Here is a 60,948-nt window from a genome sequence, read left to right on the forward strand (position 1 = left end):
GTTTCTATGTCTTCTCTTGTTTAAATTTTGGTCATTTAGTTTGAATGTGGTAATGCCTGTTGATGTTGAGGGACTGGTAGATTAACAAAGTTTTTGACCTTAATATGGTTGCCAGGGAAAATAATACAGCTTTTTTGCTTCATCCTATAACACTAGTTAGGCTTTCTAGGAATGACTTGGTGCATGGTTTCTTTTTAAGGCATTTGTTGAGGGACAGGTAGATTAAGAATGGTCCAGGTATGACTTCATTCCATTTATTTAATAGATTTGGGTGCATGGTTTATTTATTTTTTTTTAAAGGTGTTTGTTGTAGCAAGCTTTTGTAGATCAATTTTTTTTTTTGCTACAATTCTGTAGATCAATATGTTTCTTCTATTGGAGCATAATACATGAAGTTTCCTTTCCCTTATTGTTGGATGGCCGGTAATTATGGGTCTAAAATTTATGACTTTTTTCTAGTTCTGTAGATTTCACTTTTTGCGCATACATTGTTTAATATATTGTTCCCTCAAAAGGAATCGTTGTTCCTTGTTGCACCAAACTTCTGTAGAGATCAATTGTTGCTGAATGTGGTTCAATTTGGGGCCATTTTATGTTTGCAAGGTCATCGCTTATTTGAATGTGGTAATTTCTCTTATTGGTCTGGTGCAGGTAGATTGATGCTGATCTTGTGGTTGCCTAGGTTGAGTTCTTCAGGTTATTGGTTTGTCCTATGATTGGCATGACTTAGGCTTTTTGTGAATCAAATTCTTTTAACTTACACACTTGGTCTTAGCATTATTATTGTAAAAAATCTGTGAATAAAATTCTTTTAATCTATGTTTTTGGTTTTTGCATTATTATTTGTAAAAATATGAATTGCGGTTCATTACAGGTGTTATAAAATATGTATTGGAAAATATGTATTGTAGGTATATTTCAGGTCTATAAAATTAATTTTTTTTTTTTTTTAAAAAAGGACCTATACCAGCGCTTTTAAAAGCGCTGGCATAGGTCCTTTTAAATTTTACTGATTCAAGACCTATACCAGCGCTTTCAAAAGCGCTGGCATAGGTCCTTTTAAATTATACTGATTCAAGACCTATACCAGCGTTTTTGAAAGCGCTGGAATAGGTAAAACCTATGCCAGCGCTTTCAAAAGCGCTGGCATAGGCCTTCCAAAAGCGTTGGTATAGGTTATATTCACATTTTCATAAAGACTGTCCCAGCGCTTTTAAAAACGCCGGAATAGGGTTTGAAAGCGCTAGGACCTATCCCAGCGCTTTTGAAAAGCGCTGGTACAAGTCCGCACGACCCTATCCCCACATTCAAAAAGCGGCGGTCTGAAGCGCCGGGAAAAAAAACGCCGGGATAGGAATTTTGACCCTATCCCAGCGCTTTTTGGGGCTATCCCAGCGCTTTTCAAAACGCTGGGATAGCCCCGTTTTTTTGTAGTGAGCGAACATTTAAGTGTATACATTTTATTTAAAAGATAGTTAGATATAAACTCAATTTTAACATTTAATTTTTTTGGCTAGCCCATCATTTTAGATAGTCTTTTTTTTTTTTTAATTAGTACATATAATTAGATGTTTCTCCCCAAAAAAAAGCATCTATAATTAGATAACTATAAAATTTTTTTTTTTTTAAAGATTTTATGCAGCATTTATGGGGGCTTTAAATGTAAGTGATTTTTTTTTAATTATTTTATTTTATAGTTACATTGTTTATTATCAAATGGTCAAATGCTAATACTGAATAGCAATATATGTATGTATGTATGTATGTATGTACGTACGTACGTACGTACGTATGTGTGTGTACATGTTCGTGAAAGATGAAGCATGAAAACATTATTAAATAGGTTAAGTTTATACATAATAATATGTTCGTAAACAAACACATTACTATGAGGTTTGATTTAAGTATATAAAATATTAGGCTAAATTATAAATTGCACTCTAACTTTGTCCAAAATTTACACATTGACTCAAAATTCCCTTGAACAAATTTTCATTCTTTGCTATGACAACTCAACTTTAATGAAGTATACTCTAATTTTGTCCAAAATTTACACATTGACTCAAAATTCCCTTGAACAAATTTTCATTCTTTGCTATGACAACTCAACTTTAATGAAGAATATAACAATTTTTATTCAACCCAAGCCAAGCTTGCATGCGCTTGTCTTAAACAAATTTTGTATATCCACTAAATATCTTCTTTTCATGAATTAGATTGGATAAAACTTTGAGCTTTGAGACATTTGTTGTAATTCGGGAATAGCATAAGTGCATTCATACAAGTAATAGACTAGAATATCCAAACAAGGCTATTATAGTTTTTTTTTTTTTTTTTTTTGATAAAAGGCTATTATAGTTAAGTTAAGGTAACTTGAAAAACTCCATGTCTACATCTTTGGGCAGCACTAACTAAAATCTTTTATTGTCATAAGCTTTATAGCACAATTAACACCATTGATCATTCAAACAAAAACATTGATAGTTTAATTTTCCCCTCCCCATTATAACTACCTAATTTATAAAATAAAATAAAAACTAAAATCCACTATTATAGATACAGATTACTGAAATTTAATCATAGAAGTGACACTCACAAACTCAAATTACTGAAATTAATGATACTATACTGGAAAAAGGAACCCAAAATTTCAATTCACACACAATGGCTTTTTGCTACCATTGAACATCATGCATGACGCATCTTTCAGCTTCCAAATGCAATCACACGGTGTGTACATATATTCTAATGTGAACGTCTGTCAACCTTATTATTCCCCTTATAGGACCTTTACAACCAGAAGTCCCTATTTGAACAAAAACTATCAGCTGTCAACTTTTAATAGTTAATTAATTTATATATATAGATATATATATATATATATATATATATATCACACACACTTTTTTTCTTTTTTAAAGCGCGGCCCGTGGGATGGGAGGTGGGGAAATGAAATCGCATTGCTTAATTGTCATTCTTCTTTGCAGGCCTGAGTCAGAATTTATCCAAGATATTATTAAAGTGATATCACTTAAATTGAGTTCGTTGTTCCCCAAAGATACCAACGGCTTAGTAGGAATTGATTCTCGAGTGGAGAAATTGATGTCGCTTTTAGCCATAGGAACAAATGATGTTCACATTATTGGGATTTGGGGGATGAGGGGTATTGTTAAGACAACTCTTGCCAGAGTTGTTTATGACAAGGTTTTTAATGAATTTGAAGGTGGTTGTTTTATCGCTAGACTTGTCCACATCTTTTGTAGATTATGCTAAAGGTCTTCCTTTAGCTATTGATGTTTTGGGTTCTTTTTTGTACAACAAGAGTAAGGAGGAATGGGAAGATGCATTAGATATGATGAAAGAACATCCTAAAAAAGAAATTATTGAAATACTTGAAATAGGTTTTGGTGGACTTGAGCATACAGAACAGGAAATATTTCTATATATCGCATGTTTCTGCAATATGAAGCAAAAATATTATATTGTAGAAATACTAGATTGTCTTGGCCTTCACCCTAAAATTGGATTAAAGGTTCTCAATGAAAGGTCTCTCTTAAAATATTATGGAAATACATGTTGGATGCATGACTTACTACAAAAAATGGGACAAGACATAATTCGTCAAAACTATCCTGAAGAACCTGGAAAGTGGAGAAAATTGTGGCTATATAAGGACATTCACAATGTGTTGATGAAAAATACGGTAAGAGATTGTCTAGATAAATACCTTATTATGTTATTCAAAGAAGTTGAAATTTGAACAACTTTAGTAATCATATATCTTGCAACTTTTGTTTATTATTAGGAAATGGAAGCAACTCAAGGACTTGTCCTTAAATTGGGTGAACTACATAAATACAAAATGCACATTGGAATCTTGAAGCCTTTTCAAAGATGCCTAACCTTCAATTGCTTATAATTCATGATGTTAAACTTCAGCATGGCCCCAAACATCTTCCTAATAACTTAAGACTTCTTGATTGGAGTGGGCATCCTTCAAAATCTTTGCCATCAAATTTTGAACCACATGAGCTTGTTGGACTTCACTTGTTGGATAGTAAAATTGAACGGCTTTGGAAAGATAAAAAGGTAAGATTGTGATTTAAGCACTCTGATACAACTTTGTTTTTAATTTTCAATTAATTTTAATGGTTGTTAAATCTAACTCTTCTACTATATATTTTGGCATTTAAACAGTGCTTGGACAATTTATAGTTCATTAAATTGAACAATTCCTTAGACCTCATTGCAACCCCTGACTTCACTGAAGTTTCCAATCTTGAGAAACTGGTTTTTAATGGTTGTATAAAGTTATGTGAGGTTCACCCTTCTATTATGGTTCTTAAAAAACTTACTATTCTTGATCTAAAAAACTGAAAAAGCCTTAGAAGTCTTCCAAGCAAGTTTGAAATGAAGTCTCTTGAAATTCTCATTCTTTTTGGCTGTTCAAAAATCAAGAAAATTCCAGAATTTATGGGAAATATGGAATGCTTATCAAAGCTTTACTTAGATGGCACTGCTATTACAAAACTCCCCTCTTCAATTGAACATTTGACTAACCTTGCTTCATTGCATTTAAGAGATTGCAAGAATCTTATGTGTCTTCATAGTATCATCTGTAGCTTCAAGTCACTTAAAGATATTAATTTAGCTGGATGCTAAAAGTTAAGAGAAGCTTGATGTGAGTGGAATTGCTTTAAGAGAGCCACCTTCCTTTGTTGTTAACTTAAAGAATCTTAAAGTACTATCTTTTCAAGGATGTAAAGGGCCACCACCTAAACTACTATGGAGTAAGTTTTTCCCCTTTAATTTAATGCCAAAAAGAAGCCTAAATCTTGTGAGCTTGTTATTGCCTTCCCTTTTGGGTTTGTTTTCTTTAAGGGTATTGAATCTGAGTGACTGTAATCTCCAAACAATCCCTAATGAAATTGGAAACTTATCCTCTATAATGTCTTTAGATCTAAGTGAAAATCACTTTAGTTGCCTTCCTGAAAGTATGGTGCAACTATCTAAATTGGAGTTGATTAATTTAAACAATTGCACAAGACTTCGTTCATTGTCGCAATTGCCATAAACAATTTCTATGGTTGACGCAAATGGTTGTACCTCATTGGAAACATTTCCAAATGGATTTAAATCACGTAACTTATATGCACGTTGTTCTGTCATCAATTGCTTCGAATTGGCTAGTCAGAGTGACATGTTCCCTAACGTGCTGGGAATGCTATTGACAGCTGCTTATGAGCTCTCTCTCTCTCTCTCTCTCTCTATATATATATGTGTGTGTGTGTGTGTGTGTGTGTGTCAATTCTGAATATCATGGTTTGTATGTTTCAGGAAATCTACAGGAAATCTATAGGATTCCATAACAACGGTGCCTTTACTATTGTGATTCCTGGGAGTGAAATTCCGAAATGGTTTACGCATCAGAGTGTGGGGGATATAGTCAATGCACAAGTTACTCATCATAACGAAAATAAGTGGATTGGAATCGCTGTGTGTGTTGTGCCATGCCCCAATTTTGGGAGTCTTTTGGATTGTGAAATTCTATCCAAAGAACATCGTGTTTCACACTTTTATGTAGGTGATTGCCCTTGATCTGTTAAGATTAAATCAAATCACCTTTAGATGTCCTTTTGTACCCTCTCAAGTGTTTAGTTAGAATGAGAGAGCAGTATTGGGTCAAATTGATGAGAATGGATTCATACAGATGGAGCTTAAATTTCGATGGCATTTCGAGAATGTCCCGGTGATTAATAAATGTGGGTTTCGTCTACTATACGAACAAGACATGGAAGACATAAGAGATATGATATCAGCTCAATCTAGCAACAACACTTGCATTGCTCCTTACGAGGGTTTGGATGTTCATCACAATTCAACATAAGGAATCAAATTGAAGCCAAGCCATGATGAATATGAGGGGGCCGGAGCTAGTGCTGAAGGCACCTCTAAGTCTCTAACGATGTCCCACACTCAAAGAGGATTGAAAGATAGAGAATTAATGTATTATGATTGCAAGGATTCTAATGAAGGTAAGTCATCTTTACAAAGACTCTGTAGCTTCCTATTGGGCCTATGTTAACCTTGTTTTTTTTTTTTTTTTTTTTTTTTTTTCATCGAAAGTAGGCCATCCATGATACAAAGGAATCTCATTGTTTACAAGACATCTATAGTCTGTGAGGTTTTTTTTTTTTTTTTTTTTTTTTTTTCTTTCTTTTTTTGTTGTCAAAATGTCATTGCCATTACTAGTTTCTTAAACCTCTTAGTGTTAGAAGCTTACTATGCCATTTTCATTTTACCACCTTGTACAAATTTTTCCTCAAATGAATAAATCCCAATTTTTTTGATAATAATTTAGAAGGAAATTTAATGCAAATCAACCATATATACATCACTTGCTTGTTTTATTTTAAATTTTAAAATTTTTGGCTTTTGTTGTTTACATCAAATTCTTATTAACTTTCTATTAGTTTTGGCGGAAAGTTACTACAAATCAACCATTGCCTTTGTTTTGTTGATTATATTAGCCTCAGCTGCTCTATATTTATTTGCACTTACCAGCAGTTTCTCATTCTTCCCTATCTCACTCACAGTTAGTGGCTCTTGAAGTAGTTGCAAGCAGTGGCAAAACAACTATCTGTGAAAGGTGAAATAATTTTTTTTTGGTCTCATATCTGAATGCATCATTGCTGTCCATTTTTGTTTTTTGTAGATTTCATTTGATGGAATCATATTTTTGTATTTGATGTAATATGAGGAAGACACATATGTTTGAATGCACTCACCAGCGATTTCTTATTCTTCCCTATCTCACTCACAATTAGCAGCACCTGAAGTAGTTGCAAGCAGTGGTAGAACAACCGTCCCGTGAAAGGTGAATGCACTTATTGCTTGATGTAATGAGATGAAGACATATATGTTAGAATACAATAGGCTTCATCTAAAATTGAGTAGATCATGCTTTTGTAGAATAATTAGATTTTGCAATACAACTAGCTACTATGATTTTAAGATTTTCATAATGGACTTAATGTATTCCTATATATACCCATAGTTGGAATTGGTATGCCTAACTCATGCTACTGTATTCTTGAAATATTGCCTACAAGGTGCATGTGAAGATATTTGACTATAAATTGTTTTACTGAATTTTGGCTTATTCACTTGAGCTTTCTTTTTTGAGTTCTATTTTTTTATTTGTATTATTATTATTTAAATACTCAGCTTGGGTGTGAATAAATTTGGAAAAAGACCTATTTTCTTCTGCTTTTGGTTTTGCTATGAAATAACAAGTTTCTTCAGCATTTATTTTATTTGGACTCTCCTCCATGATTTTCATCTTCTTATCCCTTCTTGTTTTGATGGATTTCAATTATTATGTACTTGGCTTAATCTGAATTAGTTTTGAATCTTGGACTAAAGGGGTTAGATAATTGCAAAGACATTGGTTGTGTTGCTTAAGAAATAAAAAAGGTCCTGCTTCTAACTTTGGTTCTGTTGCAATTTGAATCTGAATGAGTAACTGCCCTGCTGCATTTTATGTCTATTTACTATAAGAAATCTTTAAACTGATAAATACATAAATAAATAACTTAGAAGCTCTAATTCTGTTATGGCAAGTTAATGCATTTCTAAATGCCACAAAATCTAATGCAATTAGACGGTACTTGCAGCTTTTACTGGGTGGCTTTTCATATCACTGGAGACACTTTCTTTATTATATGTCCCTAGATTGCTTGTTAACATCTAGAGTAAGTTCAGTTTATTTGAGATTGAAAGTGAAGATAGGCTAATTTGGATTACTGAGTGAACAGCAAAACATTCTTGTGCAGGTGAATGGAACTGTATAAGTCAGAATTGCCCTAAGGTTAAATGGTGAAGATCAGCATCTGGTTTCCCAAAGTAATTCCAAAACAAGTGTTTATAGGCTGGCTGAGAGTTCACAACAGATTGTCTACAAAAGATCTAATGTTTAAGCGATATGCTAATCTTGATGCTCAGAGTGTTGTTTGTAAAAGAAGAATTAAAAGTATGGACCACTTATTTTGCAATTGTTCTTTCTCGATGAGGATCTGGTGAACCATAATGAGATGCTGCCTAAAACCCAAAGTTCTGTTAGCTGATTATGTTCTATGATGAGAAATCGCTTGTGTCTAGACTAGCATACTGTGTATCATATTTGGCTTCAGAGGAATGCTAGTATTCATAAAGGAAGACTATTTTCTGAAGAAGCTGTGGTCAAAATGAACTGGTGCGAAGTGAAGAATAGAGTTGAATGTAGCAGTTATTGCATTTCTGTTCAACACAAGAGAATATGCTGTCTTTGGGGGTATTTGGAAATTTCATTTTGTAATGTTTATGGTGCAGTGTAGGCCGTTTCTGTATTGATGTTGTATTGTTTGGTTGTATTTTGAACTGATTGTACATTTGTTTTTTCTCTTTAAATGAATTGCTCATTCATCCAAAAAAGGAGATTGCTTTTCTTCATGGATGTAGTTGCAGTCTTCGTTGTTTTTGAAATGGCACATTTAAGCTAGAAAAATTGGATTTATGCATTCATGATCTTGGAGGAGGACAAAAATACCAATTTAGGAGTTTGATAGAAACAAGAGTCTCCATTCTCTAACATCCCCAACCACGAGTCCTCCAATTTATGCAAGCTGTACTTTCATAAACTGTGTTGTAATTCCCTATATTCAAATAATATATTTTTGGCTTTTAATTAAAAAAAGCAGTCCCTTAACATTTTTCTCTTTCCTTTGCCAAAATGAGAAAGGTTAGGATTTAGCTTTTTCATGCCTGTAAATGAATGAGATATACATGTAATTTCATCAAATGCCAAATTAATATTGTATGACAACATTATTTGTTTATGTTGCAATATTAATGTGCAATCATGTCAAGCTAAATATGAAATCTATCATTTTCTTTTCAAATACAGTTGAATTTATTCATGAGTTATTTGATTGACTTATCTTATATAGTAAACACAATAATAAATTTTTTTTTAGCCCTTTAGAAATCTATGCTAATAATTATAAACTAACAGATTTTGAAATATATAATATATATATACAAACACGCTTAATTAATTAAGTCTCAGACTTTCGAGTTTGTTCATAAATACATTATTATGAGCTCATTTGCTAAATAAACAAGCATGAACAAAATATTTTTGGAGTCAAGCTTGAACCATTCACAAACTGTTGGGTTCATTTACGCTTGGGAGTTGTCAGATTTTCAAATTTAGCTAAGTTGAACTATTTCTGTTTACATTATCGTTTTGGGCTTCCACAATTGGTGCAAAGTTAGGAACGAGTTTAGTAACATTGTCTGAAAGTACTAGTAAGAGTCCAATTGATGGGCATTAGCATATCTTTTGGACCTCTCGTTTTCCTTATATTTCTTCTAAGGAACAGTTTAGGAACACAAACTGCGGTGATGAAATTCTTTGTGAATGGACTATTGGGGGGCCTGTTTTCTTGTATGGGACAGAATGTGCCCACGCAAAATAATTAAAAGAGAAGCCATGTATTCTATGATTTATTGATTTGTCATTTGGATCAAATGAAACCCTTTGTACATATATTTCAACATTTCATGGCCCTTTTGTGTGGCATGTTGGGCTTACACAATTGGCACAAAGAAATAAGCTTAGTAACGCTGTTTTAAAGTGATGCTGGAAGTGTTGTTAGATGGGCTTACCTTTCGGGCCTATTGCGGTGTTCTCAATAGGTTATCATTAGGAGCTACTTATAGTTTCATGAAATGGGCCTTTGCGGGCCTGCTTTCCTGTGAATCGGTGATGGTGTATGTGAATGGTTTTGTTTTTTTTTTTTTTTTGTTTGATTATTTGGTTTTTTTTCTTAATTATATTTTTTAGGCTTCAAAACGATGAAGACAAAACAAACAGTCTAAGACGGATCTTCCAACAAGGTTCGAGAGAACTTCACCATAAATGCCCTTGGGAGGAAAAGGAAGACAAATGAATTTTCAAAGATAAATGATGCAATGCAATTTCTCAATGGTCACAACTCACAAGAGAAGCAAATATCCTAAAGAATAAACGAAACCAACATAAAAAATTGGATTCATGCATTCAAGATCTTGGAGGATAAGAAAGCCTATTTAAGAATATTATATATTCTTAAGATGTTGTCAAATTTTGTATTAATCAAATGTTATTTATCATTTAAATCATGAACTTATTTTTTATGCATAATTTTAAACTATTAAAACTTGAAAAGGGATATTAGAAAAAAAAAATGTAATTCAACGATGGATTTAGCAAAATTTGCATCAAATTGAAAAATATTGAGAGGCATAACTTTATCGTATATTTTACATTCCTTATATACTTCATGAAGATAGAATCATGGTCATAGCCATATATAATAGTGAAAATTTTATTACATACTCGTTATTGTATATTATGTATAAACTCTCTCTTTGAAATCATGTTTTGAAAACGCGATTTCAATTCAAGTGGCAATGTGTGTACAATGAGTGTGTGATAATTATTACCCAATATGATATATCCTACTTAACTACCAACATCGTGGTATGTGGTAATTTCCTCTCTCTCTCTCTCTCTCTCACTCACATAGAGGCATTGAACAACGCCACACTTGTCTCGGTATTCTTGTTTTTTTGGGTGCCTACCTCTAGGTTCTAGCACTGCTCGAAATTTCTTACGTGGGGTCTTTTACAAAACTCCCAAACTCAAATTTATATTTCCTTTTTCTTCCTCATTTCCTTATTTATTTCTAGGATGCATCAATTCAATTTTACTTTCTTTTCACATTGTTTTATGCTATTTATTTTGATCACGTGTGCATGTTAATTAGTTTTGCGCAGGAACTAACTCAAATTTTCACGCGTACTGAAGGTGATGATGGTTCCTGCATGCAGCAAATCTAAATAACATGCAATTGGGATTCACACGTTGATAGAGGCACTGAATGAATATAGACGCGAAATCTCCAGGTGATGTGAATACTTGTCAGTAGTGCAGCAGGTCCAGGTGATGTGAATACTTGTCAGACGCTAGTGAAAAAGTCTGTATTTTTTTTTTGGATCTATCACTGTTCAAAATTTCCTCAATTCTGTATTTAAAAAGTCCAAGGAAACCTTAAAAATGCGGCCACCGCCGACTCGACTAAAACTAAAAGTGAGTTATATAATAAGAAAAAAAAAATGGAAGTGGGTTCCATAAGTTTAAAATACAAGACTCTCTCAAAATATGGCGCATTCCTTTTTAAACCAGCAATTACACTATAGGAGCGACACTCTGCAATTCTGCAAAATCTGTAAGTTCTCACTTGTCACTCCCATCCTTCTCTTTTATTATCAGAATGAAGGCAATAAACAGAAGCAAGGGCAGTTGAGCTTGACTGAAGTGAATCAAGGATGCAAGACAAACTGCAGAAGAGACTTGAGACAAAACGACAGCAGTTTTAGATTAAAGCAACAAAACGACTTGTAGTTACTGTATAATAGCTGTTGCTAGTTATAAACACTGTACAGTACGTGTAAGTGTGTGTTAGTTAGTTTTGGTGGTTTCTTCTTTCTCTGTACAGCATATGTACTAAGCTCTGTATTTTCCTCGTTAATTAATGAAATCAGTTTTACCACAGTTTTTCTGATATTTATTTCTTCTGTATAGTTTCATTCTAGTAAATTTCTTAATCGTTTTTTTATTCCTTTATGTATTTATTTGTACTTAAAATCTAATTGAATGAATTTAAATGAGTATCCATATTTTTAGTATTTTACATTGTGATTTAAGGTTAATTGACTTCTTAACTTAGATTGGTTTTCATGGATACAAAAAGGCCATCTCCTTCCACTTCTTATGGGCTTATGGCCATAAGTGGAAGTATCATGTCTTTCTAAATTTCAGAGGTGAGGATACTTGTAAAAGTTTTACAGACCATCTGCATATTGTATCAAAACAAAATGGTATTTCAAATGGTACATCCTTTAAAAGGGTACATCCTTTACACCATATGTATGTGTATTTCAAAGGGTACATCCTTTAAGAGGGTACATCCTTTATATCATATGTATGTGTATTTCAAAGGGTACATCCTTTAATTTTATTATTTCCTATTTTAAAATAATATATTTCTGGCTTTTAATTAAGAAAAACAGTACTGTCTCATGGAAAATTTTTTTTTTTTTTCTTCAAGTAAATTGATTTCCTCGGAGACATGGAACATGTATTGCGATGTTTACTTGCTTGTTAGACATTGAGCATGCTTGGTGGGGTCAAGCCTAAATCCAGGCTTGAACATAATAAATTCATGCCTCATGCCTGATGATGAGTATTCTACAATTCTTAAGGCCTTTGCTCATGATGAAGCACCAGAATTTGAGCTTAGTGCAGCTCTTTAATCTTGATACATGGATTTTATAGCTTCGTTTTGTATGACTTATTGGGCTTCACCACAATTGGTTCAATGAAACAAGCTTAGTAACGCCGTTTGAAAGCGCTGCCGGAAGTCTAGTTGTTGGATGGGCTTACCTTTGGGCCTATTGTAGTGTCCTGTAATTTGATGAATGGCCTACTTTATTGTAGTTTTTTTTTTTTTTGGAATAACTAATTGTTTAGTTTTTGTATGCTTATTTGGGTTTTTATTTTCCCTCTAAATTATAAAATTTATATCTAGGCTTTGAAAAGATGGAAACAAAACTAACATTCTAAGAGTCCATTAGGGAACAGCTTATTTAGTTGAAATTAAAATTTTTTTGCTAAAAGTATCATAGATAAAGCTAAAAAGTAGCTGAAATAATACAGTGGAACTCATAAATAGTATCAAAAAGTGCAATAGGACTCATGAATAATAGCAAAAATAAGTTGAATAGTAAAAAAAAAAAAAAAAACTAACTTTTTAAGCAAATGTCAAACGCAACCTAAGACAAATTTCCAACAAGGTTCGAGAGAACTTAACAGAAATTACTAGACAAGTACACAACCACCAAAATCGTGCTTAATTTTAAGTTTGAGTCCCTATTTATGGACAAAAAAGAAATGACTCAATTTATATATTTTATACAATATAAAATTTAAAAATTAGTTTTAAAAATAAAAGCACACATTTGTTTAAATTAGATAAGTAAATAGTAAATTATCTCATTCCACCATTATTTTGCTCACATTTGCATTTTATTTAAGCTTTGCGCCTTTGCCTTTAGCACTAGCAGTAGGAAACAACGTGTGGATCCCATCTTCCGCGTGATGAGATGAGAAGAGAAGAGTTTTATATGTCTAATAAAAAACAAGAAATTTACTCCATTCTATACTAAAGTCTAAGGGTGCGTTCAATTGGAGGGGTGAAAAAGTGGGAGGATAGAAAATAATAGGAGGGTGAAAAAGTGAGAGTATAAAAAAAAAATTTAATTTCCCTCATTTTTGTTTGGTTGGGAGTGGAAAAGTGGAAGGATTAAAAAAATGAGTTTGTGTAAATTTACTCGTATACTTTTGTTAAAAAATAATGTCCAATTAAAAAAATGACAAATAAAAAAATATGCAATCACCCAAATTTATTAAAAAATAAAAATCAAGTCTACAAAAACAATTACGTCTAAAAAAAAAAAAAAAAAAAAAAGGCAACATCCAAGAAAAAAAGAAAGAAAAAGAAAGAAGAAGCCAACATCTAGACTCCAAAAAAAAAAAAAAAAAAAGGCAACATATTGGACTAAGCTCATGTGCAAATGTTAATGAGCATTTTTGTCATATATCTATCAAACTCTCCCCACTCAGTTTTTTCTTCATTCTGGAGAGAAAACTTTTTGATGGCTCCGAAGAGAAAACATATAGACCCCACTATTATTTTCCTCTCTCTCTCTCTCTCTCTCTCTCCCTCTCCCAACCAAACACTCTCCTAAAAGTTTTCTCTTCTTATTTCTCTCCTTTTTTTTCCATCCTCCCTAAAATTTACTCTACCGAACAAACCCTAAAAAAAATGAATTAAAAACAAGGGCAGCCACACTTTAATAAAGTGAGTTACTTTATAATGACTACTTGACTTGGCAAAACGTTGCAAGTTCCTTTTGAACCAGCAATTACGTGTACGATAGGAGTTTCACAGACACCATTGCATTTCTCCAAAATCTGTTAGTTTTCAATTACAACTTTAATACACATCAAAGTTCTATAAAAGACACATAGGCCTCATTTGATAACGGTATTTAAAGAACGAAAACTGTTGTTTAAACACCACAACACTTATTTCCACACACTTTTTCCACCCATACGTATTTTCAAAAAACTTAAATAATGTTACCAGAAATCTCTTATCAAACAGACCCATAATTTGATATGGTTTGACAATACTAAAACATATAAACCTAACAAATTGTATGCTTTCCAACTTACGTGACATAGTATTAAAATTAAAAGGTCAACCAAAAGTCAATAAAAATTATGAGACATTTATTATAATTGTTTTTTTTTTTGAGGAAATCATTTATTATTGAACTATATATTCTACCATTAAAAGAAAATATAATGTATCAAGATTTTAATGGAAGATTTAAATATAGAATGAAATTAATTTAATTTTAACTAAGAAATATATATATATATATATTAAAATTATGACATTTAAAATTGTGAGACTTCAAAAGTTTATATATCAAAATATTATGAGGTTAATCAAAAGTAAAAAATGTCTTTGATTATACATATAATTGTGAAGAGACATGTTTATCTTTTGATTAAATTCTTTTTTAGAGAGTTTCAACTTATGACGTTCGTTTTTGATGATAACTCTTTTGATTAAAATTGAAAATTGTTTTTCTTAGAATTTTTGGCAATTTTTATTTTGTTTACTATGATTGCTTTTGGATTTGCTCCGTTTTGTCCATATACGTTAAAGAGGTTGCTGCTAAATGCCACCTATGACTGTCATACACGACAGTTGGTCCAATGAAAACATGTCGTGTAATTAGATTGTGCCACATCACTTATATAGTCTAGAAACAAAATTAAAATATTATATAACAAATAAAAATAAAACAAAATAATTTCTTAAAACTATTTTCTCGTCATCCTCGTCACTTTTTTGTTGATCATACGTGAAGAATTGTGGTTGCCAATATTCTTGTTGTCAAATTCAATTTGTTGTAGACAACCTTGAAGACGTCGATCTTGCCGTTGAAGAGGATCTCAAGTCTCAACGTTGGTGTCTAAAGATCATGAATCTCACCCTCACTGAATCAAAAATTTAAAATTCCAGAGGACAAAAATTAAAATTTCTCAAAACTTTAGAAGTGTAATTATTTGCAATTAAATCTTTATCTTTTCTAATATGAAACATTGAACTCATCTTATTGCACTCAAATTTTGCTTTTATGCTAATAATAGCTCTCATTTCAGTTTCATTTTGATTGCATTTGCATGAAATTCAGTTTTGTAGGAAGCAAAGTGGATCCCCCACCTTCAGTATGCGTAAGAAGATGACTTAAAATAAAAATAAAATAAGTGCATTTAGTTAACTCAATTAGTAAAGTCTTTGATGGTTAAATAAAAAATCTAGGATTCAATTACTTACACCAAAAACCGATTGGTATCTTTATTAATGATCATAAGTGGACCCCATATATTAAAACTCTTTAAAATAATAATAAAATAAATCGACACCATTGCATTCTAGGGAAGGGAGTATCTATTTTGGGATTTAACTAGGGTAGTAAGTATACATACAGCTGGACCAAAGGAAATTACTTGAGAAGTTTAGTTTATTCTATTCCAACCAAGATATAAAAAAGAAAGGGCCACTTGCGCAGCTACTCCTTAAAAAATTATGTTAGATATGTTTAAAAAATGAGCTATATATTTATTTATTTATTGGTAGGAAAAAAAAAAAAGAATTATTGACTTGACTGAAAAAGAGTAAAAATGACCATAATTATAAATAAAATAAAAATTAAAAAACAAAGAAGAAGACTGATTGACTGGAAGTAAGTTATAATTTATATATATAATAATAAGTGAAGCTGAGAGGAACTCAAATTAGAATTTCAAAATAGAGTTATAATTTTGCACCATGTGTCCTAAATTTTTATTCTTAAAGAGTTTTATTTCTTAATTTTAGAGTCAAATGTGGGAGAACATCATAAATATTCATCCAAGTGAGTTATTAAATAAAAAACCTAAAGAGTCTAGAATAAATGAATCGTAAAAAAAAAAAAAATGCTTCACAATAATAAAAAAAATTATAAAAAAACGTGGACAATTTACATTTTATATCTAATAATATCCTTACAAATTTTTTTAAAGAGTTAATAAAATATAAAAATGACTATAAATAATATTTAAATTATATATATAAGAACTATATTATGTATCTTAATGTATATCTTTAAGTGTATCCATGCATATGCATGAGATTACAAGCTAGTTGCTATAATTGCTCATTCATCCCCAAAGAACAAATCATTCTTTTTTCAAATAAGATTGAGTTTATTTATGAGTTGTTTGATTAATTTATACTCTTCTTAAATAGTAAACACAACTAACCAAATATTTTTAGCCCTTTAGAAACTGGTAATTATTGACTGAGTTATAGTTGAAACTATATTATTTGAGACAGTTAGATAAAATGATATTCATTAATGAACTCATAAAAATTAGATTTATATTAACCTTTAATAATTAAAAATTCCATATAGTTATGAAATTTAAAATGGACTACATATAATAAACTTATACAATCTAATATGAAGTCGATATAAGAATGTTGTATGTATACATACACTTAATTAATTAATCTCATATTTACGAGGTTGTTCATAAATACATTATTATGAACTCATTTGGTCAATAAACAAGTATAAACAAAAAAATTTCAGAGTCAAGCCTGAACTATTCATAAGCTGTTGGGTTAAATTTCGCCAGGGGTTGTCAGATTTCTGAAATTAGCTAGGTTGAACTATTTCTGTTTACATTATTTTCCTTGAAGTTTTGGGCTTCCATAATTGGCGCAAAGTGAGGAACGACCTGGTAAGAGTCCAGTTGATAGGCATTAGCATATCTTTGGGACCTTTCGATTTCCCTATATTTCTTCTAAGGAACTTCTTAGGAAGGACTACTATGGAACAACTCTTTAATTTACTCCCTTGTCCATTCTATACCAAACTCAAGGGCCATCTTTTGTTTTTTTATACCAACCAGACAAAGTTAAATGAACTATTGGCAGGACCATTAAAGGAAAACTCTATCTCTCTCTCTCTCTCTCTCTCTCTACGCACAAAAAGTTGCATATCCCTTTGAAATCAGCAATCACGTGATAGGAGCAGAAATCTGAACGTGCCCACGCAGAAATCTGTTTCAGTTTTTTTTTTTTTTTTTAAATATGTAGATATTTATTAAAACACACACGAAAATAGTAATATTGTAGTTGTAGATTGAGGTTATAAATAGCAGACACTAAACACAAAAAACCAATGTGGGATAAATATTTATTTTTTTTAGTAAACAGTAATATTTATTAAAACACACAATCAATATAAGATAAATATCCATTTATTTGGTTTTTTTTTCTTATTTATGTTTTTTAAGGTTTTAAAACAATAAAAACAAAACAAGCACTATAATATAAGACGGGTCTTCCAACAAAGTTCTAGAGAACTTCACAAAAATATACCTTCAAAAGAAGACAAGTAAACAACCACAAAAGTCGTTTGCGTTTGAAGTTTTGAATCCCTATTTACCGACAAAAAAACCCCCTCAACTTATTTAATATTTTTTTGGTAAACAAAAAAAATTTATTTAATATTTATTTTATGCACAACTTTTTAATCATTAAAAAAAAAAAAAAAAAAAAAAAAAAAAAAAAAAAACTATACAACTGTTTAAATTAGCAGCAGTGCCAGGAAACAATTTGTGGACCCCACCTTCCAGTCCGCGTGAGAATCTGAGGGTGGGATGAGTATGGGTATAATATATATATATATATATATGTATTTTTTTTGTTTTTGTAGTAGCTTCTAATTGCCACAAAATCTGATGCATTTACATGGTACTTGCAGCTTTTATTGGACAGCTTTCATATATCTGGAGGCAATTTCTTTGTTATACATCCCCAGATTGCTTGTTTGACATCTTGAGTAAGCTTAGTCGATCTGGTTGAGATTGAAAGTGAATATAGGCCAATTTGGATTACTGAGAGAACAGCAAAATATTCTTGTGCAGGTGCATGCAACTGTATAAGGAAGAAATGCCCCAAGGTTAAATGGTGAAGATCATCATCTGGTTTCCCAAAGTAATTCCAAAGCATGGGTTTATAGGCTAGCTAAGGCTAACAGTTCACAACAGAATGTCCACAAAAGAATATTGAATGTGTAGTGATAATGTGCTAATCTTGATACTAAGTGCGTCTTTTGTAAAAAAGCTCAAAAGTTCCATTGGCTTGAGATTATGCTCTAGGATGAGGAATCCATTTTATCTATACCGGCATTGTGGTTTACTGTGTATCATATTTGGCTTAAGAGGAATGCCAGTATTCATCAAAGAAGACTACTTTCTGAAGAGGCTATGGTCAAATTGATTGGGTGAGAAGTGAAGAACAAAGGTGAATGTAGCAGTTACAAACAGGGGTATCGATACCCAGAATAGAAGCTGTTAATGGTCCTTGTCTCCGTTAACTAACAACGTTGGGGTTTTTACTTTGTAATGTTTATGGTGTAGGCTGTTTCTTTATTGGTGTTGTATTCTTTGGTGGTGTTTTGGACTGATTGTACACCTGTTTCTATTGAAATGAATTGCTCATTCATCCGCCCCCAAAAAAAAAATCATTCTTTTTTCAAATAAGGTTGAGTTTATTTACAAGCTGTTTGATTAACTTATACTTTTCTAAAATAGTAAACACAACAATCAAATAGTTTTAGCCCTTAAAAAATCTATGCTAATAATTATTGACTGAGTTATAATTCTTTTTTTTTTTTTCTTTTTGAAACTGACTGAGTTATAATTCAAATCATATTATTTGAGTTAATTACATAAAATGATATTTGTTACTGAACTCATAAAATTAGATTTATATTAACCTTTTATAATAAAAAATTCTATGTAATTATTACAATTAAAATGGACTATTTGTGAGAGTGCTTTTTTTCTTTAGCACACAGGCCCAAGGATCCTGGGCCAAATAGTTGTATTTTGGTGGACTGGGCTTGGTTCACCGCAACTAAATATGGGCTGATTACGAACCAAGTTGTGCGCAAGTCACATAAATCTCCTCAAGGCAAAAATGCGATTCCTCCTAAGCAATAAAATACCATTATAAGTGTTTTAGTATCATAAAAGGATCATTTACTCTTACAAAACAAGTAAAAGATGTTCATGATATTCACAATGAGAAAAAGATTGAAATAGAATATTTAAGACTTATCTTTTATCGTATAAACATTTTAAAGAATTCCTTCACTTGGTACCCCAGGCGTACTGTCGTGGGATCCCGAGGCGTATTAGGCCTGTAAGAACCCAGAATCTCTGGTTCTCTGCACTATTAGGATATATATATATATATATATATATTAATACACATACATATATGTAAGTGAATTTTATGAGAATGATTCAACCACGAGGATCCTGGCCCCAATTCTCACAGACTTATGCTTTTGCACAAGACTTTTGGGATTTGGAACTCAAGTCTGAGTGGCTTTGCTTGGGCAGGGACTCAGCTTTACAAGCAAGAATATATATGTATTGAGCAATAAGAAGCAGTAAAGAAATATGCAAAGTAATCGTTAGAAATTCTCAAATCAATATGAGATATTTCATTATTTTTCTTGATTGTGGATTACAAATGTGCTCACTAAGACGTGATACAAGGTTCAAATAAGCTCAAAAATTACAGACTTTGATGGCTATTCAAGCCTCTAAGACTTGCAAAGTTTGAATTCTTTTGAATCCAAGTATGTGCTATAGTAGCTATTTCTAGGATACCGAGAGACATTCCTCTGTTTTTCTTAAATTTTACAGAGTTCTAATGACTCTGTTATGATATTCTTCCTACTGAAAATCCTCTCCCCTTCAACATGGGTTTTCTCTTCCTTTTATAGTGTGTTTTCTAGGGCTCCATGGTACTAGTGATTTCTCTCTTTTGCCCCTCAGAGCTCGTGCTGTGACAGTTGCTCAAGGGCTGGTCTCTTCCCCTTTTTTCTCATGGTTTTCATCCTTTAATACTGTTTCTCTAAAAGTCACTTGCTGACTTTCCATTCCGGGGCGTCCTAGCCTTCAATCTCTCTTCCTTCAAGATTTCTCACTTTTCAGACTCATCCGTCGGTGTTGTTTCCTTGTTGTCATTATTCCCAAATAGTTGGAATCTTTTACTGCTGGGTTGAAAGTTCTCTTCCAGTTGCTTCTACGTATGATTTTCTCATTCTTGGTTCCTTGTGATACAGCTCCTTTGTTCATGAATGTTTACTTTATACTTTCTGATTCTTTGCTGCATCAGTGGGTACTTGAGAAGGACATCTCTGTTCTTCATTTCTTGTATTTCGTGGTACCTTTCTTGAGTTGTCTCAATCCTATAGCAGCTGCCCTGCATTACTTGAGGATCCCGGGCCTCTGAGGATCTCGGGCCTTTGGCAGCCTTTGGGTATCCCGGCCCAGTTCTTTCACTGAATTTTGCTGGACTTTTTGATGACCTTTTTGCTGGAAATCTGAATATAAATTGGGTCTTAATGTTGATTCTTCTTGCTACTTGAATTGTGCCTTCTTTACTTTTTCATGGAATGGGCTTTCTTGTGAAATTTTAGCCTTCAACATTAGCCCCCAGAGCTCGTGGGTTGCCTGAAGCCCACGCATGAGTGATTTAGATTTTCTAAGATTTTCGTAGGATCCCCTTCTCCAACTTCTACTTGGTTCCCTTCCTTTTTACTTGGGATCCCGGCCCTTTTCTGCTGCTTTTGGTCACCTCCTTTTTGCGTGTCGTGTTCCCTTATAATCATTATTTTTTTGCAGTTTCCTCTTTGCACGGGACGTGGCAGTTGAGTATTTGAGGTAAAACTCCTCTACCCACATTTCTCGTTTCCCGTTACTTCTCATTAATAACCGCTGATTAATCCCTTCTTCAAATTAATTTTTTGGCAACTGGCGCGTCTTTCCATAAACTGTCTTCCCTAACTGCTATTTACGCCTTTATTGTAGCCGTTTCATCTTATCACTTTGCTTCTCTGAGTTTTTCATTCTTTGAGTTTCTCTTTCTTTTTCTCTTCTTCTTTGTTACTCTTGTCTTCCTCCTTTTCGCACTTTCAATCTCCTTTCTTCTCATAGTACGTGTTGTTCCGATGGCTTCTTCTTCTTCTCGAAAGAGGAGAGAGCGTACTCCCAGTCCTTCTGAGGGTGAAGGTTCTTCTGGTTCTGCTCCGAGTGATTCTCAAGAGGTTACCGAACGTCCGGCCTTCCCTTTACAGGATCCTTGGTATTCTCCCAGTTTATTTTTCCCTCATATATCTCATGGTGAGGCTCCTCCATCCCCTTATGTTTGGATGTTTACTGGCCAAGCGGGTTTTGCTGGTTCCGCCCAGGTTCCTGACCTTAGAGAGATTTTTGATCTCCAGATTAGACAAGGAATCCGAGAGGCGGTTCCTATTTTCTTTGATTTTGTTCCGGGAAAGATTCAGGGCTGGCCTATATAGGTAGACAAGGAACTGTCCGATGCTGAGTTTGTGGGTCGCTTGGAGCGCGCTGGTATCCTAAAGGCAATGGCTATTTCTAGAAACCTTGAGGGCTTCAGAGACGCCAAAGGGCTCAGGCATCTGGTACGTCGTTGGTGCCCTTCCCTTCATACTTTTTTCTTTTCTGCTGGTGAATTGACGATCACCTTGGAAGATGTGGTTAATAACTTCCTTCTCCCGGTGTTTGGTGAAGAGAGCCCCTTTGATATTAACCTTTCTGATGAGGATCTCGTGGTAGAAGATAAATTGTTTGGTCATTTTGGTGGTCGCGCTGCCTCTTCTGGTGGTAAGCCGGCTAGGATGGGGAGATGGGTGATGACCCTTTCTCGTGAGAAGGATAAGGAAATGAGGTGGGCCGGTTTTCTGGCTTTTTGGCTTAGTAAGTTTTTGTTTAGTGAGTTCCCTGGGTACGGAGTTAAGTCTTCGTTTTTTCCGTTGGCAATCAAGTTGGCTCGAGGTAACCAGTATCCTTTGGCCCCTCTGTTTTTGGGTCATGTTTACTCTCAATTGGACCAGCTTCATGGAGATGAGACTGAGGGTGATTCTTGTTATGTGATCACTTCATCTCTTCACTGTGCTATTCTTCAGATTTTCATGTGGGACCGTTCTGCAGCTACTTTGGCCAAGTGTAGGAATTTGAAATTTGTGAAGGACAAGTTCCAAGGATCCCCCGACATAGTGAAGGGTCTTTGTGGAAATTCTACCGATGCCTTTCTCATCATTTTTCGCTGGATTAGCTTGAAAGGTGGTGGCCTCAATCTTGTGGAGTTATTTGACCAAGCAGGGAACTTACATTGGAGATCCCCTCGTGACTTTGGCCCTGGCTTTGCGTGTGATTCTGTATTGTCTTCTTTTTTATCTTTTACAGGTAATACCTTTGACTTGCGCCGTGGTGATGAGGGCAGTCTGGCTTATCTTGCCTGCATTAGCCCCTCCTGGCTTCCTGTGCCTTCTTCAAGTGGCCCAAAATATACTCATTATTCAGCACACCGGGTGTTCTGACAATTTGGTTTTGACCAGGACATTCCTCCAGTCTTTAAGGACGTGGTGCCATCCCTTCCTTCTTTGGATCCTTTCTTGAGGCTGCAAGCCTTTTCTTATTGGTCACGGAGGAGCCCCCAATTTGCAGTGCCTAACTCCCAGAGAGGATTCTTTGCTTCTAGTGGCTATACCAGTTTTTGGAGAAGAGTACAGAAGTCTTTTGTTGACTATGTTGGCTCTGGTACAGTTCGGGAAGCCCCGAATCTTAGCATTGTTTCTGTTTCGACATCCAATAGGCATTTATCCCTTCCTACTGCTGGGATTGTTTCTGCTGCTGCAAGCAGCAAGACTGGGTTTGCAGAGTGGCATGCCTCCAAGGGAGGTTGGGTGACTTATGGACAGGATTTTCCTGAGACTTGGCTGGGTTATAGTCTCATCATTGGCGCTTCCTCTGAAGTGCCTATCAAAAAAGGTGCAGTGGAGACGATAAATGCTGCCATTGGCATCTCAAGAAGGCAAGGATGTCAGGGAACCTTTGGCTTCAAGGACCCGGAAGAAGACCAAGGTAGAGTCTTCTTTTTCCCAAGTTCCTGTGACTGCTTCAGTCCATGGTTCTTTAGGATCCTCTGGTTTTGTATCCCAGCCTCCTTTAGGACCCTCTGGGCGTACTCGTAGTAAGCAAAAGACTTCCAAAGAATCTGTAGAGAGAGAGAGAAGGGCAAGACTTCTTTTCTTCTTCTCTCTTTTTCATTTGTTCACCTTGTTGCACTTATTTCTATTTTGCTGACGAGTGATGGTTTCCTTTGCAGTCCAAGCGCAAGTCTGATCACAAGAAGGGTAAAAGCCAATCTTCTGGTGACGACGTTGTAAGTGTGTTCCCCCCCCCCCTTTTTTTTTTTTTTTTTTTTTTTTTGTTCTGACATTGTGTTGTTAGCATTTCCCCATTTTTTACTTGGCATCGCCTTTTCTTCTTCTTCCTTTAGGTGGAGGTATCCCCTCCTATGACTGGCAAGACTCTGGGAGAGGAAACTGTCACAGCTCTTTCTGTTACTTTTCCTACTATGGGGGAGGAGCCCCCTACTGGTGGTCTGGCTGGGGAAACCGAGCAACCGATGCAGGGTTCTCAGGATTCTCAGGATCCCAAAGCCTCTAGGATCCCTTCATCTCAAAGTCCCCATCTTGAACGCACTCCTAGTCCTATCAGGACTGTGTTTCCTTAAACCTTGTCAGATAAAGGCGCTTTGGGAGACACTCCTTTATCTAAACAAACAGGTAAGCCTTGTTTCCTTGAAATAGCGTTAGATCTCTATTTTCTTTTCCCGTTTTTTTTTTTTTTTTTTTTTTTGATTTCCTCCTTTTCCTTCTCCTTTTAGGTCAAACTAGTGAGAAATCCGCTCCCAGTGTTGCCTCTTCTTTAGAATCAGAAAGCTTAGAAGGTGAGTGCGAGCTGCTCCCATTATGTTTCCTTTTCCTTTATTTCCTTCCCTTCTCCCTTCTCTTTTTTTTATGGCGAAACCCCCTGCATCTATTCCTTCCTTTAGCCACTTTGCCATTGGTTCTTCACCCTTTCTTTAACTTGCCTTATGTTCTTTCCCAGAATCCTCGGGGAAGTCAGGGATCAGGAAGAGGAGGCTTTGCCCCAAGAAGCCGGCACTGGTTTGTCCTTCTTTCTCCCCTTTTCTCTTTTATTTTTTAAGAATAAATCTGTTCTTCCTTTTTCTCTTTTTTTTTTTTTTTTTTGAATATCGATACAGGCTTTGCAGATTCTGAACCTGTTATCCCTGAAGGAATTATGAGACCCGTTCAAATTGTTGACCTTCATCCAGAGCGAAAGGCTGCAAGTCCTCCTGTCTCTGCAAGTGGTGACACAGTGATAGGGGACGCCTCAAAAGTGGCTGCCTCAGATCTTGATTCAAAGTTTTCCTCCTTCCTGGCTCGCTTTGATCTCTTGGAATTTAACAGTCTTCCTGCCAGCCATTTCCATGTTTTTGGGTCTTCTTATGGCAATTTCCTGCGCTTTTCTGTTCCTGTTGAAGGCCTGCCGCTATTAGAGAGTTTGCTCAAGAGTCACGGGGATTTCACCAGTGGCTTCATGGGAGGCGTTTTTCTAGGCAATATTTTGATGGAGTTGCTATATGCTGTGCTGTTTTCCCTGAGGAATTCTTCTGTAGATTCTTTGTCTGAAGAAAAACTTCTGGAGTGGAGAGGGGTGGTCCAAGACCTTCTGGAGGCCAAGTTCAATTTGTCTTTTTTGTTGGATCACTTGCGTCTATTGGCCCATACGCTGTTTCAGAGGCAATCATCCAAGAATATAGACATCGAGATAGCTACTGCTGAGGAAGCTTTGGCTCATGCTCACAAGGTTCTACAAGACTTGAAGGTCAAGCGGCAGAGGATCCTTTCTGCTTTGACTGTGCCTGTTATTCCTCCGGATGCCTCCCTGTTGGCTGGCCTCATTCCTTAGCTTATTTTAGATTTACATAAACAATTTGGGGTTGTATAAGTTTTTTTTTTTGAACATTGCTCTACTTTTTTTTTCTTTTTTTTTTTCTGTGTTTCAAAGAACTGCTTCTCATTTCTTAGTATGTGAATCTGCCTTTCTCTTCGATATATTGCCTTTTCTTTCCTATGACTTTTTTATTTTCTTTCCTGAGTCCTGGACCATGGTTTCCACAGGCTTCACTGTAAGTTCTGGTCCAGGTACCCGGTAATCTATTATGCAAGTACTGAACTAGGTACACTGGTATCCTTTCCTATATTTTTTTTTGAGATACGGTCCCAGTTCATGAACTTTGACAGGTTTTTCCCTTTCCCAAGTCCTAGGCCATGCCACTTGGAATTTTTTTTTTTTTTTTTGATCAAGTCCTGGGATAGGTACATGGAAAATTTGCCCTTTCCCAAGTCCTAGGCCATGCCACTTGGAAAAAATCTGTTTTGGTCAAGTCCTGGGCTAGGTACATGGAAAATTTTTCCTTTCCCAAGTCCTAGGCCATGTCACTTGGACAATTTCTTTTTTTTATCAAGTCCTGAGCTAGGTACATGGAAAATTTGCCCTTTCCCAAGTCCTAGGCCATGCCACTTGGAAAAAATCTGTTTTGGTCAAGTCCTGGGCTAGGTACATGGAAAATTTTTCCTTTCCCAAGTCCTAGGCCATATCACTTGGACAATTTCTTTTTTTTTTATCAAGTCCTGAGCTAGGTACATGGAAAATTTGCCCTTTCCCAAGTCCTAGGCCATGCTACTTGGAAAATTTCTGTTTTGATCAAGTCCTGGGCTAGGTACATGGAAAATTTGCCTTTTCCCAAGTCCTAGGCCATGTTACTTGGAAAAAATTCTGTTCTGCTCAAGTTCTGGGTTAGGTACATGGAAAATTTGCCTTTTCCCAAGTCCTAGGCCATGCCACTTGGAAAATTTGTTCATGACCATTGAATTTTTCAATCTTCAGAAAAAGTTCCTTCGTAGCCCTTCATTTTCAAGTGGGCTTACTGAACTGATTTCTTTTCTTTTCTTTAAAGGGATGAGGATTTGTTTTCTTCTCCGAGGATCTTCTAAAATATCCTTTCTTGGCTGTGAACAAATTCTTTATGGAAAGAATCTTCTTTTATGAGTCATCTAAGGTTGCTCTCAATGGTAGACTGATGGCCAGGAGCCCCACCAAAAATGATCTTTTTTTTTTTTCTTTTTTCTTTTTTTCTTTTTTGTATTGATAACTGACTGCTGAGTAGGATAGGCCCTGGGTTCCTTGGGTTAGCCCCCAAGTTCACTTCTTCTAGTTTTTTCTTTGGTAGGATTTATGCCTTCTTTTCCATATCTGTAAGTTTCTCCAGGATCTTCATAAACAGTATATTAGCCTTCCTCCTTCTTTCTTTTTCTGTCTAAGGGATCCCTCAAATCCTGGGCATTGCTTCCTTCTTCTAGGATGGGAACCCCTCGGGATCCTGGAGATGGGAAATTCTGACTCATCGTATCCCCAGGTTCCTCCAAGATCTCTTCCTCGGCTATCATGTAAGATGGTGGTCCGAGATCCTCTTGTAGGCTACATTCAGGTCCCGCGTGCCTTCATAAGCAATATTCTGATTTCCCTCCAAGTTTCTTCTTCTTCTGCGATAGGAGCTCCCGGGATCCCAGATATGGGAGCCCCCTGGGATCCTAACAATGGAATATTCTTCAGCTGGAGCCAATTCATCATAAAGTATATTTTCCACAAAGTTTACTATGTGCTGGATGAAAGGACTAAGATTGGCAGCAACTTTTATGGTCTTCCCATTCAATCCCTCTTTCACGTACTAGTGATATGTTGAGAGGATTAGGCAATAGTTGTGATGTCATGGTTGGCCTTTAGAACTAGTTGTAGGTGTCTTCCAGTGGTCTCTGTATCTCCTCCAAATCTTGTTATTTCCATAGGTGAGCCCAATTATTGAGCTGTAAGAAATGATAGATGTATTGTATAGTTGTTGAGCTTTCAATAATGTTGATTTTGCTACTGACTTGCAATATAGTGTTTCTATTGATTTTCTTCAAAATATATTTAAGGTCCACTGCATAATAGGCTTTAGCCCCCAAGACATGAGGCGGTTGTTGAATCATGCTTGATCCATCTTCTCTTGATGCTATTATGGAACTTCTATCCATTTTTCGGATGCCTCCATTTTTTTTTTTCACAACCATTTTACTTTGCTGGATTCGTGGAAATACTTCGCCTTTGCTGGAACTAACGATCTTTTAGGCTTTGTTGAAATTAAGAGTGTACTTAGCCTTGCTGGAATTAAGGATCTCCTCAACTTTGTTGGGATCCAGGATCTCCCAGGCTTTACTTTCCTGGAGTTAAGGATCTCTTAGACTTTGCTGGAATTAAGGATGTACTCAGCCTTACTGGAATAAAGGATCTCCTCAGCTTTGTTGGGATAAAGGATCTCCTGAGCTTTGTTGGGATCAAGGATCTCCCAGGCTTGTTGGGATCAAGGGTCTCCCAGGCTTTACTTTCCTGGAGTCAAGGATCTCTTAGACTTTGCTGGAATTAAGGATGTACTCAGCTTTGCTGGAATAAATGATCTCCTCAGCTTTATTGGGATTAAGGATCTCTTAGGCTTTGCTGGGATCAAGGATCTCCCAGGCTTTACTTTCCTGGAGTCAAGGATCTCTTAGACTTTGCTGGAATTAAGAATGCACTCAGTCTTGCTGGAATAAAGGATGTACTCAGCCTTGCTGGAATAAAGGATGTACTCAGCCTTGCTGGAATAAAGGATCTCCTCTGCTTTGTTGGGATCAACGATCTCCTTAGCTTTGTTGGGATCAAGGATCTCTCAGGCTTTGCTTTCCTGGAGTCAAGGATCTCTTAGACTTTACTGGAATTAAGGATGCACTCAGTCTTGCTGGAATAAAGGATGTACTCAGCCTTGCTGGAATAAAGGATCTCCTCTGCTTTGTTGGGATCAACGATCTCCTTAACTTTGTTGGGATCAGGGATTTCTTAGGCTTTGCTGGGATCATGGAACTATTTCATTTTGCTAAACCCGTGGGTGGAGCCAAGGAACTTGTCCATTTTGTTAACCTGCGCCATATGATATTATTATCAAGTTGCTGCAAAATTATTTAGCCCCACAACGTGAGGAAATTGCTTTGCTATGTAATTTACATTTCATCAAATCTCTTTGATTCACTTATTTCTCTTTCTTCTTTTTTTTTTTTAAACAAATGAAACAATATCATGAATTTTTTTTAAAAGAAAGAATACATTAGCCCCCAAATGTGGGGCCATTTCTCTATTATGTAGCTCATAGAATCTTCATTTCATCAATATATTTCATTTGTTCACTTCTCTATTTTTCTTTAAAGCAATGAGACAATATTATGATTGTTTAAATATTACTACATGACCCCCTGTTTTTCTTTTAAAAAGCAGGGCAATGATCCATTATGTTCAAATTGTAAAGCAGAGAAAATAATAACACATAAAACTTATCTTGTGTTGGGAAATTCCCCAAAATTCTATATAGAGTCCCTCGGTAGAACATTTGTTGGAGGAACCCGTATTTTTGGGATCTTGAAGTTGAATGCACTAAAAGGAACTTTCCTTCCTCTAGGTGTTTCCTAGCTTTGGAGCCGTGCTTGCGAAGGGACTGCTTTTTCCCTCTCCTTTTTCCCAGTCCCCAGCGGAGTCGCCAAAATGTGAGAGTGCTTTTTTTCTTTAGCACATAGGCCCAAGGATCCTGGGCCAAATAGTTGTATTTTGGTGGACTGGGCTTGGTTCACTGCAGCTAAATATGGGCTGATTACGAACCAAGTTGTGCGTAAGTCACATAAATCTCCTCAAGGCAAAAATGCGATTCCTCCTAAGCAATAAAATACCATTATAAGTGTTTTAGTATCATAAAAGGATCATTTACTCTTACAAAACAAGTAAAAGATGTTCATGATATTCACAATGAGAAAAAGATTGAAATAGAATATTTAAGACTTATCTTTTATCGTATAAACATTTTAAAGAATTCCTTCACTTGGTACCCCGGGCGTACTGTCGTGGGATCCCGAGGCGTATTAGGCCTGTAAGAACCCAGAATCTCTGGTTCTCTGCACTATTAGGATATATATATATATATATATATATTAATACACATACATATATGTAAGTGAATTTTATGAGAATGATTCAACCACGAGGATCCTGGCCCCAATTCTCACAGACTTATGCTTTTGCACAAGACTTTTGGGATTTGGAACTCAAGTCTGAGTGGCTTTGCTTGGGCAGGGACTCAGCTTTACAAGCAAGAATATATATGTATTGAGCAATAAGAAGCAGTAAAGAAATATGCAAAGTAATCGTTAGAAATTCTCAAATCAATATGAGATATTTCATTATTTTTCTTGATTGTGGATTACAAATGTGCTCACTAAGACGTGATACAAGGTTCAAATAAGCTCAAAAATTACAGACTTTGATGGCTATTCAAGCCTCTAAGACTTGCAAAGTTTGAATCCTTTTGAATCCAAGTATGTGCTATAGTGGCTGTTTCTAGGATACCGGGAGACATTCCTCTGTTTTTCTTAAATTTTACAGAGTTCTAATGACTCTGTTATGATATTCTTCCTACTGAAAATTCTCTCCCCTTCAACATGGGTTTTCTCTTCCTTTTATAGTGTGTTTTCTAGGGCTCCATGGTACTAGTGATTTCTCTCTTTTGCCCCTCAGAGCTCGTGCTGTGACAGTTGCTCAAGGGCTGGTCTCTTCTCCTTTTTTCTCATGGTTTTCATCCTTTAATACTGTTTCTCTAAAAGTCACTTGCTGACTTTCCATTCCGGGGCGTCCTAGCCTTCAATCTCTCTTCCTTCAAGATTTCTCACTTTTCAGACTCATCCGTCGGTGTTGTTTCCTTGTTGTCATTATTCCCAAATAGTTGGAATCTTTTACTGCTGGGTTGAAAGTTCTCTTCCAGTTGCTTCTACGTATGATTTTCTCATTCCTGGTTCCTTGTGATACAGCTCCTTTGTTCATGAATTTTTACTTTATACTTTCTGATTCTTTGCTGCATCAGTGGGTACTTGAGAAGGACATCTCTGTTCTTCATTTCTTGTATTTCGTGGTACCTTTCTTGAGTTGTCTCAATCCTAAAGCAGCTGCCCTGCATTACTTGAGGATCCCGGGCCTTTGAGGATCTCGGGCCTCTGGCAGCCTTTGGGTATCCCGGCCCAGTTCTTTCACTGAATTTTGCTGGACTTTTTGATGACCTTTTTGCTGGAAATCTGAATATAAATTGGGCCTTAATGTTGATTCTTCTTGCTACTTGAATTGGGCCTTCTTTACTTTTTCATGGAATGGGCTTTCTTGTGAAATTTTAGCCTTCAACACTATTTATAATAAATTTATACAATCCAATATGATTATATAGACCATAGTATATATGCATGCGCACACACACACTTAAATTAAATCTCATATTACAAGCTTCCTCATGAATATATTATTATGAGCACATTTGCTATATTAAAATAAATAAAAAATAAATAAAAAGAGTCAAGCCTGAACTATTCATAAATTGTTGGGTGCACGCCCAGGGGTTGTCAGTATTAGATTTTGAAGTTAGCTAAATTGAACTATTTTTGTTTACATTATCTTCCTTAATTGGCGTTAGCATATCTTTTGGACCTATCATTTTCCCTATATTTCTTCTTAGGAACAGCTTAGGAAGGCAAATAGTGATGCTTAAGATTTAGCGAATGGACTATTGGGGTGGGGGGGGGGGGTGTTTTCTTGTAGAAATCTAAATGTGTCCACATAAAATAAAATAAATGATAAATTCCATTAACATATCTTGAAGTTTTAGCTCAAGAATTTAAAGTCATCTTTATTTACTCCACTCTTAGGTCCTTTGTTCATGATGAAGTGAAACACCAGCATTTGCATCAAGTGCAGCCCTGGATACATAGATTTCATAGCTTCCTTTTGTGTGACATGTTGAGCTTACACAATTGGTACAAAGAAACAAGCTTAGTGTAACGCTGTCTAAAAAGTGCTGCCGGAAGTTTAAGTTATTGGACGGGCTTACCTTTCGAGGCCTGTTGTAGTGTCCTCGGAATAGCTTAAAGTTTGATGAATGGGCCTTTGGGGCCTCCTTTCTTGTGACGGTGTATATGAGATCGGTTTTTTTTTTTTTGTTTTTTTTTTTTTTTTTTTTTTTTTTATTTAAGATAGTTTCTGGTTTGGTTTGCTTTTTTATACTAAATTTAACCGCAACCTAGATCTCTCTTATTCAATCATCGGTTCAGTTTTGTATCAATTTAGTCCTCCCATTAACCATTAAATGGAAAAAGCTGACATGTTTAATGGAATAAATAAAAAAATATTTTTCATATCACATCAATTACCAACTATACTATTATATTTTTCTTTTTTTTAACCAAATTAAAATATGACCTGAGATAAGTTTAGAAAACTAAGGGCCAGTTTGATACATGTGTTTAAATATATGTTTTTAATTTTTAAATAACATTACATATATTTTCATATTTTTTTATTTATATATATTTTCAAAAAATATAAACATTATTACTAGAACAACATTAATAGGTTCTTAGTACGCTAGTGGAAACCAACGTGTGGACCTTAACGGTCCGCGTCTCAGGCTGTCAGCTGTAAGTCTTTTTGATAAGCGTCACGAAAGTCTTTATAAGAAGCGTAACGAAATTCTAATCTTCAGAAGCATCTAACAACTCTTAATTTATTCCATTTTAAAAGGCAAGTGCCATTAATTGTTTGTTTCTTTCTACTTCTATCTATTTCTACTAACCATATAAAATAAAAAGAGCACACGGCTTTGACTACAGTTTTCTTGGTTTGTTAAACTTTTGTCTTTTGTAACAAGCAAACGTGAGTTTTGGTGAGAAAGAACAATTTTTAATATTAAAAATTATTGTGTTTAACGTGAGTTTTGGTGATAAAGGAAAATTTTAATATTAAAAATTATTATATTTACAACATTTTCATAACAAATTTTAGGTGGCAAATTAGAAAAAAGTTTCTCTTCTAATATATCTTTATATTGAGTATAAATTTTGAAAATCTAATTGTTGAATTACATGTTCTAATTATATCCTACATGTTTGCAAAATTTCAAGAAGATTAAAAATCAATTGATATGTCGTCAAACAAATGTTAAAATTTCAAGTTTTTGTGATCTAAAATTGTATATAAAAAATAAGTTAATTGATTAAATTGTAAATAACATATGATTTAAATGAAATTTGTTATGCATATTAAGAACATAAGAAATATAAAATTTAACGGTTAGATTTTCAAAATTCACACAAAAAAATGAGATATATGAGAAGTTTGAAGAGTTTTTCTCCAAACTGGTTTGGATAAACTTTTTTGGGCAAGTTATTATTGACTATTATTGGTAGGAAAAAAATAATTTCAGCAGTGATTCAAATTAGAACCATTAGTAACTTTTTTTTTTTTTTGAGAAAATCATTAGTAACTTACAACTGAAGATTTGTTGTAAAAGTATTGTATAAATGTTGTAAACGTAGCACTTATTATTTAAGACTTACACTGGTATGGGAAGGGCGAAGAGCCCTTTTTGGTTTAGTGATTAGTCAATCGGTTAGCTGAAACTCACCATTTCAGATAGCCTCTTTTTTCCTTTTTCTGAAATAAATGCGTAATATTTCGAACAATTGAAAACAATTCGAGAGACGCGAGTATATTTGAATACTACGGACGGACACAAACCATAGGTTTACATTACACGTATTTGCTAACTGATATATAAGAATGTTATACACACATAATTAAATTAAGTTTCATACTTAATTATTAACTAGGAGACATGGAACATGTACTGCGGTGTTTACATGCTTGTTAATTAGAGATTGAGTTGCTTGGTCGTTGGTATACCATGTATATATGCTATATATAATTGATTTGTCATGTGGGTTCAAGCCTTAATCCAGGTTTAAATATAATAAAAACACTGCCTAAGCATGCATGCATGCCTGGCTGATTCTGTTAGGTTGATGATGAGTGTTCATTCTTTACTCCATTTTCTTAAGCCCTTTGTACACGATGAAGCACCAGAATTTAAGTTTATTGCAGCCCTTGAATCTTGATAAAAAAAAAAACTATAAAAAATATCTCATTTCACCTTCATTTTTGCTCACATTTACATTTTATATTGCTTTACCTTCAACAGCAGGAACCAACGATTGGATCCCATCTACACCGAGTGAGAATCTCCGAGGGAAACAACTGCGAGTTTTCTATTTTTAAATGATTTCTTGACAGAGAACGTGTGTTAAGCAACTCAATTTAAATGATTTCTTGACTTGACTAAGAAAAAAAAGACTCTCTCTCGCAGCTCGTGCAACACGCGTACGCTGCAAATTAATTCCTCTATATAAGCCAACAATTACACAATACAAGAGCTTCACCCACAATACAATTATTACTATTGTTGCTGTTCTCCAAAATCTGTAAGTGCTCACTTTTTTCTTTTACTTTTTAATTTTTTTTATTTATTTATTTTATATTAGTACTCGTAAGTTCTTACTTGTTACATACATTCTTCTCTTTTATTTCCTCTCCTTAGTTTTACTCTTTAATTTTTATACTAGCTGTTATCCTATTCGCACAGGTTTTTATTTTATATATAAATTTGTAATTCTTAGTCCTTAAATAACTACAACATTTAGGCATTTTTGTAAGTATTAGTGTTGTCATTCTTGTCTTCCCACTTCCTCCTTCCCCATTTCTTGTGTCTTCTGTCTATATTATCTCAAAAAAAAAAAATAATAATAATAATAATAACTACATCATTTTTTTTAATGTGAATTTCTTAAGAAATATAATGAGCGATATCATTTTTTATTAATAATAATTATAAAGAATTATGATGCCTATTTCATGAAATTCATTGCTTAATATAAGTTTATAATAAAAAATTCTCATCACAAATACTAAACTTGTAGTGATAAAAAGAGAACATATATAAATATAGTAAATATGTTGGGAAATAGAAAAAGATATTCACGATTCAAATGTACTAAGGGAGGGGAAAGTTTGTAAAAATATGAGTAGAGGACTTTTGGACTACCATATAGGTTTATGAAAAATTTGAGACTTTTCATATCCATTTTTTTTTACCAAAAATGTTTATGAAGAGAAAATAATTACCTTTATAAATGAGAATTAGTTTTTCCATTCCCTATTTTCATATTCATTGTCAATATATATATATAGGAAGTGGATATTTTTCTTTCAATTACACATATTTAGCACATTTTAAACATTCCTTTTAGGATACTCAACAAAAAAAATGTCTCTTAGGTTACCAATGAAAAAAAATAATTGAGGGAAAAGGGAAATTCAAAGGAGCTTATAATGGATTTATATATATATATATATATTTATATATATTATAGCCAAAACTTAGAGAAAATTTAATTAGATTTTAATCAGGTTCTCAATTTTGTGCCACGTGTTCCATTCAATTTTTAATTTTGTGCCAAGTAAATTACTGAGTGTAAAAATCGAAGAGTCCAAATCCAATTAAATTTTCAATTGGATTTCAATTGAAGTTCAATTTTTCGCCATGTGTCAATTTATTTTATTTATTTATTTTTGTGACAAGTGAATTATTGGGTGAAAAAACCAAAGAGTTTAAATCTAATTAAATTCTAAACCATAATATATTTTAGAAATATATGGTTTTAAAAAAATGTAATTAAGCTAATACTATGTATAATTTGAATATCTTCTAAAGAATATGTGTAATTGTGATTGTTTTTAATTATATCCATACAAATGCATGGGGCTACACACTAGTTTATTATAATGGTGGAATTTATTGTTAACACATGGCAAAGAAATTGACATGTACCAGTAATTGTATGCCACATGGCGTTATCTTTTCAATTTTATATGTATCGTTTTATGAATTGTCAAAAGGACACATGTCACTATCGTGTCATCATGTGCATACTCTAGTTTGATGATCCAAATTTTATAATATACTAGTAAGTTACTCGTATGATGTATAAATAATGTTGTAATATTTTATGTAAGATGGTTTTAGAGAATGTTGTATATGTATTATAGCATAATTGTTATAGAACTTTATTAGTAATAAATTTATCATAAAAAAAAAAAAAACAATTATAAATTGCACACACATATCCATTATAATTATTCGATTAAAGTAATGAGAAACAAAATAAAAAACAACTTTAGAGGATATTATAGAATAAAAGTTGAAATAGAATGTGTCTTTTTCTTTCTCCTTAATTCTAAAACAAAATTCACATCCAAAACATCCACAATCAATAATATCATTTACAAAACCCACAAATTCACAACATCCAACCTTAACATTAAAATTTTAATTGCCGCAATTACTCAATATAAAATGCAAACCCCCCTTCCTTGGTTGTAGCCAATTCACATTGGTTAGAATTAAATGAGACACAATGTTAGAGCTAGTCGAAATATTGAAGGTAAATGACATCGTTTTTTGTCTATGTGCATTTGACATGGGATGACATAAAAGACTATGGGTAGATATGCATAAAGGGGTAAAACTGCAAGATGTGAAAATGGTGAATTAAAATGTAAAGAGATTTGTGTGTATGTGTGAGAGAAGAAAAGTCTTGAAATATTGAACCAAATGAAACAAAAAGTTAAAATATAATTTGTTCTTATTTCTAATGTGGCATTTGAGAATATTTCAATTTTCTTTACATAGAATGTGTCATTTGGCAGAACCTCATGCTTTCTCACATGAAGTCTCTACTTTTATTTTATATATATATATATATATATATATATATTAATTATAGATTATAAATAGATAAATAGATCGTTTCCTTTTATCCCTTAGTTGTTTATTTATTTTTACTTGAAATCTAATTGAATGAAATTTTGATGAGTATCTATAATTTTGTATTGTGATTCAAGGTTTACCTATAAGTTTAGTTTGGCTTTCATGGCTTGTTCCTCTTCTTCCAGTCGTACATGGAAATACGATGTTTTTTTAAGTTTTAGAGGTGAGGATACTCGTAAGACTTTTACAGACCATCTATACACTACCTTGAACTAGAAGGGCGTCATCACCTTCAGGGATGATAAAAATCTCAAGAAAGGAGAACCTATTTCACCTAAGCTTTTAAAAGCAATAGAAGAATCAATGTTTGCTATTGTCATTCTCTCTAAAAACTATGCATCCTCACCATGGTGTTTGGATGAACTTGTGAAGATCATGGAATGCAAAAACAAATTGGAGCAAATAGTCTTGCCCATCTTCTACGATGTGGGTCCCTCTAAGGTGCGAAAACAGGCAGGAACTTATGCACTAGCTTTTGACGAATATGAAAAACGTTTCAAAGATAATATAGATAAAGTTCACATGTGGAGAGATACTTTGACGGAAGTGACAAATCTTTCTGGATTCTCTTTACAAGATAGGTAAGTATGCTAATGTTATTATTTCTATTTGTATATATTATTAAATAATCAATCTTCATTGTCATGCGAGATTTATTTTGTATCTAGTTGTTTGGATGTCATTCTAATGCATTTGACATGACAATAATGATATCTATTTTTGGTTGGGTACTAGTCCCTTTTTGACATGTATAATTACTTGGTATAAAATATAAATTATTACATGTATAACCCTACAAGGGTAGTTCGTTTAGACATAAGTCTTTAGTTATAGCTTATTACTGTCTTCTTTTAGACGTGGGATTACCATTTTTATACAGAAAATTGTATCTCCTTACTTTTCTTTCTTTTTTTTTTTTTTCTTTTTTGAGAAAGTACTTTTCAATGTGAAATTCAATTGAATTTAAAATGATTTAAAACAACTTTCCACTTTTGACTCAAAAAATAATCAAATTAATTTTCATTCTTTACTACGATAGCTTCACCTTAATGAAGCATAATACGAGTAACTAACTAACTTTATACAACCAAGGCCAAGCTTATGGATGCTTGTCTCGACCAATTTGATACTAGTTTGTTGTCATTCATACAAAAAATACATTAGAATATTCCCACAAGACAAACAATATATATGTATACATACATATATATATATATATATATATATCTGTGAGTGTTTCATTCAGAAAATCTTTCCTCCGCCTTATTATTTCCCGAATGGGACTCCTTTAAAAAATATTTTACCCTTTATACCATTCAAGTTTCCGCTCCCCCCGCCCAAAAAAAAAAAAAAAAATTCTACAAAGAAGAGAATCCTCTTCCACCAATTTGTTGTGGATTTAAAAATTACTCCTTTATCTTTTAGCCAAGCCCATCAAATTGTTCTAAATTTTTATTTTAGGATTCAACTCACATTTGAAAAAAAAAAAAATTGCACTTGTATTCCACTTTCATAATTTTTTAAAGGTTACACTTTTATAATCATAATGGAACATCCATTTCATTAATTAAAAAAAAAAATGATGTGGTACATGACATGGATGAACTATCGGTTATAAAAATAAAAGCTATCCTTTTTTCCCTTTTAAAAAAATTGTAATACCATAGAACCTTATTTACGAGTTTCATATATACATATAATTTCAATAATTGAAAATGAAAGTTAGGGACTTAAACTGAAGAAAAGAAAGATTAATTGTTGTACACATTCTTAAAATAATCAAAAGCACATATAGAATTTCTATAAAATTTATTGGTACTCTTAAGCAGTTAAATTATTATTTTAGTTTCTCTTTATAAGTTATTATGTCGATGAATATATATTGATCTTGGATATTATATTTTAATTAATACTATGCTTTAAGTAGAAATTACAATTTATGATTAATTTATGTTTTATGTGAAAAATAATTTATTCATTATGTTTTTATTTATTTGTTTTTGATAATTAAGATATTTAGATTTTAATTTATTTTAATACTTATATTAATTAATATTTTGTGAATCAATATTGTGTCAAACTATGTATTTTATTCTTACTCCGAAACTAAAATCCTAACTTTAACTCTACTTAATAGAATTATTTTAATATATGGCTCAAACAGTAACTCATTACTTTATTTTCAGTGATTTGAATTTAGGAATTACTATTCTCGTGTCTAATTTATTGCATGTACTAGTTCTCTTCTTCTCAGTGTGAGTTTTTCAAGAATTTGAAGGTAATTATAATTAAAAATTAACACTAACTATATGCTTTCTTTTGGGAGGTGTAGGGTAATATGGGTGATTCAATTTTCTCTTCTTTGCAGGCACGAGTCAGAATTTATCCAAGATATTGTGGACGAGATATTGCACAAATTAAGTTATGCATTACCAAGAGATACCGGTGACTTAGTAGGAATAGATTCTCGAGTCAAGGAAATGATGTCGCTTTTGGCTATACAATCGAACGATGTTCGCATCATAGGGGTTTGGGGTATGGGAGGAATTGGTAAGACAACTCTTGCTAGATTTGTCTATCAAAAGATTTTTAATTATTTTGATGGTGGTAGTTTTATCACTAATATTAGAGAAGAATTTGAAAAACATGGTTTACTTTCATTACAACAAAAACTTATTTGTGAAATTTTGATGGAGAGAAGTATGAATATACGAGATGTTGATGACGGAGTTCTTATGATCAGGAAAATGTTAAGTCATAAAAGGATTCTTCTTGTTCTTGATGATGTGGATCAATTAGACCAGTTAGAAAAGTTAATTGGGAAGCTTAATTGGTGTTGTCCAGGTAGTAGAGTTATTATCACAACAAGAGATAGGCATTTGTTGATACAACTTAATGTATTTGAAATATATGAGGTTAAAGAATTGAATAATGATGATGCTCTTCATCTTTTTAGATTGAAAGCTTTTAAGAGAGATCACCCTGCCAAAGATTATCTAAAGTTGTCTAAACAGTTTGTAAATTATGCTAAAGGCCTTCCTCTAGCTATTGAGGTTTTGGGTTCTTTTTTGATCGGTAGAGGAGAAGAGGAGTGGGAAAGTGAATTAGAAAGGCTTAAAGAATTTCCAAAGAAAGAAATTATCAATATATTTCAAAGAAGTTTTGATGGACTTCATGAAACAGATAAGGAAATATTTCTACATATTGCATGTTTTTTTAATATGAAGAAGAAAGATTATGTGGAAGAAATACTCGATTATCTTGGACTTCAGCCTAAAATTCGTTTAAGGGTTCTCATTGAAAGGACTCTTTTGAAAGATTTTAACAATAGTTTTCAGATGCATGGCCTACTACAAAAAATGGGTCAAGGCATAGTTCGTAAAGATTGTCCTCAAGACCCTGGCAAGTGGAGCAGATTATGGTTATATAAGGATATTCATAATGTGCTAATGAAAAATTCGGTAAGAGATCATTTATAAAACTTGAGCATATACCATATAATGTTATTCAACACATTCAAAATTTGAAAATTTCTAGCCATCATATATCTTGCAACTCACCCATATCATTTGCTTGACTATTAGGGAACAGAAGCAATTCAAGGCCTAGTCCTAGAGCTTCCCAAGTTGTCTAAAGTTGAAGAACAACATAAATTCGAAAAGGCACATTGGAACCTTGAAGCTTTTTCAAAGATGCCTAACCTTAAATTGCTAATAATTAATGGTATTCAAATTTTGCATGGTCCCAAGCATCTTCCTCATGGTTTAAAATGTCTTCAATGGAGTAAATATCCTTTAAAATATTTGCCATCAAGTTTTCAATGGGATGAGATTGTTGAACTTTGCATGTTCCACAGCAAAATTAAACGACTTTGGGAAGGAATAAAGGTAAGATGGTTATTTAAGTACTCCTACACATTTAATGAAAAGTAATAAATTATATGGTTTGTGGAACCTAATCTAGCTTTTATTGTTATTATTATTATTCTTTTAACAGCACTATGGCAAGTTGAAGTCCATCAAATTGAACAATTCCTTGAACCTCACTGCAACCCCTAATGTCACTGGAGTTCCCAATCTCAAGAAATTGGTGTTTAAAAGTTTTATAAATTTACGTGAGGTTCACCCATCTATTTTAGTTCATAAAAAGCTTACTCTTCTTGATCTAGAAAATTGCAAAAGCCTTAGTATTCTTCCAAGCAAGTTTGAAATGGAATCTCTTGAGATTCTTATTCTTTCTGGCTGTTCAAAAATCAAGAGAATTCCAGAATTTATGTCAAATATGGAACATTTATGGAAACTTCACTTAGCTGGCACAGCTATTTCAAAACTTCCCTCTTCAGTTGAACATTTGACTAACATTGCTTCATTGCATTTAAGAGATTGCAAGAGTTTTGTATGTCTTCCTAGTACCATATGTAGCTTCAAGTCACTTAAAGATATTAATTTGGCTGGATGCTTGAAGCTTGACAGTCTACCAGAGAAGCTATGGAATGTTGAAAGTCTAGAAATGCTCCACGTGAGTGGAATTGCTTTAAGAGAGCCACCTTCCTCTATTGTTAACTTAAAGAATCTTAAAGTACTATCTCTTAGGGGATGTAAAGGGCTGCCACCTAAAGTATGGTATAAGTTTTTCCCCTTTAATTTAATGCCAAGAAGAAGCCTAAATCCTGTGAGCTTGGTATTGCCTTCCCTTTTGAGTATGTGTTATCTAAAGAAATTGGGTCTGAGTGACTGTAATCTCCAAACAATCCCTAATGATATTGGAAACTTATCCTCTATCACCAATTTAAATCTAAGTGAAAATCACTTCAGTTGCCTTCCTGAAAGTCTCGTGCAACTATCTAAATTGTCAGAAATTAATTTACGCAATTGCACAAGACTTCGTTCATTACCAAAATTGCCATCTGTGACCTTTTTTATTACAGCAGATGGTTGCATGTCATTGGAAGAATTTCCAGATAGATTAAAATCACACCTTTTCGCCCATATTCATCTTTTCTTCTTCAATTGCTTCAAATTGGCCAGTCGTAGTGACATGTTCTTTAACGTGCTGGGAATGCTATTGACAGTTCATGAGGTCTCTCTCTCTCTCTCTCTGTGTATATATACACACACACATACATACATACATACATATATATATATATATATATATATGTATGTATGTATATATTTGTCAATTCTAAAATCATGGTTTGTACGTTTCAGGAAATTTGCAAGCAATCTATATTTGGTCGCTTTGCTGCCTATGATGTTGTTATTCCTGGAAGTGAAATTCCGCAATGGTTTAGCCATCAGAGTGTGGGGAATATAGTTAATGCACAAGTGCCTTCTGATTCGAGTAATAAGTGCTTTGGAATCGCTGTGTGTGCTGTTTTTTCATGCCGCAATGTTCATCTTTCTAATATGGCGCTTTTCTTGAGATGTCACATTCTAATCAATAAACATGAAAATTCAGAGTTTCATGTAGGCATTTGCCCAAGATCTGTTCAGATTAAATCACGTCACCTTTGGATGTCCTATATACCCTCTCAATTGTTTAGTGAGGATGGGAGAGCAGTATTGAGTCAAACTGATGAGGATGGATTCATACAAATAGAGGTTAGATTTCAGTGGGATTTCAATGGCCTGGAGGTTAAGAAATGGGGGTTTCGTCTAGTATACGAAGAAGACATCAGAGAAATCAAAATGAAGCGAAGACGTGATAAATATGAGGGGGCTGGAGCTAGTGGTGAAGGCAGCTCTAACGATGTCCCTCTTTCAAAGAGGATTCAAAGATAGAGAATATATGGGCTCATGCTAAATCTAATTGCAAGGATTCTAACGAAGGACCTGGTAAGTAATCGTTACATATACACTCTGTAGCTTCCTATTGGGCTGGTGGTACTGGTAACCTATCGTGTATTTTTTTTTCCCAAGAAAATAGGCCATGATACAGAGGAATCTTCCTTGTTTACACGATAGCCTGTGAGATTTTTTTTTTTGGTGTCAAAATGTCGTAGTCATTACTAGTTTCTTAAACCTGTGAGTGCCAGAAGGTTACTATGCCATTTTCATTTTAGTTAAGTAGTTTGATAATAAGTTAAGAAGAAATTTAATGCAAATCAACCATATATACATCACTTGCTTGTTTTATTTTATAATTTTAAATTTTTTGTTTGTTATTTACACCAAATTCTTATTAACTTTCTATTAGTTTTGGTGGAAAGTTAATGCAAATCAACCATTGTCATTGCATTGTTGAGTATATCAACCTCCGCTGCTGTATATTTGCACTCACTGGCAGTTTCTTATTCTTCCCTCTCTCACTCACAGTCACTGGCTCCTGAAGTAGTTGCAAGCAGTGGCAGAACAACATCTGTGAAAGGTGAGTGTGCCTTTTCTTTTCTTTTTTGGTCTTATATACTTGAATGCATCATTGTTGTCCATTTTTGATTTCTTGGATTTCATTTGATAGAATCACATTTCTTTGTTTGATTTAATAAGATGAAGACATATATGTTAGAATACCATAGGCTATATCAAAACCAAGTAGATCATGCTTTTGTAGAATACATTGATTTTTCAATATAACTAGCTACTGTGATTTTAAGAATTTCATAATGGATCTAATGTATTCCTATTTATACCCTCACTATCATACAATTTTACAAAATAAAGATGTAGTTAGTCAAGGGTTTTTTAATATATAAGCGGAACCATGAAAATATTTAGTTTTGCTCTCTTTCCTTCTCAGTCTAAATTCTAAACACTTCTATTTTACATATTCTGACAATATGTGTAAGTGAGATTTGGAATTTGTGCGTTGAACTCATGCAATTGTATCCTTGATAGTTTCCCTACAAGGTGCTCGTGAAGATATTTGAATATAAATTAATTGTTTTTACTGAATTTAGGCTTATTCACTTGAGCTTTTATTTTATTTGGACTTTCTTCCATGATTTTTCATCTTCTTATCCCTTCTTGTTTTGTTGGATTTCAATTATTATTATTTATTTGCACTCACCAGTGGTTTCTCACTCATCGCTCTCTCACCCACAGTCAGCGACTCCTCAAGTAGTCACAAGCAGTGTTGTCTCTGAAAGGTACATAAGTTTTTTTCTACTTCTTTTTTTCTTTAATTGGTCTCATACCAGAATGTACCATTGTTGTCCCTTTTTTTTTTATTAGAATGATATTTCTGTGTAACTATGTTGATGTAATGCGATCAAGACATATATTTTAAAATACAATACGCTATAATGCTATATCATCAATAGAGTAGACCATGGTCCATGGTTTTCTAGCTACCATGATTTTAAGTTTTCCATAATGGGCATGATGTATTCCTATTTATACAATTCAGTTTTGGATTCATTGTAGCATACAATTTTACATAATAAAGATGTAGCAAGTAAAACAACTTCTGTTTTAACATATTCTAACAATATATGTAAATGTTGGTTTGAATTGATAGGCTTAAATCATGCAATTCTGTTCTTGACAGATTGCTTACAAGGTGCTCATGAATGAGCTCCATTGTAATTTTTTTTTTAAAATGAATTTGGCTTATTTATTTAAGCATTCTCTGTTGGGTTTACTTTCTCCATAATTGTTCATCTTTATATTCCTTCATGTTTTGCTAGATTTCATTTAATCTATATATTACTAAAAGCTGAAGTGTAGTGTTTACTGTTGTTACGCTCACATTAAGTCACGTCAACAACCATGTAATTCTTATCCTCTTTTCTGAATTTTTAATTCAAATTGAAAATAGTTTTTGCCAATTTTTAATTCAATTTCCAGCCTATCTTTACTTTAGAGTCCACTTCTTATACATTTAAATCCACTACAAAACCCAAGCCCACACCCAAAGCCTTTTCAGCTAACTCTCTTTGTCAAACCTGTTTTCACGGTTACAACTTATGTTATTCCCTTTCCTTCTGATACATGAAGCCCTATCTCTACTTTAAATTCCAGCCCACACCCAAAGCCTTTTCAACTAACTCCTTTTGTCAAACCTGGATGCTTTTCACGGTTACAACTTATGCTATTACTTTTCAGGTTTAGTTCCTTCCCCTTCCGGCTTCCCCACCCGTTTCAACTTCTGTTCTATAGTTTCACGTTTTGTTTCATCCACACCATATCACGGTTTTAGCTTCTGTTCTACTGTTTCACTCACGGTTTCATCTTCATGTTCTACGGTTTCAGCTTCTATTTTCGCTTCTAACGGCAACCTCTCTGTCTTCCTTCCTCTCCTCACATCCATATAAATACTGACATAAGCCGGGTGATTCAGTTGAGGTATCCCTACATCCCAATTTCTTTTGTGCTCTATTCTTTTGCTTGATGGTTTTTTTTTTTTTTTTCCTTTCTACGTTTGTTTCTGCCTTTTTTGTGCTGTGGTGTGGATGGTTGTTACGTTACATTTACTTTCTAAATCATTTTTGTTGGGGTGTTGAATTTGTTATTGCTAGGTTATTTAATTGGAGCACTGCTTCTTTTGGGTATGTCCATTCTGAGTTCTTTTGGGGATTTTCTAGATTGGGAAAACCCAAAATTGGGTATGTTCATTATGCACGCAGGGATTTAGTTGGCTGTCTATTTGGTTGCAACACCTGTGTGTTCTATGATATCAGTTTTTGATGTCTTTGTTTTTAGACTAGGTTGAGAAGTCTACAAACAAAGACTTTCTGTTCTGTAATTTTTTCCCCTTTACTAGATATGTTTTTTTTTTTTTTTTTTTTTTTAATGGTGGAGTGCTTGAAATAAATAATGGAAACCAGTAGGCTATGATAGTTCTTTATGTATGAGAGGCCAACCCTTCACCCTCAAAATGTTCGACAAAATGCCTGAGCCAAACTGAAAAAAAGGGGGCTTAGGCTTCGAGGCATGGCTTATAAAGATAGTGTTGACATTAAGCATCCTCCAAGTTTTATTGTATATTTGTGGTCAAATGTTTCAAAGGAACAGCCTGAAGACTGCATTAGGATTATCAAAGACAGATGAAAACTATTAACATCAAGCTATTATTTTTGCCGTGAGAAGTGCTATAGACCCATTAAGGTTCAGTTGGTTTAACCACAGTTAACCTAATCACTCTTTATGATCCAGATCCACACACGAATCCAAGGCTTCTTTTTTTTTTTTTTTTTTTGAAATGCCAGGCAAGCTTCAATAGATAAATACAAACTGGTCAGGGTAAAGACTATTCATTCAAAGTATCCTTCTTGATCACATTCACAAACTGATCAGGGTAAGGACTATTCATTAACAAACCCCTGCCACCTATTATTGAGAACCCATTTGGCTAAGTAATGAGCTGCTAGATTAGCTTAACGATTTATCCAAGAGAATGCCATTGGATTCAACTTTTTAGCCATATCACAACTGTCTTCTACAATACATATAGCTTGCCAAGGAACAGAGATAGGCCTTTCCCTTTCAAAGTTTTGTTAATAGCATTGATACAAATATTTTGAGTCTCCTTCAGTTACTACTTTCCTCAAATTTAGTTCTTGGCTCAATAAAACTGCCCATCTAATTCCTTTTACCTCAGCTGCACACACTGTAGTGTTACATACCATCCTTTTGCCCCCAGCAATCACCTTGCCCTTCCAAAATCCCTTCCAAGACACTTTGTAGGCTGTTTGCAACCTTAGTCATTGAGGGGCGAAGTACACTTTCACTTACACAATCCAATGCCAGGGACGCAACAAATGCCAGTGCCTCCATTTCCAATGGGGTAGGTGGTGGTACTTTTGGGTCCAAAAACCTGTGAATTTCCTTTTGGGTAGTGTATGGGACTACGAAATCAACTATAAGCCTTTGCTCACCACTAATAGTTTTCATAGATTTGTGGTCAAATGTTTGATAATCTGATTTAATTTAGCAACTAGAATTAGGTCACCTTGATTTGACCTTCTAATTCAGTGTTTGACTATTTTGTTTCTCTGAAGCTTTGATTTGTTTGTCTCTCTCTACCAATCACCCCTCTAAAAAATATTGCATTGTTATTTTGGCGTGGAGTTGAGGACTTAATTAACTAGATTCTCTGTTACTTGCACAAAAATTGTTTGATAAAATACCTGATTGTTTTGTCCTTCTCTAGAATTAAGTCAAAAAATTGCAAATGGAGATGTTCTTCTTACACAGTATATACATGGTCTTGGCAGTATATAATGTCCATTTAGCACATGGTTTATTTTAGATCTTTTTTTTAAATTTTTTTTTTTTTTAATGTGTGATGTACTTCTTTTTGTAGAATTGCTTTCTTGGTTTTAATCCTTATTTGAAAGTAGGAACATAGACGAGAAAATCTAAGATTCACTTAATTTTCTATCATTTTGTCTTGGTAAGAATTTTCTTTTCTCCCTTTTGTTTGGTATATAGATACTCATTGGCTTGAATTCAAGCTTGACTCACATTACTAATCAATTATAGAATAAATGACAGAGCATGCTCAATGTCTAACAAGTACACATGACATGATAGTACATGCTCCATGTCTTTCAAACAATCAATATGTAAAATCCATTTACAATCTATGAACCCAACTATGTTACCTATCATATTAGGTGAAAGCTATGTTATTCTATTCAGATTAAGTTCTTGGTCTTAGGTTCTTAAAAGCTTTCTTTGCATTGTCTATTCTGGTAATTATTTGTATGCTTCATTAATGGTATGTACTTAAATGACTCCAAGCAGTTTTACCATATATTTTTTAACAAATTTGCATTTAAATGTATATTTTTTTGTGTTTTTTTAGGGCCTGGCTTTAGTTTTGGTTTGGCATAAACTTGAAACAAATGCCACAAATATCTGGATTTGTGACTTTTGTATTCTTAATGTTTGAATAAAACTATATGGTACCATTTAAACATGTTTCATATAATCCTTTGAGGTCTCGGGTCATGTTGTATTTAAATATGACAAAAGATAGTACCATTTTCCACCTTAGTACAGTTAGTATTGGTGTTTTATATATAACTTGGATAGATTGAATTTGTTTTGTGTGTATACTCACTTTGTTTATTTATTTCTGAATTTCATGATGAAGACTAATAGAATACTTATTTTTCATGAAGATTTTTAATATATTGGATTTTTAAAAATAAATCAATAGTTGGGGTCAAGTTATTTGAACCATACATGTCTCCGTTTAATTTTCTTTCTTGGTTGCTTTGTACTTCCTACCATTTAATAGTTTAAATGTTTTTTCCTTGCTTTGTCTAATTTTACTTATTGTTGACTTCTTCAAAGAGTAGTATTACAAAAAATAAAAAATAAAATGAGAAAGGGAGAACTAGAGGTTGTGGGTCATAAGTCGTAGCCACATCCATTAGAATTTGAAGTTGGGTTATGCTTAAATAAGTTAGGCTCAAATTATTTGCAAGGACTTCCACAATTTTGGGCATGTTTGGGGTGGACATATTTGATGCTATTCTCCTTCTAGGCTAGATTTGTGATCAATAAGAATGGATAGGTGCTTTTTTTTTTTTTTTTTTTTTTAAATGTACTGTTGTGTATTGATGAGATTGTCCTCATTCAAGTAGTTAGCCATTTGCTCTAACATCTAAATTTGGAATGATGTCCAGGGGCTATCATGGTTGTTAAAGCATCAAAGCCAATTGCAGTGGTTGATGCGTATGGGTTTTTTAAGTACAAAAAGTAAAATTTAAGTGAGTTTCATTTAGTTTCCAACTTATAATATATAAATTTTGTGTTTCACATTCATGAGGTGAAGTGTTGTTTGACTGGCCCGTCCTTATAAAACATGCGTGAAACTGTGATTTGAATAGGAAAATATGAACCTTAGGCCATAATAGCTCAATTGGCACCTCCTGATGTTTCCAACGGAGACATCCAGGACTCAAACCCCCCCCCCTCCCTCCCTCCCCCATTGTAACTATTGGATTTATCAAATATATATATATATATATATATTCTGTTACTAGCATTAATGTTCTTTATGAGTGTATGGTACTCCTAGAATCATGTGTTGCTGTGAGCATTAGATATTGGAGTTCTTCTCTGAGAGGCCTGGCTACCTCGAATTAGTCACAATATTTGTGTTTTGTCCTCTGTTGTTATGGGGGGTTCAATTTTCTTTTTCGTTGAATCTAAGACTTTCGAATTCTCAGTCGAGGAGGGAGGTACGTATTTCATGTTACGCATTTTTGAGCGAAGTCGGGATTCTCTCCGATCAGTTTTCATGGGCAGAGAAAGCGCTAAGCGTTTGCTAGCTATTGTGGAGGATCTAATGTCTACTAAAACATCCGGTAACTTTGCTCGTACCTTTAGGGATAATGAGAAAGTTTTTATTTTGCAATTGGGCGCCAATTCACACGGCAGTTTTTTAATGATCTCGGAACTCATCCATGGCCGTCGGAAAGGACTTCTCGTGGTCCCAGAAGGGAAAGCTAGTAGTGGGTGGCGAGGTTTTGGATTTCATCTAAGGAAAGCAATCGCACCTGGGACACTTGCAACCAAACAGTCTTTTACCTCTGTCCTGAAACCGAGAGTGGAGAATCACAAAACTTTTCTGCTGGCAGCGGCGGAGGGTGATCGGAGAGAGGGTAATGGTAGCAGAAAAGGAAAGCAATTAATGCCGGAGTTTCAAATTTCAACCGAATCAATCTTGAGCAATAAGAGCCACGATATACGCGATTTGAATGCTGGGAAGAAACAAGCTATATCTAAGGCTGAATTGTCGGTTGAGATTACAGAGAGTAACAGCTGTATCAATGACTCACCTTTAACGTTGGATGTTGGCCTGAGATTGGAGCGTGGGCCAGATGGTGAGTGGCAGGTAGTGTGGTCCAAAGTCAAGGAAGTGGGCTGCATAGAAAAACCCAAAGACAAAAACTTTAAGCCCGTTAGCCATTTTAAACCCACAGCTCCCTTCAATGCAAAGCCCAAACTTAATCCCAAGCCCATCAAAGTCTAGAGGCCCAAGTCAAAACAAACTCTTCAAAGCAGCGAGACTCACCCACGTAACTTGTTTTCTGCTTCAAAGAGCTCAGTCAGCGATACACGCAGAGGCGCTGAGGACTCGACCTCGGAACTTCCACAAGCTGACTCCCAAAGCTTGTTGAGGCTATCCCAGTCGATTAAAGCCTCCGACGGTGCCGGTATTGACTTTATCGGCGCCGATGAGCCCGATAATGAGATTCTCGGCTCCGATGGGTCCGATACAGCTTCTTTCAGCTCCGATGAGTCCGATGAGTCAGCAAACACCTCCGACGGTGAAGAGAAATTGCACCGAGACATCCGTTTGATACTTCAGGAGAATTCCGGCAATGTTAGCAAGAAATGGGGGAATTCAGATCAGTGGGTGCTTGAACTTCGAGATGGAAGAAGAGTGGCGGTTCCGATTCAAATTTCTCTGCCTCCAGGTGAAGTCACAGAGGTATTGGAAGAGCAAACCCAATTGGCCTTGGTCCCCTTGAAGTGTTCAAATGTTGTGGAGGTGTCCTCAGCCCAAGTTGATGACAATGAAGTACTTGTGGAGGATTGGGTCTCAGACACTTCAGAGTCTTCTGAGCTACCTAATGTAGAGGGTTTGTCGCCTCTAAGTGTGGAACCACTGGCCTTTTCTCTACCTTTGGCAATGGAAGGGCAGGAAGTGTTGGGTGTGGAGAATCCAGTGAGGGGAGAAGCTTACTCTGAGTGGGTCCAAAGCAGATTTAAAGGGTTTGATAACTTCCTAGGCACGTCCCTAAAAGGTTTGGAAAATCAAGCAACCACCTTTTTATTGGCTGTTGAGGCTGAATTACACCGTAGGGCTGCTTTGGAAAAAAAAGCACGTGAGTTGAAGAGTTCTGGAGTGAAGGGTATTAGAGAGCTGAAGGGTCTATTCAGCTCGATTAATTATGGTTCTACTTCAACTAGGCGCAGTGGTATTAATAGGGAGCGGGCTCTCTCTGTTCCTAAATGAATCTGAAGATGATTTCCTGGAATGTCAGAGGATTGAATGAGGCTGGGAAGAGACTTCAGATTCGTAATTTATTGCGTGCATGGAGACCTGATATTGTCTGTTTGCAGGAGACTAAGCTTGAATGGATTACTAGAGGAGTAGTCAGAAGTATATGGAGTTGTCCATATGTAGACTGGTTGTACTTGGGTTCAGAAGGTGCTTCTGGAGGTATTGTATTGATGTGGGATCGGAGGACAGTGGAAAAGGTGGAAGAAGCAGTAGGGCGCTTTTCTGTTTCATGCAGATTTAAAAACATAGGCGATCAATTTGAGTGGGCTTTTACAGGTGTATATGGGCCAAATTCGAACAAGAGGCGTAGGAAGATGTGGGAGGAATTGACAGGGCTGATTAGTTGGTGGGATGTGCCATGGTGCCTAGGAGGTGACTTTAATATAATTCGTTTTCCATCGGAGAGATTAGGGGCTACAACTAGTACTCGGGCTATGTATGAATTTTCGGATTTTATCTCTTTTCATGGGCTGATGGATATACCTATGGAAGGAGGCCTTTATACTTGGTCCAACAATTTCTCTGCCTCTAGAATTGACCGGTTTCTTTTCTCTCCACTTTTGGCGGATCATTTCACTCTATTGGCACAGAGAAGGTTGTCTAAGATACTTTCAGACCACTACCCAATTCAGTTGGAAGGGGGGAGTCATCGGAGAGGTAGAACACCTTTTCGTTTTGAAAATATGTGGTTGAAGGCGGAAAATTTTGTGGATAAAGTGAAATCTTGGTGGGCATCCTATTTGTTTCAAGGCAACCCGAGTTTTATACTAGCTAAGAAGTTGGCAGCCTTGAAGTTGGACCTAAAAAAATGGAATGAAACGGAGTTTGGCAATGTCACTTTAAAGAAACAGTTGTTATGGAACAAATTGAATGACTTGGATGTTAAAGAGGAGACTCAACCTTTAATAGCTGAGGAGAAGTTAGAACAAGTTAATCTCCGTACCAAGATTGAAAAGCTTATTCTTTTGGAAGAAATTAGTTGGAGGCAGAAGTCTAGAATGCTACACTTGAGGGAGGGGGACGCAAGTACAAAATTTTTTCATAGAATGGCTAATTCCAATCGAAGAAATAATGGTATTGAGAGCCTTATGGTTGATGGAACCTTGTCTTCTGATCAAGGTATGATTGCTGATTGTATTACTCAATTCTTTATGAACTTATACTCGGAGCAGCAAGTTGTTCGACCTTTTCCAGAAGTCTTGGTATTTCCTAGGATATCCGGTGATAATGCTGATTGGTTAGATAGACCCTTTGAGGAGGCAGAAATTTTGGATGTCATACAGAATTTTAATGGTGACAAAGCTCCTGGACCTGATGGGTTTCCAATGGCCTTCTTCCAAGCATGTTGGGGTATTCTCAAAACTGATCTTATGGCTGTATTTCACCATTTTTTTGCTAAAGGTCAGTTTGAGAAAAGTTTAAATGCAACATTCATCACTCTCATCCCTAAAAAAAATCCAGCAATTGAAGTCAAGGATTTTCGCCCCATTAGTCTTGTTGGGGGGGTTTATAAAATCATTGCCAAGGTCTTAGCCACCAGACTTCGCACGGTCATGGAAGATATAATTTCTCCTTCTCAAAATGCATTTGTGAGGAACAGGCAGATTCTTGACCCTGTGCTTATTGCTAATGAATGCCTCGATAGTAGAGTTAAAACTGGTTTGCCAGGGATACTTTGCAAATTAGATGTTGAGAAGGCTTTTGATCATGTCAACTGGGGTTTTCTTATGCAGTTACTAGAACGGAGTGGGTTCTCTGCTAAATGGAGGCAGTGGATTTTCTTTTGTATATCTACCGTTCGATTCTCTATATTGATAAATGGCACTCCTTGTGGGTTTTTTGAGAGCTCCAGGGGGTTAAGACAAGGAGACCCATTGTCCCCTTTGTTGTTTGTCTTGGTGATGGAAGCCCTTGGGAGAATGTTGGATAAGGCTGTCCATGATAGTCACATGTCAGGTTTTGCTGTGGGTCGTTTAGAGGGAAGATCTTTGGAGGTGTCCCATTTGCTCTTTGCAGACGACACTTTAATTTTTTGTGATGCTGATTTGGACCAAGTTTTGTTTCTCCGTATGATTCTCATTTGGTTTGAGGCGGTTTCTGGTCTGAAGATAAACTTGGGCAAGTCAGAGCTGGTTCCTATTGGTATGGTGCATAATCTTGACTTATTGTTGAATGTCCTTGGTTGTAAACAAGGTACCCTTCCAATGAAATATTTAGGCCTTCCTTTGGGAGCTAAATGTAAGGATAAATCAATTTGGAACCCAATTCTGGAGAAGATAGAACGGAGATTAGCAGGATGGAAACGTTTGTACTTATCCAAGGGAGGTAGAGTCACTTTAATTAAAAGCACTCTATCTAACTTACCCACTTATTTTCTATCTTTATTTCCTATTCCTGCTTCTGTGGCTAACAGAATTGAGAAACTTCAGAGGGATTTTTTATGGGGTGGCATTGGTGATGAACCAAAATTCCATTTGGTCAAATGGGCTACTGTTTGCACACCCATTGCTTCGGGTGGTTTGGGGATAAGAAAGGTAAGACCTTTTAATGAAGCTCTACTTGGGAAGTGGCTATGGAGATTTGGGATGGAGAGGGCTGCTCTTTGGAGGCAGGTGATAGCTGTGAAATATGGCTGTGAATGGGGAAGTTGGTGTACTAGGCCTACTAACGGTCCATATGGTGTTGGCTTGTGGAAAAATATTAGTCGGGGATGGTCTACTATCTCTCGACACATTCTATATGAGATTGGGGATGGGTCTAGGGTGAAATTTTGGCAAGACCATTGGTGTGGTGAAACTTCTCTTGCAGTCAGCTATCTTGAATTGTTTAGATTTTGCCGAGATCAAGAGATTAGTGTGGCTGAGGTTATGAAGTTTGATAACGGAATCCTGTTTTGGGATGTAAGTTTCTTTCGGGGTGTGCATGCTCGGGAACTAGAGGCACTGGCCAGTTTCATGGATACCATATATGGTGTCTCGGTTAGAGGGCTTGGTGAGGATAAAATGTGCTGGAAGTCTGTTAGAGAGAAGGGATTCACAGTTAGGGATTATTACAATCTCTTAGTGGGCCCTACTGACTATTGTTTTCCTTGGAAAAGCATTTGGAAGCAGAAGGTTCCTTCTCGAGTAGCTTTCTTTGTTTGGACTGTTGCTTTAGGGAAATGCTTAACGATTGACAATTTACGAAGAAGGAAGGTTTGGATATTAGATTGGTGCTATATGTGCAAGTGTAATGGGGAATCAGTTGATCATCTTTTTCTTCATTGCCCGGTTGCAATGGATATGTGGGCTATGGTGTTCGGGTTGTTTGGAGTGAGTTGGGTTATGCCACAATATGTAGTGGGGCTTCTAGCTTGTTGGCAAGGCAGTTTTGGCCGTCATCGAAATGGGTATATATGGCTTATGGTTCCTCATTGCTTATTGTGGTGCCTTTGGAGGGAGAGAAATAGTCGGTGCTTTGAAGATAAGGAGAGATCCATATCAGATTTGAAGCTATTTTTCTTTAGAACATTAATGGATTGGTTGGCTGCTTTGCGGAACCAATCCTTTCCATCCTTTCTTGATTTCTTAGATTCTTGTAATTTTTGTTCTTGATTGTTTGAACCCTTGTACACTCCCTGTGTACTAGGGTGTTCCATTTTTTGAGATCAATAAACTTTTACTTATCAAAAAAAAAAAAAAAAAAGGAAAATATGACAAAATCCTATTTCTTATTGGTGCAATTGTTGTGAGAAGTCCAAATAATCTAAATAGGTAATTTTCAGTGATGATTGTATGGTCTAGAAGTTCTATTATCTTTGTGATGATTGGGTTTTGATGCATTGCTAATTTGATTTTCCACTAAAGAATAGTAAAAAGTTTTGGATTAATCTCCCATCCTTATTTTTAATTTTTTTGGTTTGGTTAATTTGTGAAATATTTGGTTTTTTTAGTATAATAACAGTTGTTTGATTTTATTAATTTTAAAGGAGATCCGGATTCTTCCCTTTGTCAAGAGATCACATTAATAGGCTTGTCACACTCTCTCTCCCCTTAGCTCTCAATTTGTGACATTCATTTTCTCTAATTATTTTCTTTTTCCGTCTTTTCTATTTGTTTACATAGCCAAATATATCATAGGATTTATCTTACTAAAATATTTTTATGGGAATAGATTTTTTATGTTTATTTTTTTTAATGCAACTTCAATTTGTTTGATAGTTGGAGATTATTGGATTTGAATCTTGAATGTCTCCATTGGAAACACCAAGAGGTGTCAATTAGTTGAATTACAAAGTTCGGGGCAGATTTTGCCAATTTGAGTTTGACTCGATCTTAATATCCTTAATTGTAAATTTATTGATATTAAGATGTAAGCGCAATTGTATATTTATTTGATTTATTGATTCTTTTGTAATACTTATTAAACCAAATTGACTTAAAAATAAACCAAATGCAAGAACACATTATGATTATTATAATATATTGCTTCATAATATTTGTATGTATTTAATTTTTAATGATATTGTGTATAAAATTTTGACTGTTTCATCACAAGAAATGTTCAAACTACATTTTTTATCTTATAGTGGAGATGATAGCTTTCAATAGCTGAAATTAGAGAGATGTTTAAATCTGAACATGTTAACATTTGATCGAAAACAATCTCGTGCAATGCACGGGTTAGCGACTAGTTTGTATAATTTTTTAAGCACTTGGCTTAATTTAGGTAAGTTTGGAATCTTGGACTAACTGGGTTAGACAAATGCAAAGACAATAGCTATATTGCCTAAAAAAATTGGTCCTGCTACATTTCTAATCCCAATGTATAACTGCCTCCCATCGCATTTTATATCAATTTACTATGACGAATCATTAAACAGATAAATACAAAAATAAATAAATTAGAAATTCTCATTCAGATATGGAGAAGGATGCTAGAAGCTTTCACAATAACTTTGTATGTTATAGTAACTTCTAACAGCAAAATATTCTTGTGCAGGTGCATGGAACTGTGTAAGGAAGAAATACCCCAAGGTTCAATGGTGAAGATCATCATCTGGTTTTCCAAAGTAATTCCAAAGCATGTGTTTATAGGCTGGGAAAGACTAATGGTTCACAACAAAATGTCCACAAAAGATTGAATGTGTAGTGATGTTCTTTGTAAAAGAGAATTGAAAGTAGAGGCCACTTATTTTGTGATTGTTCTTTCTCAATGAAGATATGGTGAACCGTAATGAGTTGGTGCCCAATAGAAAAGCCCAAAGTCCCATTGACTTGAGATTATGCCCTGGGATGAGAAATCCATTTGGTCTATATTGTCATTGTGGTCTACGGTGTGTCATATTTGGCTTCAGTGGAATGCCAGTAATGCAGCAATTACTGCAATTCTGTTCAAAACAGGGGTATTGATACTTCAGAATAGGGGTATTGGTCCTTGTCTCCGTTAACTAATTAACAATGTGGAGTTTTCACTTTGTAATGTCTATGGTGTAGGCTGTTTCTGTATTGGTGGTGTTTTGGACTGATTGTACATCTGTTTCTATTGAAATGAATTGCCCATTCATCCCCAACCCCCCCCCCCCCCCCCCCCCACCCCAAAAAAAAAAAAAAATTCTTTCCTCACGTAAGGTTGAGTTTATTTATGAGTTGTTTGATTAACTTATACTTTCCTTATATATAGTAAATACAACAACCAATTATTTTTAGCCCATTAGAAATCTATACTAATAATTATTGACTAAGTTATAGTTGAAATCATATCATTTAAGACAATTAGATAAAACGATATTCGTTAATGAACTCATAAAAATTAGATTTATATTAACCTTTTATAATTATAGTTTGTTTACGAATACATTATTATGAGCTCATTTGGTCAATAAACAAAACATAAACAAAAAAATTTCGGAGTCAATTCTGAACTATTTATAAGCTGTTGGGTTAAATTTCGCCTAGGAGTTGTTAGATTTCTGAAGTTAAACCACTAAAGTCATTCTTATTAGTTTTGCTTTCTAATAGCCATATTCCTCCCCCCCCCCCCCCCCCCCCCCTACAAAAAAAAAACTATTCAATTTTTTTATTTTTTCTACAACTTTTTAATCATTTAAAAAATAATAAAATAATACAACTGTTTTTTTTTTTTTTTTTTTTTTTTTTTTGAAAGCCACCTCAGTGATGTATTATGCATTAATATGAATAGAGTCAAAGTACAAAGCAGCTACAGCTGGGGGAGGGGAGTCTTCTAACCAAAACATCCCATCAACAGTATTCTTAGCATGTCTAGCTAGTATATTAGCTACCTCATTACCCCCCCTCTTTACACTGTTAACAGAAAGCACTTGCAACCCACGCATAAGCCATTTAATATCATCATAAATATTACCCAGCCAGGAGTGGTTCTTAGACGAGGAAGAAATAGTCCGCATAACAGTTTCATTGTCCCCTTCAAGCATCACGTTTGAGAAGCCTGCATCCACTGTGAACTCCAGCGCCTTCCTGCAAGCAAGAACTTCTGCCTCTTCGCTACAGGTAACAGGTGGTCCTTTGACAGACATAGCTGCCATCACCTCCCCTTTATCGTTCCGGATAATTGCACCAAAACCTGAACAGTTCAACTCTGAAAAAATGGCGGCATCAAAGTTAACTTTATAGACAGAAACTGGAGGAGGTTGCCAACTATTTCTTGACACCGTGGGAATTGAAGTAGACAGCTGCACTTGAGAGTTATGAAACTCGTCCAAGACCTCAGTTGCTCTTTTGTTAAGCCAACCCGGTTCCTTAAAAGCCCCACCATGAACCACTGTATTTCTTTGATTCCATATAAACCAAGCCTGTACGAGAAATAGCTCAAACTCCGGCCGTGAGAGTCTATCCATAAGCTCTTCAAACAGCTGCAAGGTGTCACGTTGGGCATTAGGAATTTTTTGAATTCTAGCCAAGCACCCCGCCCACACGTTTTGGGCCGCACCACACTCCCATAGTGCATGCACTCCTGTTTCAGGACAGCTTCTACAGCAGTGACATAAGTTATCAGGGATAATTCTTCTTTTGGCTAGATTCACCCGGGTTGGGAGGATTTCCTGACAAGCTCGCCACCCAAACACCTTGATCTTATTAGGGACTCTAAGATGCCATAATTTCGACCAAACCCGCATACCACTTGGACCAGCCGAACACTCTGTCCAGCCATCCTCTCTCAACAACCGTCTTGCCACCTGATACCCAGATTTACAAGAATACACTCCATCCTTAGTGTGCAACCAGTATAAAGAGTCCGGAACCTGTCTATGGCTCAATGGAATCCTGCAAATTGCCTCAGCATCCTCTCTATGGAAGCTTGACATGATTAGTTCTTTGTTCCACCAATTAAGGTCCGAGTCTATAAGATCTTCTACCATCCAATCCTCTTCCTCCACAAGACTAGGATATAGCACCTTGTTAGCAGGTTGGTTGGGTATCCATTTATCCAATTTAACTCTAATTGATGAGCCATTACCCACCCTCCAACAACATCCTTGCTTCAAGATCGGCATAGCTGCCATTATACTTCTCCAAGTATAAGAGCAGTTTTGTGATTCCAAGGCATCAAGAAAATGGCACCGTGGGAAGTAACGGGCTTTAAGGCATTGGAACAATAATGAGTCTTGGTCCTGTAATAATCTCCAACCTTGCTTGGCAAGCATAGCAAGGTTAAAGCTCCGCAAGTCACGAAATCCCATACCACCCTCTTTCTTAGGCCTAGATAAGTAGCTCCAACTCTTCCAATGGATTTTCCTCTCACTTCCATTTTGGCCCCACCAGAATTTTGCACACAAGGCATTGAGTTCATCACATACTCTCAATGGCAATTGAAAGACCCCCATCGTGTATGTGGGTAAAGATTGGGCTACCGCCTTTATAAGTACTTCCTTTCCCGCCCTAGACAACATCACCCCCTTCCACCCTTGCAATTTTTTCCAAACTCTATCCTTAATATAGGAGAAAGTTTGGTATTTTCCACGACCAATCAATGTAGGCAAGCCTAAGTACGATTCAAATCTTACCACCTCCTTCACTCCCAGTGTAGATCCAATTGCTTGTTTTTGTTCCAACGGAGTGTTGCTACTAAAATACACAGAGGATTTTTCCAAATTAATAGACTGGCCTGAAGCACCTGCATAAACTTGGAGAATCTCCGTTATCACACTAACTTCAGAAAGAGTGGCCTGGCAAAAAAGCAATGAGTCATCTGCAAACATCAGGTTGGTAAGTTTAGGCGCCCTTCTACAAATAGAAACTCCATTAATTTGTCTCTCCTGTACAGCTTTCTCCAACAGAGCAGTAAAGCCCTCAGCACACAAGAGAAACAAATATGGTGATAGAGGATCACCTTGACGGAGCCCTCTAGAGGGTAGCAAGTTACCATACGGCTTCCCATTAATGAAAATAGAGTAGGATGGGGAAGTCACACATTCCATCACCCAACTGATCCACCTTTCTGGAAATCCCAATTTCACCATAATGCCTTTCAGGAATGGCCACTCCACCCTATCATAAGCCTTGCTGATGTCTAGCTTCAAGGCCAATGAACCCTTCTTCCCTTTTTTTCGAATGTGCATGGCATGGAGTGTTTCATATGCTAACAGAACATTGTCTATGATAAGCCTCCCTGGAACAAAAGCACTTTGGGTAGGGGAAATAACATGGGGGAGAATCTGCTTCAAACGGTTAGCCAAGACTTTAGAAATAATTTTATACATGACATTGCAAAGGCTGATAGGGCGAAAATCAGACATTTTCTCAGGTTGTTTCACTTTAGGAATTAACACAATATTAGTATGATTAAGTCCAGATGCCATACAGCCTGAGCTAAAGAAATCCAACACCGCACTAACAATATTATCACCCACAATATGCCAAAACTTTTGGTAGAAAAGGGCATTCATACCATCAGGTCCAGGTGCCTTTGTTGGTGCCATCTGGAACACTGCCGCCTTTATTTCATCTGCACTAAAGTCACTGGACAGAGTCTGTATCATACTGGGGGTCACTTTGTTAGACACCTTGCTTAGGCACTCCTCCATTTGCTTAGACACTTTGTTAGACAACTGTTTAAATTAAATAATTAAATAGAAAATAAACTATAGCAACTAAAGATCCCATTTCATTTTCACCTTCGTTTTGCTCACATCTGCATTTAATAATTTAGCTTTGCCTTAGCTGTAGAAACTTACGAAAGTCTAATCTATAGAAGACTAGTATCTAACAACTCTTTAATTTACTCCATTCAAAACGTTGCATATTCCTTTGAAATAAAATAAGAGAGAGGGGGGTTTGAACTTTGAAGTAGATATTAGTAATTGTTGGATGGGCTTACTTTTCGGACCTGTAGTAGCAGCAGCTTATAATTTGATGAATGGGTCTTTACGGTTCAGTTTTAGATTTCGTTTGTTGATTTGGATTTTTTTTTTTTACTTAATTATATTTTTTAGGCTTCAAAACGATGAAGACAAAACAAGCACTGTAATAAGACGGGTCTTCCAACAAAGTTCAAGAAAACTTCACAAAATATCTTCAGAAGAAGACTAGTAAACAACCACAAAAGTCATTTGCGTTTGAAATTTTGAATCCCTATTTACCGACAAAAAAAAAAAACCCACTCAATTTATTTATTTTGATGCACAACTTTTTAAAATTAAAACCATACAACTGTTTAAATTAGTAGCAGGAACCAAACTGTGGATCCCACCTTTAGCCCGCGTGAGAATCTGAGGGTGATTTGAGTATGGGTAAAATAGTTAGCTTGAACTATTTTTATATACATTAATTTCCTTGAAGTTTTGGGCTTCCACAATTGGTGCAAAGTTAGGAACAAGCTTAGTAACATTGTCGGAAAGTGCTGGTAAGAGTTCAGTTGATAGGCATTAGCATATTTTTTGGACCCGTCGTTTTCCCTATTTAGCTTCTAAGCAACATCTTAGGAAGGCAAATAGTGCTGCTGAACAAAACAAACAGACGGATCTTCCGACAAGGTTCAAAAGCACTTCACAAAAAATGCCCTCGGAACTCGGAAGAAGACAAGTAGATAACCACTAAAGTCATTCTTATCAGTTTTGGGTTCGAATAGCTATATATACAGACAAAAAAAAAAAAAAAAAAAAAAAAAAAAATACTCAATTTATTTATTTTATCTACAACTTTTTAATCATTTAAAAAAATAAAATAATACAACTTTTTAAATTAAATAAGTAAATAAAAAATAAACTATAGCAACTATGGGTCTGTTTGGTAATGTTGTTTGAACAACAATTTTCATTGTTTCAATAACACGATATATATTTTCACAATACTTTTTCACTCACACTTATTTTCACAACACTTAAACAACTGCCCTATATATCTCATTTTGTCACCTCTGCATTTAATAATTTAGCTTTGCCTTAGCAGTTGGAACCAACTATCAGTCCGTGTCTCCATTCTAATGAAGACTAGTGTTTAACAACTCTTTAATTTACTCCATTCTATAGTCTATACTAAAGTCTAAAGATACTTTTAAAAAGCAAGGGTCATTACTTATACTTTACACCTACACTCTTTAACTTAAGTTTAGTTAAATGAATTCTTAGCTGTGGACCATTAACGGAACTCTCTCTCTCTCTCTCTCTCTCTCTCTCTCAAAACGTTGCATATTCCTTTGAAACCTGCAATCACACAATAGAAGCTTCACGGACAATACTGCAATTCTCTATAATTTGTAAGTTTTCACTTGTTACATGCATCCTTCTCTTCTCACTTTATTTCCTCTCCTTTTAGTTTCACTCTTTTCTTTCCAAATCGTTTCCTTTTACTCCTTATTTATTTATTTTTAAGCCCTTTAGAAATCTATGCCAATAATTATTCACTAAATTACAGGTGAAATAAAATTATATGAGTTAATTAGATATATAGAATAATCTTCATTAAGAAACTCA

General features: G+C 34.9%; 2 protein-coding genes across 4 annotated transcripts; both read left to right on the top strand.

Annotated features, from left to right (window-relative positions):
• The first annotated feature begins 36,130 nt into the window (after positions 1-36,130).
• Positions 36,131-39,365, top strand: LOC115961099 (TMV resistance protein N-like). Its single transcript, XM_031080140.1, has 3 exons — positions 36,131-36,631; positions 38,419-39,260; positions 39,340-39,365. Exons 1-3 carry the CDS (start codon positions 36,354-36,356, stop codon positions 39,363-39,365), a joined length of 1,146 nt encoding a protein of 381 aa, XP_030936000.1. The 5' UTR covers positions 36,131-36,353.
• Positions 39,366-40,661: 1,296 nt separating this feature from the next.
• Positions 40,662-55,569, top strand: LOC115960282 (disease resistance protein RPP2B-like). 3 transcript variants are annotated; one of them, XM_031079084.1, is made up of 7 exons: positions 40,662-41,129; positions 41,261-41,887; positions 42,249-42,419; positions 43,094-43,137; positions 44,243-44,335; positions 47,629-47,712; positions 54,999-55,569. In XM_031079084.1, the coding sequence occupies exons 1-2, from the start codon at positions 40,698-40,700 to the stop codon at positions 41,831-41,833; spliced, it is 1,005 nt and encodes a 334-aa protein (XP_030934944.1). In that variant the 5' UTR covers positions 40,662-40,697; the 3' UTR covers positions 41,834-41,887; positions 42,249-42,419; positions 43,094-43,137; positions 44,243-44,335; positions 47,629-47,712; positions 54,999-55,569. The 3 variants fall into 3 exon arrangements, with proteins under 3 accessions (XP_030934944.1, XP_030934943.1, XP_030934945.1); XM_031079083.1 differs by lacking the exon at positions 47,629-47,712; XM_031079085.1 differs by lacking the exons at positions 44,243-44,335; positions 47,629-47,712 and having other exon boundaries at positions 42,368-42,419.
• The last annotated feature ends 5,379 nt before the right edge of the window (positions 55,570-60,948 follow it).

This window comes from Quercus lobata, chromosome 9, assembly GCF_001633185.2.
Source record: "Quercus lobata isolate SW786 chromosome 9, ValleyOak3.0 Primary Assembly, whole genome shotgun sequence".
Lineage (NCBI taxonomy): Eukaryota > Viridiplantae > Streptophyta > Magnoliopsida > Fagales > Fagaceae > Quercus > Quercus lobata.

Excerpts from the sequence above, each read along its gene's own strand:
- LOC115961099 (XM_031080140.1), top strand. The coding sequence starts at position 36,354 with ATGTTTGCTATTGTCATTCTCTCTAAAAACTATGCATCCTCACCATGG. Across the intron at positions 36,632-38,418 it reads GGATTCTCTTTACAAGATAG|GCACGAGTCAGAATTTATCC; the intron begins GTAAGTATGCTA and ends TCTTCTTTGCAG. Across the intron at positions 39,261-39,339 it reads AATATTTCTACATATTGCAT|GGTTCTCATTGAAAGGACTC; the intron begins GTTTTTTTAATA and ends AATTCGTTTAAG.
- LOC115960282 (XM_031079084.1), top strand. The coding sequence starts at position 40,698 with ATGCCAAGAAGAAGCCTAAATCCTGTGAGCTTGGTATTGCCTTCCCTT. Across the intron at positions 41,130-41,260 it reads TGCTATTGACAGTTCATGAG|GAAATTTGCAAGCAATCTAT; the intron begins GTCTCTCTCTCT and ends TGTACGTTTCAG.